Source organism: Botryllus schlosseri, chromosome 15, assembly GCF_051294905.1.
Source record: "Botryllus schlosseri isolate E-star chromosome 15, Bs_hap1, whole genome shotgun sequence".
Lineage (NCBI taxonomy): Eukaryota > Metazoa > Chordata > Ascidiacea > Stolidobranchia > Styelidae > Botryllus > Botryllus schlosseri.
In genome coordinates, this window is record NC_137250.1 from 15757268 (window position 1) to 15829356 (window position 72089).

At 40.5% G+C, this 72089-nt stretch overlaps 1 protein-coding gene across 2 annotated transcripts; it reads right to left on the reverse strand.

The window, feature by feature from the left end:
- Window positions 1-27283: 27283 nt before the first annotated feature.
- Window positions 27284-43250, reverse strand: LOC145457929 (gonadotropin-releasing hormone receptor-like). Of its 2 annotated transcripts, XM_080336223.1 has the most exons (9): window positions 42604-43250; window positions 36292-36432; window positions 36037-36223; window positions 34075-34181; window positions 32702-32818; window positions 31294-31501; window positions 30217-30395; window positions 30013-30155; window positions 27284-28606 (listed from the first exon to the last, which is right to left on the reverse strand). In XM_080336223.1, exons 1-9 carry the CDS (start codon window positions 42658-42660, stop codon window positions 28483-28485), a joined length of 1263 nt encoding a protein of 420 aa, XP_080192349.1. In that variant the 5' UTR covers window positions 42661-43250; the 3' UTR covers window positions 27284-28482. The 2 variants fall into 2 exon arrangements, with proteins under 2 accessions (XP_080192349.1, XP_080192348.1); XM_080336222.1 differs by lacking the exon at window positions 42604-43250 and having other exon boundaries at window positions 27286-28606; window positions 36292-37173.
- Between the last annotated feature and the right edge of the window lie 28839 nt (window positions 43251-72089).

Here is a 72089-nt window from a genome sequence, read left to right on the forward strand (position 1 = left end):
CCCCTACAATTTTCGACTTGCACATTGTGACGCCACACATGTCAGTACGTCTCATTATCAGAGTCTACGGAAAAGCTTGATGTACCCTACGTATAATTCGACAATATAAATGTTATGTTTTGCTGGAATAATATGACAAATCGTAGGCACCGGACAAACAGAACTAAACTTTCACTAACTGCACTAATTTCCGAAGAGCTATGTGGCCTTACCCAAAATGTCTTTGTGGCACAGCCCTGGTTTATCTACTCCCTGCTTCCAGAAGGTTGGACATTGGTTGATGTGATCAAATTTGGGCAGTATTTCAAAAGCTATTGGTTCGCTAAATCTGCACATGCGTAATTGCACATGCACATTGCACACACACCATTCAGCCGTTTGCAAGAGTAGGCCTATTGGCGAACGCAGATCTACAAGGCGCGCGTCCCGGAATAACGAGTATTATGACCTCATCGGGTTTCATTGCCGATAATCTACATCCCACATTCGCTTGAGTGTTATCTCCAGGCGGTCAGCGACCGCGTTTATAATAGATATAGGAACGATTCAACAAGGTGATTTTCATGTCAAAACATAGGAGTGAAAAAGTATAGTTGAACGGAAACGCCCATGATATAGAAGTACTGTGATTGGAGAAACCGTGCTTGGGACAACGCTACTGCATTATCTCTAAATCATAATCAATGGAGTATGTTTAGCAATGAGAGCGTCAATTTGGCTGACGCGGACAATGTCAGAGGTATGGACTGTACGTACAAGAGTGTACGTTCGATCACAAAAATGCCAAAAAGACAAAAGCATTGAAACGGCAATAAACAACATACGACATCGTGTTTCCAGATGGTCAAAGTGGTCAGCGTTGCTAGTCAAGTAGAAGTTGAAGAAATGCCGTAAATCTCCCTAAAATACGTCTTCGCCCTTTCATATTTCGTTCACAACGAATAACCATACATTACCTCCGTCTATTATGTTGTAATGAATTTTCTTATTAGAAGAAATGACACTAGATTTGTCGGACTCGGACTACACACAGCGTCTGAAATTGCGTAAATGCTATGCCTAGTTATAACGAGACACCTTCCATGCAACCTCGGCAATGACATAGGCCCACACGTAGCGTGCGAGCACTTTCACTTCACATTATGGGAGGTCGTAAATTTTTTGTCTTCGATCTACCGAAGTCTGCTTCACAAAAAAATCAAACCCGACGACAGTTGTGAACGAAATCGTGTTTTCAACTTCCCCATATCACTGCTAGGCAAATTGCAGCTTCTTCACTACGGAATCAAAAGTGCATCAGCACAGCACGGTGCGTGCTCATCGCCTAATTACCATATGTTCGAATGAGCACGAATTACAAGAGAGCGTATCGCTCTATCAAGTATGACGGACTGCGACTCTGGAACAGCATTTCACCGACAATCGCAGTCTGTCGTCGAGCATGCCCAATTGTTCATGTCCATATTCCAGTCAAAATAAAAGCAAATTCTGCGGAATTAATACTAGCCCGCGCTCGAGATTTCAGGACCATGAACTGACATATCGACTCCGCCTACCGACACACGTCACTTCATTTTGATCGCTTGTCCTTAATATCTTATTTTCTGTTACTGGTACATGTTCTGGGCAAAAGTGTGTGTTCGATTGAAAAATTACTCCTTCCTATCTTTTTATTGCATCGCAATCTTGTGATGGTTTGATATATTGAAATTATTAACAGACTGAACTGAACCGATAAATTTGCTATGGGCCAGTAACGGCAGAATTATTTAGTGCTGCGTGTACCCTCAACCGATTTAGCATTCGTAGGAAGTATTGTATCAGGGATATCCCTGTATTGTCCAAGGCGACAATCGAGAGTGATTTGCAATTTCGCGCATACGGTTGGTCAGTCATTGCATTGATTTATGTGGCCGTAATTTGTTGAGAGGAACTTACGCTTCCTCATTCATTCTACGCAATTTGATAAGCAAATAGTATATTCATATTGAAATGAACCCGAATATTTTCGGCTGACACTCGTCAGGGGTAATCGTCAGCAACTAGTAGAGAATTGGAAAGAACATTGTATATCAACAATCGTATCACAAAATATGACGTATACGATTGTTGATATACAATGTTCTTTCCAATTCTCTACTAGTTGCAGACGATTACCCCTGACGAGTGTCAGCCGAAAATATTCGGGTTCATTTCAATATGAATATACTATTTACTTGTATATTGAAGTTCTGTACCTCCAAGAAGCTCTGCAATTTGATAGGCTTTTTAATATGATTTAATGCGTTAGCTTATCGCACAATGACTCCATACTCGATATGTTTCCCGCTCACGACGTCGCTACTGACAGTTTGACACATCCTCAATATGACGGAGCGTCAAGTTGTATCGATATTAGGTCGTCGCATGTAATTTCAATCGACGTTCAACGTTCGACGTACTGCTCAAACTGAAACGTATATATTGACGTTGTACGTTGAGCATAAACTCGGCGGAGCATGATCTTTGCAGACGTGTGCAATGTGCATATTCAATTAGGGTTGTTTGGAGTAAAAACGATAATGGTGGTCAGAGTATAGTCAAGAAAGCTACTCAAGTGGAATCGGAAATGGTGACGTAGAACTCCACTCCAAGTACGGGTAGAAAAAGTTCTTTTCGAAGAGCCTTAAAACTGCTGCAAGCAAAAGTAGAATAAGCAGGCTTTGATTATTACTCGGGTAATCAAGTAGTTTTAAAGAAGAGTAATGAATGCACTTCCGGAAACTATCAAAACTCGAAAACTGACGTTTGCGGACATGGTGCGGATTGCCGCGTTCGTACATCATTACTCTGCCCCCACACAACGCCCGATTGCATCCGAGTATATCCTCATGTCAAAGTCATAATCGTCCATGGTAGAGTATCACTGACGTATGACCATTGCCATCGAATGTTTCAACTTTGTTTGTTGTCATTGTCACATTACGAATTACACGGAGTGTGATTTTAATATTTTTTAGATGAACTTATATTTTCTCATTATCAAATAATACCGCATCCAAATAGAAGTCTGTGTAAAGAAGATAATTAACTGCATCCATTTTAGAAATATAATTATTGCGAATATATAGTATAAACTTCTGGCTAGACCCAACGCAATATTTCCCGCTTCTAATTTGGCCCCCGGGTAAAAATAATTGTCCATCCCTGCACTAGATCTAACTCATAAATCTGAAAATAACGGATTCGAGATCGCTGGGCAGTAGGGTTGTTCAAAAAAAACTTTTTTTTCCAAGTCTCACTCGCCTAATGACTAAATCGTCAGGTTGTCCAAGAAAACGATGCACACCAAATTTGACTCAATTCCAACCAGTAACGGCCGTGCAATCTTGAATTGAAATTTTTAAATTATTATTAAAAATAAAAAAATAAAAATTCTCAAATTTTTCTGTCAACCCCATGAAATTGTTGAGCTGTCTTCAAAGACGATGCAAAACAAATTTGAGTCAATTCCGACCAGTAGAAGCGGGTTTATGTGAGTTTTTCGTTGATAAATCGCGGATTATCCACCAATCAAGGATAATCCGAGAAATTTCAACGAAAAACTCCAATAACTCCGTTTCTACTGGTCGGAATTGACTCAAATTTGTTTTGCATCGTCTTTGAAGACAGATCAACAATTTCATGGGGTTGACAGAAAAATTTGAGAATTTTTATTTTTTTATTTTTAATAATAATTTAAAAATTTCAATTCAAGATTGCACGGCCGTTACTGGTTGGAATTGAGTCAAATTTGGTGTGCATCGTTTTCTTGGACAACCTGACGATTTAGTCATTAGGCGAGTGAGATTTGGAAAAAAAAGTTTTTTTTGAACAACCCTACTGGGCAGTCAATGCCATCATGCAATTAAGCTGATTTGTTGGGTGGAACTGAACTGATGCACCTGTCACGGTTGAACTGGCGATAAACAGATCATTCCCTAACCTCACTTTCCATTATGACATCAGATACGTCTTTTACGACAACGGTCTGGGTCTTATCAGTTAGCCAAATTCTAGACCTGAACGCAAGGGGGATCATGCGAGTGAGGCTAAGCGTCTTGATGAGAACACGTTTTCCGTAAAAAAAAACGTTGAATTTCTTCGTCTCATTTTAGCTGATTCTCATTGAACTAGGTATATACTTCTACTTGACAAACCGTAAATATCAAAATAGCGAAAAGTAAATAAGTACGGTGAGGTAGATAGGCAAATTCGAGTTATTTGAGTGAGTGCTGGAAGCAAAGAAAAGCGTTGAGTCGCCCGAAAAAGTATACTTCGTTACTAATCACGTCTGCAAGTCCGCAAGTGTGAAATAACGCTTTACCTCATCACACGCAGCAGCAATACCAATGGGTCGCGGGTTCGAGTCTGACTTAGATCGATACTAAAATCTCTACCTAAGAGTTGAGGTCATCTTGGCTCGTCATCGCCGTCTGATACATACTAAAAGAACAACAACAATAGCAGCACCAACAACAAGGCAACTGTTTGTCCTGTTGTCAATGTCAGGCGTCTTATTATGTTTTTGGCAATGGGTGAACATTAAGCAACTATTCCGAATTAATTATTGCTAACACGATTCGCCCACTACGTTGTTAGCATTACAGTAATTATAACTGTTATTCGGTGCATAACATTTCAAAATGCTCACGTTTCAGCAACGACCTTTCTGTAACTCCGGGATCCGCCTTCACACTGAAATCGAGACAGACGATCACGCTGGCTAATAAGGTAAGTTCCTAACGCATCAATACGAAGCCACATTGGTAGACCATAATCGCCGGTCTGGTGGAATGCAGATCAGGCGGACATGGGATTCCTGTAATGTGGTTAGCCACATCTGCATTTACGGATCTGTATTGAATATAAATCGTAATCGTTTGGTTGAAGCTTTGCGATATCAAATGACGTAACTTGTGCTGGTTGAGTGCGATCGCTACATAACTGCTGTGTATGGTATCTCTGGTATTGTATCTCTCTGAAGCACTCCCAAATGGTCAGTTACAGTATATATTTGATTTCGGCACTGTATCCCTATTTGCCACTGACGTACATCCTGACAACTGCCGCGGGTCCTCGAGAGTTTCGCTCTGATTCTGCGAATATGAATTGAAAACAATCTACAAATAAACCGACGGGCTATTCACGAGTAATGGTCTGCGATGGCTTAAAGTCGGAAGGAATCGTTAAAATCCTGGATGTGCTTTTACCCGGGGTTGCATTGCTCAGTATTATGGTAGAGGCTTTTACTGCGATATGAACTCTGACATTGTCGGGAAGCCGCCATAAAATTTACTTGGTGTGCGTCGCGTCTGCTTGACACGCCTCGATAGGTCTTGCTCGGATTTACATTTTAGAAGGATTTTTCGTGAAAAAGAGAGTTGCCAATAAAGTTCTTTATTTTTTGATCTTCATTGTGATCTGATTCACGTTTCGTTTGGAATGAGATAAAACGTCGGTATTCTGGGCACAAAATTAATAATATGTCAAAAACCCATCCCTGCCGAAAGTGCGTATATCTTGTTCCAGTACCACACAGGAAATAACACGACTTGTAGCGGTTAAAAAGGTGAAATATGATTTGTTTTTGAGTCCGTAATATATTAAATTGTACAGCATGGGTGCTCACTGCGGAGATCGAGTGGCGAACAACATGGCGATCAGAGGTGGTCAGTAACGAAGTACTTCTACTTTTTCGAAGTACTCAAGTAGTTTTCCTCTACTTCTGGTACTTACTCAAGTAGATCTGATTTTCGCTGCTTGTACTTCTACTTCTTAATATTTTGTGATCTACTTACTTACTTTTCGCTATTTTCAGTTTGTCAAGTAGAAGTAGTTTAATCCTCCAATCGGGAAGATAGCCTGATGAATTTCGGGGCTGTTTTCACGGAGCATCAACATTTAATTTTCATAAAATTTGAGTAAAGCCCAGAATTTTCGTCGCGCTTCGCGCGCAGTCGATACGGGGTTACCAGTATGATTTCACAATAGTATCGGTGAATATAATTTAGGCGTGGTTGCGTTCACACCGCATTGTCGCCCTTCGCCATTTCAAATATTTCATCACAGTACATAATATTATGGCTCATCATAACGTTTGAAACTGATGTTTCGCAATCTAGTATTTACTCGTCATATCGTAATCTAGCAGTCCATGTCGTGTCCTAATCTAGAAAAGTGGACTCTGAATTTTTTAGTTTTAGAGCAGTTTTAGCATACCTACCTTCGAAAGTTTCTGGACTAAAGACATGAAATACATGTTCCGCTTTTAGAATTAGTATTTATATTCTATTTCACTTTCAATTCCCATCATATACTTTGAGTTCTAATTAATAGCAGTTCTTTTGTCTGGATAACATACATTGAAGTATAAAAGCATGCATGTTTGGTAATGCCTATAATTTCCGGAAATAAAGCTACACAGTATGGCATTTTTACGATCCACCATATTTTTTTACTCATGTTTACTAATCGCGCAAAGTGTTTACACCGTATCCTATACAACTTCTCCGTATTGCTCTTCGACTAATCTACAGACCTTATAATATGGGGAGAGCGCCATACCATGATATTTTTTTAAAACGTGCTGTTCGAGTAAACAGAGGATTAGTATCACATTTCCATATCAATACTATCATTTTCATGATGCGGACGAATGCTTATGCTGTCAAAAATTGGATACCTCCTGGTATGCATCAATAAGAATCAATCTCTGCACCTTTGGCATAGCTCAATTTGCACCTTATGACAATCCATGTGAACAAATTACGATCGTTTTCAAAACTACTTACATACTTGAGTAGATTTAAATTCAGTAAATTCTACTTCTACTTCAAGTAGTTTTAGGTTGTTCACGGAAGAAGTACTTCTACTCGTACTTGAGTAGATTTTTTCGTCGCTACTTCTGCTTCTACTTGAGTAGCTTTCTTGACTACTTTGACCACCTCTGATGGCGATACTAAACATAGAGGTTAGAACGGGCGAAACGGGCGATATTGACACTAAATTCACCACATTGGGACAGAAGTCGACAATTTGACACTCAGAAGGCGTAAAATGCAGTATAATTGGGGTGCACTGGGAGTGTTTACCCTTTTCAACAGTTTGGTACAGCACGTTGAAATCTGCATCCGAAAAGTGAAACTAACCCCGCCACCAATGACCCCCCTACTGGATAGAGTTTACCAGTACGAAAAAGTGGGTTATTACTTTACAGTCAACTCTATTATCACTGATATACAGAAACAGTTCAATGCCGTTTGAGATTTAAGCCGTTAAACCTTTGACCTCCGTAACGTGGTATTCCGATGACTTCTTTCGATATGATATGACATTGCTACACCAAACGCTGCGATTCCACAGCACTATCGAGTTAGGTTAGAACAAAATGATGGTATATCAAGATGCGAATCAAATCTATTATTTAAAGAGCGTTCAATGTACTATTTTATGATGGTACACGAACTCCTTTTGTGGACAAAGCTTGGGCTGATGTATTTTGATAAAGGTCGACTCCAAGGCACACAGATGAAAGTGTGAGCTCGGGAAATTCAGTATACGATACACGAAATTATCATGGAGTGATGTTTTCCCATCAATATTCGAACCTCGGTATGCGTTCCGTAATATGAGATCGACTAGATCTGGTACTGTTGTTGATATTGTCGTAGGTTCCATATTAAACAACTCGACCTAACATTGCCTCCGATAAACTACACATACTGATGGATTCTGAACGTGGATTCGTTTGAAGATTGACGCTAACTCGAGCTGATTAAGATTCGTGCATACATCATTGTGTTGAAACGCGCCAGATTAGGGTAGCTTATTGTGCTGTAAAGTGCTTTCCATTTGGGAAGAATACATTCAGCACAATATTTACCTAGAAATACACTTTATGGCAATACGTTCCTATGAAGACGTTAATGCCCAGTGCGGCATCCTGCGACTGGCATCATTGAAAGACCTTTATGTGCTACATATTTTCCTGCAGATGGCAGCGCCGCGCATACTACCATGAATCAGCCGGGTAAATTTTCTTGTTAACCTAAATATATGGTCTATCGTCGTCTCCTAGCACTAGGTCACAATGAGAAAACCCTAAAATGGTCATGAGCTCCGTGTCACAGACAAAAAATAGCTTACAAATAATGTACTTGCCTTGACCGAAAATCATAGGCATCTTTTAACTGGAGGTAATGGAGCAAACTTCCCATTTCAAAAATATGTAGTAGAAGTCTTTTGGGAATAAGTTCGCTTCACAAAGTTGGAAGCATAAGCTCCAGTGGAAGAGACTCGCGTACATGAGCAGATGAGACATTTCATGTGGAAAGGATTGCGCCTGATCCATAACGACTGAGCATTTCATTAACATGTGACGTCACAATGTAAGGTGATCAGCGGCGCATTCGACTGCAGCAATTTGCCGTTAGTGCTTAAGGGTGTCAATAAATACTGCTCGGACTGTCTTGTAGTTTTACACATAGCTAGTAAGCAACCAAGTGCATTTGTAGTAGTTCGTGCTATCGATTTTATCTATAAAATCTGCTGAAAATAGTTGTGTGATATTTTATGTTCGATATGGTGTACGATGTATCCTATTCATCATCATCATCATCATCATTATCATCATCTACTTCCAAAGAATATTTTCATTTCATGCGACGGCTTCAGCAGTCAGCAACTCCGTAATCATAAATCGATAACCGGCCACGAATATATGTAACACATCTTCCTCCTCGAGTATGAGAACACTTACGGTATTGCGAGTTTCAAGTCTTGTCACGACAAAAGCCACCGCTTTCAGCGCATGACTAGTGACTACACCCACGCCCGCTAACGCGCCAATCCGCTTGGACAGTAAATTTTTATTGCCGTAGCTACCGAGAATTCTGGTTCACGATTGTTAACATTAAGTTAGACTTGACGCGAACGCATTTATTCAGCATCGCGTCTCTTGAAAAGACATTCCAGCCATCTCCCAAACGGTACTTTCATGACAGTTCAAAACGACTATCACGTGCTGTGCGCAACTTCAAATTCTCTATTCGACCATCACAGCAATTCAATTTGACTAGTCCAAGGGTAGCGTATTATGAATAGGATACTGACGGTATTTGACATATCGAGGAAACTATTTATCTCTTGACTGGACCTGTGATTGGGGTTTGCATCTACGAATTTCCGCACCTTCATCTTCAAGTGCCATTACGTTATTTACTCAGGATACGGATAATTCCCTTCATGTATTGTACGTGAACTAGGCGGAGACAGAAGGTTGAATAGTGCAACGGTTGGCACTAAACCTTTACATACTCACAATTCGTATTGACATGTTAGAATTTTTCAGTGGTTACTATTTATTCTTCCCAGAGACAATTATACTGAGTTACCAGTATCAAGAACGAACAAGAATGGAGTAAATGGTGTTTTGATGCGGGAAGTACTTGTGAACCTCTGAAAGGTTCAGGTTCGTGTGAACGCGAACCTTTTTGAAAGGTTCTGTGTGAACGCGAACGTGAACCTCATGACGTCATATTGCTAATTCCAACCCTATCTTTCCATGAAGTGATAGCCTATATTAATGTACACGATACCTTGCGACTACTCGGGCCACATAATGACACAATGTTGAAGTACATATTGGCGTTTTAAACGTCGCTAAATGTATCATCAGAAGCAATCAAAGGATATAATACTCCCATAAAATCAATATCTTCCGTCGCTTTGCCCACAATTTCGACGAGGACTTACCAGGGAATATAAGCTTACGTCTTAACGATCCAGGCCAGACCGGACAATGTATTCGGCGAATTTGGCGAGTATTTGCTACATTGATATTGAGCAGAGTGTAAGACGGGTTTCTACACTTGCTACCGATATTACCCAATTAACAAGTAATACAGCAGTAGCCAACACCTCAATCGCATGGATTTGGCGTTAACGATTCAGTAAAGATATGAAGTCAAGATTGACCCCGTACGCCTGCCAAGTTTTTTACATCACAAAACGATATCAATCTCATTGATTGGTTGAATAAGCATCATTCGCTGACTACGTATTTCGCTCATGATGTTGTGTGCATGATTGCGAGTCAAGCTGACAGCAGAGGGTCACTATATATTCACAAACGGAAAGCTGGATATTTCGAGCAAACTTTTGTAACAAAACAAGTAAAACTTTTGAGATTGTCAAGGTGCATGCTCGTTCAGTTTTCATTTTTATGCTGCCAGCGCCATGTATAGAGTGCTGGCTCGCAGTTGAAATGCAATAAATGTCAACCAAAGATGTTATAATGAAGTGGAAGTCGTAATATATGAAAAAGGTTAACAGTGCAGAATCTATCAAAGTTCTGTTGTGAACGCGAACCTCTAAATTTCCGAGGTTCACACACAGAACGCGAACGTGAACCTCACGTTCACACCATCCCTAGGAAGTAGGTCTGTTTTAAATGTGTATGACGACTGATTAAATTGTATAGACCAATGACACACAGCTGTGATTATATGTCGAGAAAATCGCCAATGAATAGATTGCTATTTCCTCATATTTACAAGCGTGTTTGCACATCTATCATTCATATGCATTTGCATCGTAATTACTCACTGTATCACATGTGGAGCAGACATTGTTCCTGTGTATTTTCGTCATGGCTGCCGGTATGCTTAACTGTCAAACTATCACAGCACGTGGTATCAAATCATTGGATCTAAAGCGATCAGGGGTGAAATCGACCCATCCTTGACAACATGTCATGCATTTCAATGCGTGCCGGAGATGCCTAGCGTACTGTATCCTCATATAATATCATCCTATATATAAAACGCACAAAATCTGCAAACCTACACCATAACTGATCATTATCACCGGGAAACTGAGATCCGTGTGACATGACAAAAGGTAATCATCCCGCAACATAACTCCGGCTCTAACTGAAGTAGATATCAGTAAAACAATCATTACAATCGAACCTCTCTTATAACCTAATACTGTATGGATTCTGATAGCTGATACGCTACATGTCCTCTACATGAAATAATTGTCGGCGCGACACGCTATAATGGCTACGGTGCTTAGCGAGTGACCCGATCCTCTGGTTCATTGACAAAACTGAATATGACGACGACTTCGCATTTAGCCTATTTTCGTCGTAATGCACGAATATAACCGTTATGGGACTAACAACTGAAATAGCCAAAGGCGATACTCTTGGCATGGTCCAAGATTCAAATCAATTTGGTAGCTGTGTTTGGTGATGAGAATTTCCAGTTGAATGACTCGTTACTAAGCAGGCTATATTACATGATACAGCAACATCGCACATGTGGTATGGATTCGGACACGTGAGCGTACCATTCAGTTGAAGCCATGGAAATCTGGCCTCCCATAATTTATCCAAATATTGAGTAAAGCATGATTTCAGGTAAGTTACCTATCACAGATGTCGCGGAAGAATGTATTGGATTAACCTTCACCTTCACCTACATCTATATCCATTTCCACGCATTGCCGATTTCCGTTTCAGAATCATGCTCCACGTGTGACAATGTGAATAAATTGTAGTAGAGTCAAGCTGTGATCACTGAAGGCACAACATCTTCGTACTTCAAATGGTTGAAATAACGTGATTCGAGCACATCCTTAGGTTTTGTACGTTCATCACATCGCCAAAATTTTATTTCGTCGGACACCAACGTACGGGACCAAACGGAACTGATTGCAAATGTTATATTCCATATTCCAAGCGGTTGGGACTTCAGCTATAGGATCCTCATCGCTATCCATTGCGAACCTTAACCGAAGTGGCCCGTGCTAGAAGACGGCAACCAAGGACCAGAGGAGTCAGTAACGCAGTACTTCTTCTGCAAATGCCATAGTCCTGAGCATGCCGTAATCACTTTGCTTCTGCAAAAGCATGGGAAAAGCTTAATTCATAATTCGCGTCGGAGCCTTCGGGGCTTCGTCACCCTTTCGGGCAATTCATCGTCCATATCGCGGCCTTCGAGCAATACGGTAAGTCGACTTTCTCCACATGATCCATTCGTGGAAATCTCCCTCGCATACGATGGCTGCAATTTTCCGGAGATCTGCGACTGTCATGCTCATAGATTTGATATGTTCTTCCGCGCTTCTAACTTGCGTACCGAGGGTGACTACAACTCAGGACTCACAACAGGGCCTGGTGTGAAATAACCGTCGACCATTGACCAAAGATGTCGAACACCATTTATACTAAACAAAAACAACCGCTCACCTAATTTGGCACATTCTATTCGGTATTTATCTTGGTGCGCATTAAACGAACCAGGGCCTATAGTAGGCCCTGAACGAACACAATTTATGTCACGACTATACTGAGTTGCTTGAAGCAGCTCGATCCGCCTTCCATCACATCTGTTTTGATCAATTGCACAAAGCGTTTCAGTCAATTTTCGGCTTTTATGAAGCTTCGGTGGCAATATTTCTAATCTCACCATTAATAACGTTGCAAGCGACAGTTGGAGCGTCCCTTTTTCCCTTTTTCGCTGGTGGAACAAAATACGAAGCCTTAGATAACGATCATTCTTATCAGCTTTAATTACAAAAAAAGCAATCAGCGTTTCGTGTTGACGGAGAATCATACACGCAGATAACCATTTCATATTATTGACCATATTTGTTGCAAAATCCACGCATTTTCACTTCGCGTATAAACAATAATTTTCATGATGGAAAATCGCCCTTTTTCGATCCAATTTTTATTATAATCTAATACCAGGCAGCCTCAATTAGGATCGGAATAGATACTGTCATCCCACCTATATAGCTTACTTAAGTTTGTTGCATGTCTCGAGCATGAGGTAAAATTAATATGTTCCCACTCGCTACAAGGAGTCACACCGACTAACTAATTCTAGATATGCCTCAAACTAATGTATCTACTCTGGATCTGCGGCGGATCGAAGATACATCCACCCACATATACCAACACCAGCATGTAGTCCTACACAAGGATTGTCTCTATCCCTGCATAATTAGTTGTATGGATTTATTGAATCGATATTTACGGAGAGGCAGCGCTTAAGCGTGAATTAATATACACGTCCATGATTCCAATCTGACGAAGCATTGTGTTAATATTAGTCACTATATCATCTCCATAAATGTCTGTTTTAGGTCAGTGGTTCTTAACCTTGTCCTTAACATAGGGGGTTCCAGACCGAAACAATTTGTGGAAGGGGGCGCTGGAGAAAAAAAGGTCAAGAACCACTGTTTTAGGTCATATCGCACTGAAGAGAAGGCCCGAATTATATATCTGAATGGAAATCAGATGGTTTGCCCATCATATGAAACCGAATACACGGCTTTGGGATTTAGTCGTAGCTATGAATAGATGTTAAAGCATTTAAACACCTTTCTGTCACGATCATATCACGCACCAATCGATAAAGACTCTGTTGCATGTCTGATGTGAAAATACCCTCCATTCGTCCACTTTTGAGTCATCGTACCTGAGCAGAGATGATCGATTCTGCCAGATTTCGTCCACTGTAGTAGGAAGCAGTGTTCAGATGTCGCGAGTCCATTTTTTCGTATGATTTTACTTGACTTGACTCGAGTCACTTTGCAAAAATGACTTGACTTGACTTGACTCGGTGTTTTAGAAATGTGAATTAACTCGAAGCAAAATTTTCGAGTCAGTTTCAAGTCGTCAAGTGACGGTATAGATGAAAATGGCTGATCATGCATTATTCGGATCTTTCGCGATACGCAGGTGTAACCTGTGAGAGTGAGCAATGAGCATGAACAATCGCCAAATGATTGTGTGTTTTACTGAGCCTCCTTTGTTCTATCACGAGTATAAATTGACCGCAAACGAAGTGGTCGACGAGCTTACAGCTGACATTTGTCGTAATCTAGTAGCAAAGTAATCTAATGGCAATGTAGGCCTATCTGTCTCTGTTCTCTAGACTGCTCATTGTGGTCGTTTCTAGGGATGGCGAAACCTTTGGAAGGTTCAGGTTAGTGGGAACGCGAACCTTTTTGAAAGGTTCTGTATAAACGCTAACGTGAACCTCATGACGTCATATTGCTAATTCCAACGCTACATTTCAGTGAAGTGATATATCAGAGTACTTGCACGACAGGCTATACCTAGCGACGACTCGGGCCACATTATGTCACAATGCTGAAGTACATACTGACTTTAAAACGCCGCCAAATGTATCAACTGAAGCAATCAAATGATATAATATCCCATATAATCCATATCTTCCGTCGCTTTGCCAACAATTTCGACGGAGACTCGCAATGTAACTTATAAGCTCACGCTTTGGTCTAGGCCAGACCTGAATATGGATTCGGCGTCTGAGTATTTCTACGTTGATATTGAGCAGAGTGTAAGACGGGTTTCTGTACTAGCTACCGATATTATCCTATAAACAAGTTATACAGGAGTAGCCAACACCCAAATCACACGGATTTTTTTTAATGATACAATAAACATATCAAATCAAGATGGACCCCGTACGCCTGCTAGATTTTTCACATTAGACAACGATCTATTCCGAATTTAATTGATTGGTTGAATAAGCATCATTCGTTGACTACCTACATGTAGCGTATTTCGCCCTTGATGTTGTGTGATTGTGGGTCAAGTTCACAGCATAGAGTTGCTAAATATTCACAAATGAAAAGCTGGATATTTCGACCTAACTTGTAACAAAGCAATTAAAATTTTGAGATTGTAAGGTGAATACTCGTTTAGTATTGATTTTTTATGCTGTCAGCGCCATGCATAGAGTGGTCCGAAGTTGAAATGCAAAGAATTTCAATCAACGATGTCATATTGACGTGAAAAATTATAATACATGAAAAAGAATCACATTACGGAGCCTGTCAAGCTACTATGATCACTAGGGCTGGGCAAAATCGAGTACCTTAGTGAATCGATTCTGAATCACGTAACATGCTTCGAGTCGAGTCGAGTAATCGAGTATCACTCATTATGACGTCATATCAGAATGCAATACGTCAAAGTTCAAATATGTACCATTTATGCCATCACAAAGAATATAATGCCATAGTTATCCACCTCATAAAAGATACTTTGGTATTTTTTCGACCATAGCGATTTCATTCCACTCGGTGACAATGTTGCGGGATAATCATGACTTCGGAAATGTGTTACGTCCAGTAACCTTCGTAGCTTTGTACCATAGATTTCGTATGCTACGATACCGCTGACGTGAAAGGTTTCATGGCTTCCACAGTGAAAATCAGTATCGAAACTATAATAACTTTCAGTGGTGAAAAGCGATAATTTCAGTACTCGAAAAAATCGTCTTCTGCTACTCGACTCGAATCATTGAAATTAATACCCGATTCAGATTCGAGTACTCGAATGATTGTGTCCAGCCCTAATGATCACTTCCAAAAGTCAATTGACTTGACTTAACTCTAGTCAAAATATTCAATCCCTCGAGATGACTCGTGATTCGAAGGCAGTGACTTGATCCCAATACTGGTACGAAGTAGGGCGGATCATGGACTGGAGCCGGGTTAAATATCCGGCCGGACTTTTTCATTTTTGGCCGGAGCCGGATCAGTATTTTTTGATACGGCTAGAATCTTTATTGATAAGTATGACTTTTGTAACTAAATAATTACCAACCACACGCCAGTAACCGCCAAGCCAGTGTGAAAATAAACGAGCCATATTTATAAATTGACAGAATCACCGTATTTTAGTTCACGCCCTGCTCATTTGACGAATTAAAGCAAATATAACATTTTAGCGGGATAGTCAAGACTATATTTCCTTGTGGTCAAACCCTTTAGTTTTGACTAAATTCCAGCGAATGTCATATTATCCTCCAACGTATTCTATATATCTCGGCATACATGATCCCTTTGGATGCTGCGTGCCCCTTCCGGTCAAGACTGTCAAGTGTTAAGGGATGATCAGGCCTATTCCGAAATACATCACATCCACCAGGGCTTTGGAGCCGTGGCAAGGATCCGGAGATGGAGCCAGAGCTCCACATTAAATTCAAGAGGAGCCGGAGCCGGAGCTTAAGCCGGTTGTGTGAGCAGTAGCTCCGGTTCCAATGTATTTTATAAGATGCTATGCTTTTATTGATGTATGAATTCACATAATAATACGATAATCACTCACTAAATTAGGAATTGTTGCCTCGTTGGCACCATCTTTTCTAACTAACCAGTAACCATGTTCAATGTCCACACATAGGCGCCAACCTGGGTAGGCTGGATTTGCCTCGCTCACACCGTAATTACTGTATTATAGGCACACCCTAAATTTCGTCATCAGCACTACACCGATGGCCAATTGGGAGGTTCGAAAAATAATGAAAACTATGCACATCCCAGAACGGGATTGATACTCATGTGAGCTGAGAAATTTACCTAATTAGTAATGAGACGAATATAAATGTGACGCCATAGGATATAAACATGACGTTGCTGTAAGTGTACGTACATGTTTATTTGGAGACCGCACGCCGAGAAACATTGTCTTCTTTCTGAATTGGATGCGCAAATGCACATTTTTCGTTGATAATATTTATTCGTAGCTCAAAATTGGACATTGTGTTATCGTTATTGTCTAGAAATTGAAATTCATTCCAGTGCATGATCGTTTACTCAAGTAACGATTTGCGAACGTAAATAGGGAAATACATCGATTCAGCCCTGCAAATCGCTATTCACCGTGTAACACGATTTTTGTTCTCGAGTTCAAATTGATATTTCCTGATCACTCTCACCTAGAAACTCTCAAAAATCAATATAATTCAATCCAAACTTTGATTTTGTGGTTAGTAAAGTGATTTTTTGAATTTTCAGTATGTGCAATATTGTGCATGGTTATTAGGGTTGTCCAAAATTTGGAAAATCTTACAAATCCTCCGTTGTAATGTCTTATTCTATAGATTATTGATAAAAAGCGACACTGAGCCTGAAAGAAGCTCACAGGAAGGCCGTTAAGATTTCGTGCAAAGCGTTTGAAAGTAGCTGCCGAAGAATGGGCGTGCCACCGATCATAGAACGGCGAAAAGACTAGCAATCACGAAACCACGGCCCTTGATTGGCTAATCGGCTATGCTTCAATGACCACGACAGCAGCAGGTTGCTGCGTAGGTGATCAAGGAGTCTGCTACCGGCGACGATTCTGAAAGCGCATTGTATGTAGGTTGACAGATAATGATTTAGGATTGATTCAGGATATGTTGAGGTACGAAATACATGATGAACAGACAACAGCTGCTTCACAAAAACGTCTAAAGCATGACAGCTTCATTGTGAAGGGAACCGCCGTAGCCTATATGCCTTGTTTTCAACGAGAGAAAGCACGCAAGTAGCGACGGATTCTTAGTTTCAGAAAGAATATATCCTTATTAAATACAAATATGAAGCTTAACAATGACACTATAATTTGTGTGATCTTATTGGGCTCAGGTTGTAGTACATTGTTGAAGTTTCGAAAGCTCTAAGCATCGGGTGAATCAGCGGGTTATGCTTTGCACTTGTCAGAAGCTTGCATCAAAATGTATTCACTTGCAAGTGTTGTCAAAGTCATTGATGATGACGCAGATAAGAGGTGTAAAAGTAAGCACATACTGTGCAGAACATGATGTGTCAAAGTCCTTAATAATCGCGCAGAAAAGGGGTGTAAAAGTAGGCACAGGCACTGCTGCATAGTGCATAGCATCCAGCATAGTTTGTACATCATATGAAGCATAGTCTGTGCTTGTATTTAAACCTCATTTATGCGGCATCATTAGGGACTTTGAAAACACTTACAAGTGAATTCAATTTGCTGTAAACATCTGATGAGTGCCAAGCCTAACCGTTTGATTCAGCCGATCCCTAGAGCATTCAAAACTTCAATTATGTACTACAACCTGAGCGCAATAAGATCACACAAATTATAGTGTCATTGTTAAGCTTCATCTTTGTATGCAATAATGATATAGCTTTTCTGAAACAAGGAATCCGTCGCTATTTGCATAAGCGCCTATGCTTTCCCTCGTTGAAAACAAGTCATATAGGCTACGGCGGTTTCCTTCACAATAAAGCGATCATGCTTTAGACGTTTTTGTGAAGCAGCTGTTGTTTGTTCATCATGTATTTCGTACCTCAACATACCCTGAATCAATCCTAAATCATTATCTGTCAACCTACATACAATGCGCTTTCAGAATCGCCGCCGGTAGCAGACTCCTTGATCACCTACACAGCAAGCTGCTGCTGTCGTGGTCATTGAAGCATAGCCGATTAGCCAATCAAGGGCTGTGGTTTCGTGATTGCTAGTCTTCTCGTAGTTCTATGGTCGGTGGCACGCCCATTCTTCGGCAGCTACTTTCAAACGCTTTGCACGAAATCTTAACGGCCTTCCTGTGAGCTTCTTTCAGGCTCAGTGTCGTTTTTTATCAATAATCTATAGAATAAGACATTACAACGGAGGATTCGTAAGATTTTCCAAATTATGGACAACCCTAATGGTTATACTGATTTACCCTATAAGAAATTGGTATTAACCAAAGTGTCTTTGATCGCTGGTACATGGTACATGGGAATTTGCACATAACTGTATTAACTGTATCCGAATCAATGTTAAATGCAAAACTAAATAAATATTTCAGGCTAAAATAGTTCAAGTGTAAAATCAGTTAAAAATGGGATGTTCCGCTGGTTTTCATCCTGTAACACGATTTTTGCTCCCAAGTTTTGATTGATATTTTCTGATCTGTCTCACCTGAAAACTTCCAAAAGTCAATATAGCTCATTCCAAGCATTGATTTTGTGGTTGGAAGAGTAATTTTTTTAATTTACTAGTATGTGCAATATTGTGCATGGTTATACTGATTAGCCCAATAGGAAATGGATATTTACCAAACTGTCTTTGGTCGCTGCAAGTCCAGTTTTATTCACTTGGCATCGACTAAGAAGTTATATTCTATGAATGTATTTACTAAATATTCTGACGAGTTAGTCGTAGGCTATCGATTGCTTTTTGCAAAGCAAATTAGAACCAACGTTTGGCTATTTTTCTGTCTGGCGTATGGTTAATTCTGACTTTGCATAATAATAAGCAACGAATTACAACTTTTGTTATTAAAATCATATCACAAAGCACAGGCATTTGGTACATGGAAATTTGCACATAAATCTTTTAACTGTATTCGAATCAATACCATCGCTAAATGCAAAACTAAATAAATATTTCAGGCTAAAACAGTTTGAGTAAAAAATTATTTAACATGGGATGTTTTTCGGGATTTTCTTTCGTACTCTACATCTCTACTTTCCCGTATTAAGGCCAAGAAATAATCTCCCATCATGCTTTCATTATATTGACCTTGGTATCTTATTTCAAAATCTTTTATGTCTTGATGCAATCTGTCCCCTTGTTCTTCTGAATAAGCTCCCATATTATCTTTGAACTCGTCCAAGTGAGCATCAAGCATATATAGTTTCATGGACATTTTGCACCCCATGTATCCATACGACGTTAACAAATTGGCAATGAATTCGGCATAGTTATAATTCTTATTTTTGCCCAAGAACCCATTCACTACATCTGCAAAGCTATTTCAAGACTTCTTTTCAACATCATTAAGCATTTGGATAAAATAATTCGACTTGAAAATGTTTTTAATTTGTGCGCCAATAAATACACCAACTTCTACTTTAGCTTCTGATAGTTCAGGAAACAAGTTCTGGAGAAACTGGAATGCGTCACCACCTTTATTCAATGCTTTCACAAATTGCTCTATAAGGCCATGTTTTATGTGAAGGGGAGGCATAAGCACTTTGTTTGGGTTAACCAACCGACTTTGATTTACGTTTTTCTCTCCAACAAAAAATTCGTTTCGTTTTGGCCATATGTGCTTTTTGTGGTGTTCCTTGGTGGCCCTACTATCCCAAAGGCAAAGATGCCACGGATACTTGGTGAACATCTCCTTGCATGCGCATCAAAAACGCTACAATTTGTAAGTCCTCAATTACTTCCGAGTTATATTAAAAAATATTAAAAAATTATCAATTGCAAATCATAAAATATCAAAACCTCAAAAATCAACCCTGCAAACAGAAATAACTATTAAATGACAATTATTCCAGAGAATAATAACATTTAAAGTGATTAAAATCCATCTTGGACGCTCTTTAGCCATATTTTTGATTTCTTTTCTCAAAAATAGTGCAATTTTAGAATTTCATTCTCTAAACCACAAAAGCAAAGTTAATTTGGAATAAAGTGTATTTTTGACACTTACTGGTCCTAAGCAATAGGGAAAAATTGATTAGAACCTGGGAACAAAAAAAAAAGTTTTTTTTGTTACATTGTGTTATAGTCCGCATTCAAATGTCGCAATGCGAGTTAATCAATGCGACGTCCGAATTCTGCCGTTGCGTTGAATATAATCGATTGGGAACTTGGTGATTTGGTGCGCGCATTCCAATTTTTGAACAAAAATTTTGTGTCTTCGTTCTTGTCTGCTTGATACACTCGTATTCTTGAATTCTCGCGCAATGCCACTTGGGAGCTTGCAGTAGCTTGATTGGTTACTGACTGGTACAGTACATGGTGTTGCATTAGGTTCGCAAATATTGATGTAACAACAGATTCTAAGTGGCACTAACTTTGAGTTTATTCGATTCATTTGAAAGAGAACCTTCTATATTTCACCAAACTTGATCGATAACGGACGGACTGGTAACTAGAGCTGGGCACAATGATTCGAGTACTCGAATCTGAATCGAGTATTTATTTTAATGATTCGAGTCGAGTAGTAACAAACGATATTTTCGAGTACTGAAATCCTGCGATACTCGCAACTGAAAGGTAATTTACTAACGAGATAGTTTCGATACTATTTTCACTGAGGAAGCCTTGAAACCTTGATTGGCCGTGTCGCAGCATATGAAACATAGTGCAAAGCTACGAACATTACTTGAAATAACACATTTCCGAAGTCCTGATCGTCCCACAACATTGTCAAGAAATGCAATGAAATTGGAATGGTGACAAAATACCGAAGTATTTTTCATGTGATGCATAACAGACATTATGTTATTCAGAGGTGGTCAGTAACGAAGTACTTCTACTTTTTCGAAGTAATCAAGTAGTTTTCCTCTACTTCTGGTACTTACTCAAGTAGATCTGATTTTCGCTACTTGTACTTCTACTTCTTAATATTTTGCGATCTACTTACTTACTTTTCGCTATTTTCAGTTTGTCAAGTAGAAGTAGTTTAATCCTCCAATCGGGAAGATAGCCTGATGAATTTCGGGGCTGTTTTCACGGAGCATCAACATTTAATTTTCATAAAATTTGAGTAAAGCCCAGAATTTTCGTCGCGCTTCGCGCGCAGTGGATACGGGGTTACCAGTATGATTTCACAATAGTATCGGTGAATATAATTTAGGCGTGGTTGCGTTCACACCGCATTGTCGCCCTTCGCCATTTCAAATATTTCATCACAGTACATAATATTATGGCTCATCATAACGTTTGAAACTGATGTTTCGCAATCTAGTATTTACTCGTCATATCGTAATCTAGCAGTCCATGTCGTGTCCTAATCTAGAAAAGTGGACTCTGAATTTTTTAGTTTTAGAGCAGTTTTAGCATACCTACCTTCGAAAGTTTCTGGACTAAAGACATGAAATACATGTTCCGCTTTTAGAAGTAGTATTTATATTCCATTTCACTTTCAATTCCCATCATATACTTTGAGTTCTAATTAATAGCAGTTCTTCTGTCTGGATAACATACATTGAAGTATAAAAGCATGCAGGTTTGGTAATGCCTATAATTTCCGGAAATAAAGCTACACAGTATGGCATTTTTACGATCCACCATATTTTTTTACTAATGTTTACTAATCGCGCAAAGTGTTTACACCGTATCCTATACAACTTCTCCGTATTGCTCTTCGACTAATCTACAGACCTTATAATATTGGGAGGGCGCCATACCATGATATTTTTTTAAAACGTGCTGTTCGAGTAAACAGAGGATTAGTATCACATTTCCATATCAATACTATCATTTTCATGATGCGGACGAATGCTTATGCTGTCAAAAATTGGATACCTCCTGGTATGCATCAATACGAATCAATCTCTGCACCTTTGGCATAGCTCAATTTGCACCTTATGACAATCCATGTGAACAAATTACGATCGTTTTCAAAACTACTTACTTACTTGAGTAGATTTAAATTCAGTAAATTCTACTTCTACTTCAAGTATTTTTAGGTTGTTCACGGAAGAAGTACTTCTACTCGTACTTGAGTAGATTTTTTCGTCGCTACTTCTACTTCTACTTCAGTAGCTTTCTTGACTACTTTGACCACCTCTGATGTTATTTGTGGTGGCATGAAAGGTACATATTTGAACTTTGACATAGTGCATTATGTTGTGAGTGTTGGGATGACTAATGTCATGACTTGACTCTAGTCAGACTCGAGTCAGCTTCTCGTATGACTTGACTTCACTCGAGTCACATTGCAAAAATGACTTGACTTGACTTGACTCGGCGCTTCAAAAATGCGAATTGACTCGTGACTCAGAGAAAAATTTACGAGTCAATTTCGCGTCATCAAGTAAACGGTATCGATTAAATCACTGAATTTTGTGAATGTTAGTATTATGCGCGATACGCCTGCTGTGTCACTTGCGAGAGTAACTAGTCATTCACTGATTGTACGTTTCACTGATCCTCGTTACACCACAAATAAATTGACCACAAAAATTAATTGATCACAGCTTATGTTGCAGTAGCAATAGATTAACCTCATAACAACGTATCTCTGTTTCTTAGACGGCCCAGTGCTTAAATTCCACGGTGATCGCCTTTACCGACCTTCTTGTATGATTTAAATGCAGCGAATATAGTTTGTATGTTTATTTTTTCCCGGATGGGTATAGCGTATTGTACCATATCAATTTGTTAAACTTCTCGAGGCTTCGAGCCGATTGTCTGCTAATAACAGACTGTTGCATGTTGCTATACATCATAACTCATACATTTAATTTTAAGTTCTACGTGTGCGTGAGCGATACAACGCCTTCTTGCATGCATATTAGCTACATATTAGTAGGGGAAGCGAGTGGCGCAGTTGGTTAAGCACTAGCGTCACGACACCACTAGCAGTGGTTCAAATCCCGGGTCGGACCAACTCCTATGTGTCGTAGGATTCTCTGGGCTCCTCATCGCCGACCTCACTGCAGTTGCAGGAATTGAAAAGCCCAGACTGAAAGTGAGCCGTGCTTACAAGTCGGCAGCAGAGACCACGACGGGGACGCATGGGTGCGAGAGAGACTGACAGCTGAATGAGCGAAAGATTGAAGAAGTCGTCTCCCAGGTTACCAAAGACGAAGAAAAGTGAACATTACAAAAATCAATGTCATAGCCTGGAAAAGGCGAAAAGCACCACTGTAATATGTCAATAATAGTAATAATAATAACTCATATTAGTTGCTAGATTCAAGATAAATGGCTAATTATTCTGTCTTCCACACGGCTAGCAAAATGTAACGACTTTGAATCGTCACTGATACTTCCAAAATTCAATTTGACTTGAATTATGACTTGACTCGTTACTCGACTTGACTTGACTCGAGTCACCCCGAAAAAACGAGTGACTTGACTTGACTCGAGTCGCCTTCGGAAATCGATTGACTTGACTTGATTCGAATCAAAATGTGCAATGACTCGAGAAGACTCGTGACTCGAAGGTAGTGACTTGATCCCAACACTGTTGTGATGTCATAATGAGTGATACTCGAATACTCGACTCGAAGCGTAAAACCTGATTAGGAATCGAATAACTCAGGTACTCGATTTTGCCCAGCCCTACTGGTAACGCGCGCACCAATATCGAATTTCAAGCCATTAGGTATATTTCGTATAAAGTGGATTTTTGCTGATAAGGTCGCGACATGCGCTAATTTTTGCAGTTACGGTTGAGCAAATCGCACCATTTCAAGATTATACTAGACTGCATGGCTTGATATTAACGAGTCACGTCACTGTTTTATTGCTGTACCATGTGCAGGGCCGTAACAGCACTTCGTCAGCCCCCCCCCCTAAACGTTGGTCGTGGGCCCCCCATATAGTGATAAACCTAACTTCTGGGGGGGGGCTAGGTGTCTTTGAAACTGTACAGCCCGTAAATAATGATTGAACATCTTCAGGCGGGCGGACCCGTTGGTATGACTTCGTTACATGATGTTATTTCGTGACCTCATGTCTGCTATATCAAAAAATATAGAATCGCCCAAACTTACTGAACTAAAAGATCATACGATTTCGGATTGGTATTTCTTCACTGGCATATAATTTTTCCCTGCCGGATGGTATTTGTCTTGTGAGGTTCAGATTGCCGTTCGGCGCCAGTCATTTAGGCGCCTATGGATAATTAAACCTATATCGAAGTTTTCGGTCATCATAAGAGCAGTCCTTTTCGGCCAAGGTTTTCCCGCTGCCGATCGTTCTGGCACGAATTCTTGGAGTCGCATGTTACATGGCCTAAAACTTTATATGTGTTGGTGCGTCGTGGCGCGGTAATGGTCAATGCCGATATGCTCATTTCTATAAATTTTCCGTATTTTGTTCTTAGGGGAAGAGTACCCAATAATCAAGATATTTGACAAATTACAATTTGAAATAGTTGAATAAATTTTCAAAAAATACTCTGTAATTTATGCTAATTCACGAAATAATCTTGCGCCCCCTCCCAATTGGGGGGTTTGGGGTGCGGCAGTTACGGCCCTGACCATGTGTGGTGTGTACAATGGCATGGAGTAAATTGCGCTCTCGTGCGGACATGATGTCATCGACAGTCGACAGACAGACGGACGACATCACGTCACAGGACTTTGCATACCCCACAGAATGATGGTTCCTTGCGACGGCTACAACTGAACCATAGTTGCCGGAGCCGGAGCTGGAGCAGTTTCAGAATTACGACTGCTCCAAAGTCCTGATATACACATCAGCCCGGGTTAATTTTGTGAAATCGCAATCCAGTCGCAGTTAAGATAGCCATGGGCGATGAACGTGCCCAGCCCAAGAGCCCGCTGTGCAACCACAGGCTACGTGTGAGTCATCATCCTAGCTCCTGGTTAACACCAGACCTAAGCGCTTCCAACTTTCAGGGGTGCGTGCGGTTCAAAGATTCCGCACGAAAAAGCATTCGCATTGGCTTCATTTCAACTTCGACTACAAAGTTCGTAATGCTTTTATGATACCGTTATGCTACCTATCCCCGCCAATTCTATCGGATGCAATTGTCGAGAGGGGTTTCGGGTATAGTCGAAACAATAAATTTGACCGGGCTTTCCAACTCAAGTATCCCTATCCCGCATTGCAGTAAGTCTGACACCGTCACGTCAAGAGGCTGACTGCTAACTACATTGCAGTTACCAAGCGCAACATCTCTAGCCAGTGAGAAATATTGATCAAATTATTGCTTCCTAATCTCTGTCGTGTAATTTTATAGATACCTAACCTACGTAGGTTAGTTATCTATGGTAATATAGGCCTAACTTCCGTAGCCTCCTCTCTCGGATGTAATACTCGTAGTCGTACATGGGGTCTCATGCAGAAGAAAAGAATGACAGAGTAGCACACTGGCACTCTGAAACTAAACAAAATCGGATGTAGAGTAACAATCTTCTACACCATAACAGTCAGATATAGTCACGAAATTCATTTAAAATGAATTAGGAAAATTGGTTGTGAGACAATAAATTTCAACAAGCCGTTTGGGGTACTGAACACTAGCAAGGAACGCAACAAGGTAATGTCTTGACGGCGACGTCGAGGAGATACGTACGAAATGAAACGACCTCAACAGGACAACAGTTCCCAATCTTTCTCATTTCATGGGCCCCTTGAACAAAAACCCACAGAATACGCCGTCCCGTGACTAAAAATCTCATTACCTGATGACTGAAAATAAACGGGCGCGGCAGCTTTAAAGCTCAGAGATAGAGATGCTCAAAAACATTTCTAATGCGGACAGCATTCCACTTAAGTAAGGTACCACCTGACTACTTCTATCTCAATTATTACTTATCACTACGTGTACTCACTGCACTGTTGTTAAGAGAATTATGAGAAAATGGGTCGTCACTTTCCGCAGTACCAACATTGAGCCAAGTTTTTTTCCCGATCGGGTAACTTGACTGTTTGCTTGCTATGAAGTTGAGTTAAATCGATGAATTTAGCAGGTTTTTCACAGCCGGGCAGAGGTTGTGGTGGAAAAGGGTAATACTATAGCAGAGGTTTTGGAAAGTTGTCAAATAAGTAGTTTGAAAGAGTATTATTATGAGTTGGACGGATCGTCTCAGATTTTTGCTGTTAAATAACCTGTAACGGTCTTCCGAATCGCAAAATGCGTTTTCACGTCTGAAGAAGAACGTATATGCAATTTTCGAGATTACCATCTGTTACCGCCGTACATGGTCTGCCACTTGACAAAATTGTATCTGTAAAGAGTAAGATGTTTGGACTAAAACTTTTTGATGTAGATATACTCTAAGGTAGGCTTAGCATATTTTGGAAATGTAAAAAGAGGACACTTTTTCAGAAATTTCAGACATGCAAAACTGGAGAAAAATTCCCAAAAACCGGTAAATTTTTCCCACTACGTGATCGGTTGACTAAAAAAAAAAGGTCATCACTTCCGCTCACAGCTCAAAATAACGTTTTTCTCTCCACATTGCCAGGTGGATGACCAAAAAAAAAAAAAAAAAAGATCTTCTTTTCGCTCAGAACTAAAATCACCGCTTTTCCCTCCGAAATACCCGCCGGAGCGTCACTTCTCGGCTAATTTGCGGCATATCGCTCGCAATTTGATCTAAATCTGACCTAAATTTTCAAAAAAGAGGACAAAATCTCAAAAAAGAGGACAAAAGGGCGTCCTCCGAGGACACTTTCAAAAAAGTCAAAAAAGAGGACAAATCCTCTTAAAAGAGGACGTATGGTAAGCCTACTCTAAGGTCTCTAACAACGTGTGTACTTGAGAGTGAGTTGAAAGTAGACAAAAAAACAGTTGTTTGAAAAAATAGAAGTAGCTTGTTACTGTCCAATGAGCGCATCTGTCAATTAGTAGAAGCTTAACGTTTTCCGACGCATTAACTATATTTTGCATGTCCACATTACTTCGAAATACGTAAGTATTTATTGCATTCGAATATTTGTCATTTCTGGGTATACAGGGGCAATGAAATACAATGATTGCCAGCGATAGAACCACAGTCAAATATAGTAACATTGTGCAAAGTTCAATATTCATTATTCTCGTTAGCACTGATCAGGAGCATTCGTAAACCGATGAGACGAATGACCATATAAAAGAAGCAGCAAATGACGATAGTGCCGAATATAAATACGTCACGTCATTCAATTAAATGGACAAATCGATGTCGCCTAGCAAATCAAACGAACGAGAAGCAGTAGACAGATTGGTCAATAAGATGAAATTGCAAAAATTGCAAGCAGAATGAATTCTTAGAATTATCTTCACTCCAGCACTAGTTGGACTTGTGGATCCTAATATGTTTTATTATGTGGGATATATTGGGGGCAATCTCATGTGAAAGACTGGAGATCTCCGGCATTGCCTACTTGGGTCACACCGTGCAGTCACTTCTGGCTGAGAATATGAAGATACTATGCGGGGCTATAGCATTGTAGTGCAACATTTTCGATATCGGTGCCGTCACTTGCGTAGAGTATTCCAATACGTCGACTGGGATTGGAGTTAACGGAGTAAATGTATACCTATACATACATGCATCTGCTTGATCAAAGACACAAGTATACATAATCAAAAACATTTAACTGATATTGCGTATACATTCACTTTTGCATAATTTTGCGCTCAGTATGTTTTGTAGAGGGACGTTGCTTCTCATACTACTTCAGTACCAACGCTGACTATTTCGACAACCTCTACTTATACCGCGAACGCCTAAGACTCGTAGAAACACGTATGACTTGAGGTAGTATGGTGTGCGGTGTAAACGTTATTGCACAGTGTCTTGTGCAATATTATAATAGCGTCGCTTCCCAAGAGTAGCTTGTGGACATTGTAGAAAAAGCTGGAGCGGAAATTCGCCACAAATGCGAGAATTCAAGTCAGAAATTCCGATTCACACGGATCCGCTGCAATGTAGCCTACAAGACTTTAGAGCGTATCCGGATGTCTGTCCAAATCTCCGGGAAATGCTGTCCACAGTTCGTAACGACTTCGCGTGACAGCAGTTCAAAAGTAACGTGTACTTTCGATCTGCGACAAACCGCCACTGGTCCTGCGAGTAATGTAAGCGACGATATTGATTCGGCGAAGCCTCGGGCTGCCTCTGGTATCATCGCATCCACGAGCTGTGAGACTTTCTTTCGTTCCTGGCATCGAATGCGAGAGTTGGTCTTCCCTCTCTTCAGCATACACCTTCGGACATCTGCAGTAACTTGGTATGGTCGTTTGTCAACTTGTTGTTGTTGCGATTGATAAGTTCCATTTCCAAGGATGGGCTTCTCGGTTGCGAATTGGATTGAGGCGGCCTGCATACAGAAATTTGTGAACGGTTTTCAACCCACCGACATCCAGCTTGCAGCTGTAAATTCGCTGAATTAACATGTATGCCTCATCAAGTTGTCCTACTGAATTTGGCTCAGTTTTAAAGGGGCAATGCGCCGATATCACGCACCATTTGACCCTTTGCGAAATATTGGTCTGGCATACGTTCACTGTTGCACTTTCTCAACGCGCAGTGTCCCTTTAATGCTCGCACCTAGGATCAGAATTTAGCAAGCCCTGCGTCATTGCATCTTCATAAGGATTGGTTTTGTAGCTCAGATTGAGATTAGATTGACCGTATGGCTTCAAGACCGTTAACACGTTTCAAAAACTTCGAAAGGTATCATTAATCGCAGCGATTACGATCGATACTGTGCGTTCTGTCCGAGACGAGGTAACACGTATTACATAAGACCCTCGGTTGCGCCCATTTTTTTTTGCGTCACCGTTTGACTTGTTACAATGGCAGTACATGTGACCAGCGACGCAATAATTGAATACTTTTCGCCACTGGCCTTATTCAAATTGTGTTTTTTTTCTCGTAACCATGATGCTTCGACTACTATGGTGGTCACCTGGTAGATATCCCTTATTATGATTCCTGATCTGCCAGCTTGTAGCACGGCCCACTTTCGTTCTAGGTTTTGTAAGACACCGAATACACGGATAACATATTCAAGTGCTTTCTTTCGGCTTAGTTTACTTACGACTTACTCTATTATGCTTACCAACTAGTCATTTTGTAACGCCGGAATTATAGTTAGGATTGATTCACCCAAAATTCACGAATGAAATAATAACAAATACCATTACAGGCAAATATACCCCTAACTGCGATCACCAAATGAATATATATTACGGTGTAGAAACACGAGTAATTTGTCAAGTTTAAGTATATGTGCAATTATGCAATTGTGCATGTTCATTGTTCACTGTACGGACAGAGCGATTCCTTTCTACAAGAGTACAGCTATAACACCATCGATTACTATACTTCGAATCAGATAGGTCAATTACGAGGTAGTTATACTTTTCCGGAGTATTCATGTAGGTTTTGCGTTCTTGCTCTACTCAATCAAGTGGTTATGATCTCAGACTAAAGAGTTTCCATTTTTTTGGCAAAACGAGTCCAATAGAATAATTATTTTTTGATTTTCTTGGAAATCTCTGCCAAAACCTGTATAGGCCTACTTAAGTATAAATTTACGACGTTGCTTCTAATTCTAATTGAGTACCATCGATGACTACATTGAACACGTCTATGGTTACATTGGTTAGCGTTCAATCTGATCCATTTTCATAATTAGTAATGAGCACGAGACGCTTACACGCTAAATCGACTAGAATTTCGAAAGCGCAGACGGCAAAACTGTAATATAGTTGAACTCACGTCTCCGTAGTCTTCGACGCCAGCTTGATTGGGTATCGCAAACAAACCAGGAATGCCTCCCGCACTTTTTTCATGAACACCCCGAATACGATCGGATGCAGAATACAATTCAAATACATCATTAAATACGCGATGCGACCGGTCTAAATAAGAAAATGACGGGTAAAGGAACTGTGTACCTTGTGCAATCTTGGTGCGACTCACCCACAATAACGATTCCGTGTAGGCGTCGTCAGGCAGAAACCAATGCATGATGCCTATTACGTAGTACGGTCCCCAGCAGATGAGAAATGCCATAGTTGTGACGAATTCTATTGTCCACGTTCTTCTTTTGGCTTTGCTCAACGCTTTCCACCCGCCCTGATCGGACTTCCCGGTTAGCTCTGGAAGGGGATAAGTTTTATGCTTATCGTTATCGTTGATACAACAATACTACGCACGGAGATGGGTAGCGGCGCACTCAACAAACGTTTGCCGAGAATATCATGTGTTACAGCGGTCAATGTCTTGACCTTTCTTAATTGATGACTTGAACATTTTAGCTTACTAATCAAGCATCGGTGTGGTTAAAGTATTGTGCTTATACCAAAAATATTTTGAGGCAAACTCCCTGTTTTGAATCTCGTCAGATGTAAATGGTAAAGCAAGTTATTTATTTTTTGGATGGTGAAAAACAGTGGCGCACATCACCTTTGGGTCTTGTGCCCCACGTCATTGATATGTGACTGTTCATAAAACTTAAATAAGACGATGACAGGTAATGACAGATTCCGATACATATCTCGAAATAATATGACATTTTAACATATTTCATTCACAGTAAAACAAATATTCCTAGAAAAATAATCCTATAGCGAGGGAACACCAATGGAGTTCATATGATGGGTACTGTGTGATGAAATCTCCGACAGTTTCTACTACATTACATGCCTTACAGTCAGGCGAATGACCAGCTCCATTTTTTTTTATAAATGCGCCCCTCAATGACAATGTCCTTGGGAGCGCGACTGCAATGAGTAAGACGTTACAGCGATACATCCACTTAGACTTGGAACTTGTTGCTATGGAATTGACGGTCAGACTGTAGGTTTGAACCGCTTGTGATATATAGTCGTTGAGTAGAAGTAATGTGAAAAAGACGAAGCATGCCTTGAATTCATAACAAGAAGTTGACGTACGTAGGATAGTCAAATGCAAAAGTACACAAAATGTGACAGGAATGCCGAAGTATACCTGTCTAAATTCATTCAATCAAAGGCAATGCAATGATATGTGACTGACCTACATCCTTCCGTATCATCTTCTTAATTTGGTAGCTAATCACTGTGTAGGATGCAATGGTGACTCCCAATGGTAGCAAGAAGCTCACAATCATCGTGAAAACGCGGTACGGCTGCAGGAACTTTTGGGACACCGCAATATTGTCAACGCACTGCCTCAGAGTGATCTTTTCGCAGGTCACGACTTCGCAGGTGGAGAAAAAGACAGTCTGGAAAATTAACGCGTCTTGTGTGTATTCGATACTTAATAAATGAACGGGTGATATTTTTCACGCGGCATTTCACGATGAGTGCGTGGTGTTCGCATAAATAAGGTTTCGTCGTGACAGCAAACTTCGATGAATAATTTCAAGCGCATCAGTCACATTCACAAACGCCCCAGATGGTTCACGGTGGAGCCACAGACTAATAGATCAAGTCAAGCTGCAAGAATTTTAAAGCCGAAAATAGCTCTGGAAATGTAGCGCAGACGATATAGCCTATCTATATTTGATTCGACCTTGCTCAGAACACCGAACGCTATTATCGTGATGTTCGATAACCTTTCGTAAACTGCCTAAAATGATCTGCAGCCCTACACTATTTTTCTTGATAGAATGAAGACCAAACATGTAGATAATAGAATACGGATCTATATGCATCAATAATCAGTGAGAACATGCTATTTTCAGGACGATAGCGAGATAAATAAAAAAATGAGATGGAAACATTTTCTGATCTTCATGTCGAGATAATTTTCACAACAACAAATAAAAACTTGTAGGTCGTGAAAGAACAAAAATAGCACGATAGTAACACAACTCAACCTCACGACAGAGTTCATCGACCAAGGTAGCGTTGGCGGAACAAATAATAGCCAGTCCGAAGGACATCTGAGAGCACATACCACGTGGATACGCCACGCTAATATAGCGGCATCCGGTATTACCACCCATGGATATAATAACCCCATATAATATAGCATAGGAAATGATGAATGGCCTTTTAATGACCAACTAATTTTAGCTTCTGACCTTTTAGACTCCGTTTCTCCAACTTAGAAAACTCAAAACTGTATTATTATCAATCCGTGGTTAAACATCCTGGAATAACAAATCGTTCTACAGGAACGTTTGAGATGACATAAAATTCATAAAAGGTTCGTTGGATAATAAGTTGGAAATAAAATTATTCTGAGCATGTGAGACAGGTAGCAAGCCTTCGGTATGATGAACTATGATCACTGGGCATTGGGAGTAGTGAAATCATTACACAGTTTGACCGTTTGTTGGTGGTGTGAAAATGTATGGCACAATTGCCATCATAATTATTGGAACGCAAGGATTATGGTTAGGAGGGTGTTAGCCACATAGTCAGATTTTGCTTAAATCGCTATCAAAAGAGTTTGATAAAAAAAAACACGCGCTTACCGCGGGTATTGCACAAATAACACTCGAAAGCCACCCAACGGCTGCCATTAGCTTTGTCCTGCCGGGCTTGGGTTTATCCGAGCATGATATAGTGATGGCGCGGTCGAGGCTAATAACCTGTATGAGGGTAAAGAAAATAACGGTTTAGATCCGCGTACACCAGCGTATATGGGTGTTTTGAACGGTAGCAATACAATATGGACAGATTTTAAGCAGCGCTAATGCCAGCAAATGGCATGGGTGTACGAAAATCAAAGAAGCCTACCGGGGCCTACGATATAAGTATCGTATGCTCCGAATCTACATACAATATCGAAATTAATTTCCTGTCCATGGTGATATGCGCCACTGTTGTGTGCAATATTATTAAAATCAACAAGCCTACCATCAGATGACATCAAGCCTGTAAGTGCATTTTCACGTAGTGCAGTTCTTATTCTATTTAATTAGGTTTGAATTCCTTTAAACGCACGTATTGCATGCGGATAATGGACTAAGTAGCATTGGATGAATAAAATTGAAACAAAGATACGTCATTATAGACATAGGTATCGGCTGTGTTCATGTATAATTGGGTTATCCTCAACGTGTGGAACTATGGCGATGACATAAAACGTCTTTCGGAGATATGTTGTACCGGTAATCAAAATCTTACCTATTTCGTCGACTGTTTTGCCATACCATTCTTATTTCTAAGATATGTCCGTGCTTTGAAGTCGATCTCTTATAAAACCGAGTTGTCCTTATTGTACACTTGTATCCTTGCTTTGTGAATGAATACTAGTCACCACTCAAGATTACAGGACCTCGATCTGACACATCAACCGCGCCTAACGACTCACGTGTCATTCATTTCCACCGCTAGTCGTTTTAATTTATCCCTTATTTCCTTCCATCCAGTGTGCATGTGCAATGTGCATGCCTCTTATTCACATCGCTTAGGCTTAGGTACCTCCGACGCGTAGAAGTTGGTCTGAACCGGGATTGGAACCACTGTCATTGGAGTCGTGACGCTGGTGCTTAACCAACTGCGCCACTAGCTAATTGCCTTTTTGCTTCGTCATGAGTGTAAAAATTACGCGGGTAAAGTTAATCGTCTTCCGTTTTTGATCCATGCCAATGTCAACCCTGCCTGCAAGGTGTATGGTTTACAACGACAGCTATAACAGTGTCTCATGTAAAAGCTGCTAGTTAGGTATTTTAAGGACATACGCGGAAATGTGACATTTGCTAAACGCGCTTGACTCATTTGAGACATTGAGAGACCCACGCAGTGTGAAGAGTTATATTAAGTGACAGATTTGCAATTAAAAAGCGAGTCATTGTGGCATGGTCATAAATGAAATTCACCCACAGCGCGGGCTTTGTCTTACCAGAATCATGAACGCGCTGGAGTACATGCCAAACTGCTTCGCCATTTGAAGAAACTTGCATAGTTGATTTCCTGCATACCACTGCATGGTCCAGTTCCACACACCGTCTTGAAGAAATAATTGGGTTTTATTGATAAAGAAACAGACAAGCTATTCTCATGTGTACGCTGCGTAACTGAGACAGACAAGGCTTTACGGTAAATGGGAAATGAAATAACGATACATAATGTTCAATGCTTTGTTGTTTTAATGCGAGCTTTTCCGGACGTCGCCAAAAGCAGGCAATTGAATGAAACAGAGGATGAACTTGCTATAGCTGCCACGCGCAGAAGCTGTGTAGTGTGTACGCATTTGCAAACACTACGCGTAAAAATGTTTTATTTATGTATGGCTCAGGCAACTTTCTGGGCACAGGCGCTGTACAAGGCCTACATCCATAGTACGCAATTGAAGAAATGGCGAAGTCGTCGTGTTTGCCTTCACCAAAAATTTGTTCCTATTATACTCTAATCCAGTGGTTCCCAACCTTTTTCGACCCATCGCCCCCTTTTCAAGGTCAACACCGGTCATCGCCCCCCAAATTTTGTGCACCGATAATTGGGCATACAGACTGTAATCACCGGCGGGTTGACTAAAAAAAAAAAAAAAAAAGGTCATCTATCTCCGCTCAGAGCTGAAAATAACGTTTTCTCGCTCCGCATTGCTAGGTGGATGACTAAAAAAAAAAAAAAAAAAAAAAAAAAAAAAAAGGTCAGCCGTTTTTACGCGTCATCGCCCCCCTATCGCCCCCTTCGCTATTTTCGCCCCCCGTCGCCCCCTTTGTCCATTTTCGCCCCCCTAGATCGCCAAATCGCCCCCTGGGGGGCGATATCGCCCACGTTGGGAACCACTGCTCTAATCCTATCTATATCACAAACAAATGTAATCTGTCGTGGGTTCATCTGTTGTCCTCACTCACCTCGATAAAGGATTGGCATATAACAAACAGGCATTAGGCAGGTGATTAAGTAAACAGATGTGAAACAGAGGTCTCGGTATACTTTCGACTTATCCTACGTCACAATACTGCACGTGTTGCACCAAATTGTTTCAAAGTAGCCTACGACTCGTTTAGGAACAGTAATACGTGAAAGCTAACATTACTTTGGCAACGAAATTTGATGAAATTTGAAAGTGCATATAGTTTGGCGACATGTGACGTCACACAGTAAGGTTGCATTGTTTCAAAAGAAACCCTACAGTCAAAATTGAGTTGGTGGTTTTCACAGGACTGTCCGAATACTAGCACCACACAGTAGTGTTGCATTTAAAACAAAAATCAATTTAAAACAAACCTGTTTCAAACAAAGCCCTTGTTTAAAACATGTTTTAAGCCATGGCGTCAAGAATATTTAATTGTGACGTTACAGTAGATCGACATTGACAATTGAAAATGCTGGGTAAATATGACTCCCTCGACGAAAACAGACTAGAAATATCTTTAACCAGGACTACATCGTTATGCAGCATTTCTATGGTGGTCGGCGGTCATCATCATCAGAACACCCATTCTGTACCAATAATCTATATTTACGTGCAAAAACTGTTGAGCCGACGACGATATCGAGGGTTCCAGCCACCCCACATCGTATAAGTCGACTATTTTGGGTGCAAATTGTCCGTATGCTCATACTAAATGCTTTTTCGGAAGTAAAAGATTGGAAGAAAACGCAATTTAAAAAAAGGCATTTATTTGAAACACTGTTATGTCCAAGTTGGCATAATTACTTCAGATAAGGGTTGGGCTTGATCTTTCAGTGTTTAATTTCCTGTTTGCATTGTTGCAATCAACATTCAATACTATCCTGTGAGTAGATAATCATTATCGGAGTTTTTCGGACCGGATCAGGACCGGGACGAGAGAATTTGTCGATCCACTCCACACTACGTTGAAGTGACGCACGTCTGCGGCAACCTTCTTACCTAGCGGCAGGACTGAACACGCGTAGAATAAATCCGCATACGCGAGGTTGACCATCAGAAAATGATTGCTCTCTTTTCCTCTCTTGATAGCGCACAGCACGAACACGTTTCCGCCAATGCCCAACACGCAAAACGTCCACGTCACCACCACTCTCACCAACTGGTACGTGTCGAACGTGAAAAATAACTGCGAAACACGCGATCGTTTTAGCACGTTACGTCAACGCTACGATGTACCGCAAATTGGTGACTCACCGATTTTACAGCTTCATACCTATAACACGGCGTGGAATTGGTGGCGTTGTTGTAATCCAGAACTGTCATATTTGGAATTGGTGGAAACTGACATGTTGTCATAATCGACTTCGCGTATAGATAATGAGGTGTAACTAATATCTGCCAATAAAGAAAACCACTATTATTATCCGCCATCAACTCCCCCGCGATCATGTCTGAGATATTTTTTGCGTTGTAGAATACATGATCCCAATATCGAGATACCGCACCTAATAGACTGATGATCGTTCGTTTCAAGAAGCGCCGCATTAGGCTTACATTACCTTGAAACCACTTATTTACCATGAAACCATCATCCGGAAATGAATTCCTGTTTTCCGGAAGATCACTGGACATAATGAGAAGAGTACAAAATGATATAAACTCTGGCCTCGGTATTTGTTTTTTTGAAAGAGCTGCCAACCGCAAGCCTCAAAGCCTGCCAAACGCTGAAGGTCAATGCGAACTTTCTTGGTTTATACACCCGATATATTTCGTAGCGCGCAGGCGTCTTCACACTACTATGCACCCCTACGAGGTGGTCGTCCTAAGGGTAGGGTTACGCGACTATACTACATATAACTTTCATATAGTACGACCCAGCGGTGTTGTTCTTGTCAACATGAACAGTTGAACACTAATACCGAGAATTTATGAAGCCGTGACCTGCGTTATTTCTCGGTATAGTCATGACCAAATTGACCATTGCAAACGCGACCTTGCAAGTAACGCGGTGATGAGTGAGTTGTTTTAAATTGAAATTCTGTACCATGTTAGACGCAGGATTACACAGATAGCGAAACTAGACTGTCCTTAAAATATTGCACGTAGAACTATCAACTGAACTAGACCGCGATAAAATTCGCGGCTTGAAAGCGACGGCTTGTATACACGAAAAAACCGAGTACCTGAGTGATTCGATTCTGAATCACGTATTATGCTTCGAGTCGAGTATTCGAGTATCACTCATTATGACGTCATAACAGAATATAATATGTCAAAGTACAAATATGTACCTTTATGCGACCACAAAGAATATAATGCCTGTTATCCATCACATTAAAGATAGTTTGGTATTTTTCGACCATACTGATTTCATTGCACTCTGTGACATGTTGTGGGATGATCATGACTTCGGAAATGTGTTATTAGCAGAAACGTCCGTAGCTTTGCACAATACTGCGATACGCCCAATCAAAGTTTCAAGAAAATAATATCAAAACTGTAATTTTAGTTGATAAATTAACTTTCAGTGGCGAAGAGCTCATAATTTCAGCAATCGAAAAAATCGTCTTTTACTACCCGACTCGAATCATCAAAATTATTACGCGATTTAGATTCGAGTACCGGTACTCGAATAATTGCGCCCAGCCCTAGCTGAATAATATTAAGTTTTGAAGTTCACTTCGCAGAGACCCATTATGCCGATGGCCGAATACCATGTGAAGTGGCTTCATTATCTAGGATCACGTATCGTGCAGTCAAAATGACAGAAATATACTTCTATCGCACTTAATATGATACTTAGAATATCTGTCAGCCCTAAAATCACCACGACTATATATCAGCTCAATTTTAGAAGCTACACTTGACTTTTCCGCCCCCGTTACAACGCATGCACAGTCTATTTCAATTGTGAACATATGAACTGAATTATAGCGCAGAGCCTCATTTCACCACATACCAAGCAGTCGGCAATCGCATGTTGCCATTCACAAGATTATTATAATCTCAAGGTTTTCGTACAAAAACAACTTGAGATAATTACGCATGTCATTTTTAATTTTTTTTGCTCTCACCAAAGGAATGCACTTTGTCGCACTTAGAATGCCAAAAATATCATTCAAGCAGTCTGCTCGTGCCTTGGAAAACGGCCCAGCAGGTTTAGCGATTTAGTTTCTATAATATCTGTAATTACGTTCGGAAGAAGCACCGGGTGATATAGGCTGTATACTGGATAACAACTGGACGTCTCATTTTTACTTGTAATTGATTTTGTGTGTGGTGTGGTTATAAACTAGGACACCAACAAGTCGATCCGATTGTTGCTGTACAATGTTCTTTTAATTCTCAAGTACCGGTAGTTACTGATGATTACCTCTGACGAGTATCAGCCTAAAATATTCAAGTTTATTTCAATTCCAATTTCAAGAAGATAGTATTCAATTGTAAGTTGAAAAAGTTGAAAACAAAAAATGGCTGAAGGTTTGAGCGGGGCCAGCGATACCTGATATATATTTATCCTACGCTCCCTGATCTGTCTCAACGACACCGCTGAATATCCTAACTCTGCTACGGACTTTTTACTACCTCCGGGACCAAGTATAATTGTAGCGACATGTTTCGCTGTTTGAAAAATCAAAGTAAGAAGTGGTTTGGATGAAAGAACCTTAGAATTAGAAGAGCTCGTATTCTACCAAGAGGTAAATTCGCTGAGGAAGGAAAGTAGAGAAACATGTAATCAATTTTCAGCATTCGGAAAAGTTCAATAGTTCACAAGCTCCTGTAGTACCTTCATGACGTTCGTTATTCAAAATTTGACTGCATAGCCATTCTGCGTGCATTTTTGATTAGATCTCACGAAATAAGTGAATAGACAACGGAAACAAATGAAGTTTTCATGGGAGCTAAATTCTCCTTTCCACAAATTTATCAATCTTCAAGAAGGCCATAACGGCATATTGACGAGTGAAGTATAACAATCGCATACCACGAGGTAGGAATATGCAGCGGTTTTTATTGATAAACACACATTTGGACTTGAATAAATATTCAGGAACACAAGACATCTCACGGGAATAAATATCAGATCGTGGTTATATAGGTTTTCCCCCATCAGATTCGCGATATCCGAAAATGAGAAAGGTTTTTATAAATGATCGATGTTTTTGTCACTCTTGAAGATCTCCGTCTCACTAGTTCGTTTCCTCGAATCACATCAACCCAATGCGATTAATCCGACCGAGCAATTACGCTGCATGCAGTATAACCACGCTTTCAAAAGACATATTGATCGAATCATGTGCATCAATGCACAGAATGAAATAAGGGCAACGTTTTTTTTTGATCGGGCGCGAGATCAAGACGCGCATCGGATGGAAATGACGGTATTAAAAAGCTTTACCGGCTCCATGCCGCTAAAGCCGCGATCAGCACGTTTACTACACTAAGTAAATAAGCGGAAACACATAGCACTTGTAACTTTGTGGTTCAGAATTACCACAAACCCACTTGAAATCTACGGACAGCTGGAAGTTATGTAGACCTGCGAAGCACAACTAACTAATACAGTTTTGATGAAGTATAATCTATACGGCAGTATTACATTTCTAAATCAAAACAATATCAGCTCCAAACCTACGCATGATTGGATTGCGGATAAAGTCTACGCATTTCGCTTATCAACGCCATTATCACGCGGTCACCGAAGTTGATTTCTATGCAGACTTGTACAGTGTACACACTAACAATCTAGTTACCGGTAGTTGACGGTCAACTAGCTAACGGTTTTTAAGTAGCTATAGTTATAGTAGCGAATATTGAAAAGAGAATAGTTCTAGTTCAAGTTGCGAGTCTTGAAAAATGACTACCGGTAGTTCTAGTCCTCGTTGCGAATTTTGAAAAAGGAGTAGTTTGTACAAGTCCATGGTAGTGTAATATGTAATGCAAGGTCTGGCACCAGCACGGCATAATACACACACTGAGGATTTATCTCATCCCTGGATAAGGTAGAAGCTCACAAGCCTTTACTTCGCAAAGTTGTATGCGAATAATATCCGTATCAGTAAGATAGCTCCTATATATATGCATACAGCATATCATTTCCGTTTTTGTTTGGCAGGAATTAACGGATGATATAGTAATGGGGTTTCAAAGACTTGGAAACTATTCGCGTCAGTCGACTTTTCGATTTACTGGAGCAATTGCGGTGCTAAATACATCAGATAATTCGATACGCTTGACAACAGACAAGCCGGTAATTAACGTAAGCCATATACCTGAAACCAGACGTAAAACAAACTGCCTCGGCTATTCGGGATCACACATGAGTACAAGTTACATCTTTGCTATAACAACAACCGAACATACGCAATATGAGAACACTAATTCGCGGCTCGCAACGACTGCACTTTGAATATACCGTTGAAATTTCCAGGACCGGTCGCTAACGCATCGAGGACCACAAATAGGATATTGTCATTTATATAAATAGAAATATTTACGGCTGGCACTTTATTCCTTAAAACAGGTACGTCACCCTACTATGCGAATGTCCTTTGCGTACCAGCTGATCCATAACAGCTTCTGGGAATTATTTCTGAGTATATACCACGCCTCCGACTTGAGTCACCTTTTGAAACCATAACCATTCTGTTTCTAATGGGATTTTCGGAATGCCGGTGTCGGATATCGGGTCACAATCGCGGTAAAATAAACCGCAGCGAGTCGATGGAGTATATCATAAGCTTATCATTTTTTTCGCTGGTATCTTCCAATAATAAACCCGTGCAGCTCGCGTACATGCAATTCTCCATGTTGGCTGCATATGACCTATAATTTGTCATCGACTTTCTTGAACTCGTACCGACGGTGCCTGTTTCGAGCAAGTCGCGGAGTCTGTGCTTAAACCAGGGTCATTTCTCCACAGCCCATGTTCCTATAAATAAACTGGTATCTTCAAACATTCTGCCCATGTAATGCGGGATGTAAAGTGAACAGCTGGATGAGCGATCTCGCGATTTAGGACCAGAATGATTGCAATTGATTATCGTATATAATAAGGCGTCGTGGTATTTTACTGCTACAACGATAACTTTTGATGATTTCGGAATAGTGACCAGAGCAAATAATAGGGTATGTTTGTAACATGTACTGTACAGTTCAAGAAACTTAAATGAATAAAACTTCAAGTTTTCGATGCATTGCGTTACATTCAGGTGAAATTGTCACTAGTTCCATACTATTATGACGATACAATATAGACTTACATTCAATATTTTTCAAAGAAAGATGGCCGAAATTATTGTAAAACAAAGTTTTTAAACAATTGATACTGGTAGGCTACTTCCCAAAATTTTCGCGTAAATTGTATTTGGTTTCATCCCTCTGCATATGCGCAATTGTGCATGCACACATTTCGCTGTGAAGGTTTGGTATTTTGCTATTTTTAGCACAACCAACATTAGAGAGTAATCTACTCAGGTCACTTATACGCTCTGAAAACTCTATGAGATGTCAGACTACGTTTCAATTAAAAGAGCTAATGTGGCGATGAAACCGAAGTCATATTCACATGCTTTCAGGTAAAATGTCTAGAGCAGGCATAATAAACAAAAGACCGGCTGGTGCTGGTGTTATCCACCACATTTCTATCAAAAGCAACACAATTTTAGTAACAAACACTTCCAAGTAGTGACCCACAAATCTGTGACAACGATGCTAAATTCCAGCATCATTTTCCACACGGTGGACCGATAACTATTAATTATTCACTTTACGCAGCAGAAAACGCTAAAGTTAACCCGTTGTCTGTCAGTTACAGTGCCCAAAAATATACCGCAAATATCTGTGGTCGAACTGCTACATAATTTTTCACTCCAAAATTCCCAGCCCTACAATGCCATGTGGTCTAATTTATATCTCGCAAATGTGCGCTTTGAAAGTATGCCAGTTGCGGTGAGAATAACTTCTTCAAGGCTCTTTCCAGCAGTTTATTTAGTGTGGCCAGTTGGTACAGTGCTGCAGTTTCATAACATAGTTTTTCCTTGACCGATGAATCGCATCTGCGGAAACCCGAATGGCGAATCAATAATAATAATGAACGAAATTCGACACCTCCGCGTTTCACAGCTAAATCTCGTGTGCTCCTCACAACGCATGCGCAAGGTCTACACCGCACGACGATTAAAACAAAGGAAGCATAGAATAGTCCAATTTAGATCGACGTGACCCGAGGTTTAAGAGCTAATTTGTCAGTAATTTATATCTGGATCCAATCGACCAATCATTGTAACTTTACAAATTCCATTATTTTCGAATCAAAGTCTTGCCAGAATAGAGCCCTCGTGAACCGTACTATTATGTATTATGCATTTGCATAGACTCCATAATGAAACATCCCGCTCTAAATTAAAGATTTTTCTATAATATTTTGATAATATTTTGGCATCTGGATTGGTACGGCCAACAAGTGATCAACTGTGCGATTCCGCATGTCTGGGCCGGACTATCCAGTAGTTCCATCGGTAGATTGAACCACGGATAAGAATATGACAATATTATATTACTTACCACGCTGTTGATATATGCCGTAATGAAGTGATGAAACAAAGTGAAGTGACGACTCATTCAAATACAATACAGTCGCACAGCGTCACTAGACTGCCCATAGTGCCCATCTGCCAATTTCATTTGATTACACGATAAGAGCTATCATAACGCCGGTACTGTGGTTATTATTGGTATAATTGTACTGAAACTTGGATAAGGTATGTACACAAAATTACGAATCAATAGCTTCACTTCAATTTTACACTTTTCGCTACGTCAATCATGTACAATGATAAAAGACTCTGGAATATCTACCGATATTTATAAATATTCCTTAATTCTCACCATAATGGGAACATCTTTACTGTACAAAACACATACGAAACCGGTCTCGACCGCGGAAGATATAAATAACCGATAACCAACAAGCCGTAAGTAACCACATATAAATGCATCAGCGTTTTCCGGACCTGCGTGAGTTCATTTTTTCGCCCAGTTTACTAACAACGACCAAAACATTACATTATACACTTTTCTACCTAATAAAAATATAAAATAATTATTAATTGTAATTTGTAATGATAGTCATTATTTCAAATATCGATTAATAAAGTGCACAATATGTCCGCGCTTTAATATCTGACTATACTTGCGTCATTTCACCTCGTTAACATACATTTAATCTACTATCCAGAGCACGTCAATTCATCATATCCAACCACTCTGTTCACGCACACCTCGACATCTGACTGAGGCAATGCAATAAATACCACGCTGGATACTTTCGAAGGAAATGTCATGGATTTTTTCCGTAAAAAAGAATTTTAAAAATTTAAATTCAAAGGTAGAACGCTCAAACGCTTAACCGAGATTGCGGGGGTTCGGTTGGTATTATGTTGCATATCCAATCCAAATAGATTACCACGTCTGGCGTCATGAAGTAGAGCATTGATTAATACAGGAAATATTGTGAGATGCAATATAGCTTTTTGGTTGTTGCATCGGCCAAGAGATTAGTGAAGTTACGTCAATACCATGTAAGTAATTTAAAATTAATATTAATCTCGCTCATCACCCTCGTAACGCTAAGTGTTCACCAAGTAGCATTTCCTGAATCAAAATCCGATCTAAGACTTATCTTTACGTTAAGTTAAGTTTAGCTGGTTGCTAGTTATAATTTGATTGGACGGTTCCCTCGCAAAGATAGGTCGTAGTGATATTCAAGTTCCTTTGTCTGTACTTTGGAGTGCTGTTTGTGGTTCGACTATACGAAGCAGGATCATGACCATTGACCAAGTAAAGCGACGTGTTTAATGCCCCGTAATAGGTGCGATAGTGAATTACAGTCGGAAACCATATGCCGAAAACAATCCACCCCTGTCATACATCCACGAATCAAGTTATATGCCGAAGACGCATCTGGTAATTACGAAGGCAGAAAATCATATTATCAACTTGTACTAGCACTGATCAGACCGATTGCGACGTATCCAAGCAAGGCAAACACACCATGGTCGTAAACAAGGGCAGGACAATATGCCACTTTCCACGAGGGTTTTAGTAGCATTTGCGGTTTATTTCACCGGAAAAAGTTGCATCGAGTTATTTTGCGAAAGACAATAGGGATGCTTGCGAAGACATCTTGCATCACGCAAAACCACTACTGGGATTTCGAAAACTACAAACAGGAAAATTAGGTCACCTTTGCCACACATGTAACGCACTCTTGCGGATCCATTTAGCTCCACGAATTTCACCTTTTTATCAACTGAATCTGTTTAGAATAGGTCAACGATGACATTACAGAAAATGTTATCTTCGTACCAGAACATCTGATGGTCCTCAACACGAATTGCAGTTTATTTTCTTTAGATGTCTAATGAATGGAATTGGCGGAATCCGTCCACAGGTGCTATTTCGCTGAGCTCTACTGCTGGCCACTCTCATTAGCGCAGCAAAACAAGCAACCGCTTAATCGTTTCTTAATAACTGACGAGCATGAAGCTTGTTAGATTACTGCCTACTTGCTTGCCACAAGATATCTCAAAGTCATAATATCCACATACCGATAGTATCACTAACTTGCAGATGATCAAGTATCGGAACATGCAAGATTATATGTTGCTTTTCTGGTATCACTATCATTCTATGTCAATTCATCTACAGGCGCTGATCGACGCTTGCGGTGTACTTGCTAATCGCCAATGCTGCACGATTCCTCATCTTTAAATGAATCGCATAATTTAGTCAATATTCTGTCAGCGTGCTCAGTTTATATCCTAACTAAGCGAATACCCGGAGGCGTACAAAGAATAGATCTAACTCCTTCAAGCAATAGCTGTTAAATTTGTTGGCCTATTTACGATTCCGAATTCGCCGCGTGTAAACATCCGCAGACATTCGCTACTTGTATGTAGTATACGCGTAGTCTGCGAAAATAATTTTCGTGCCGATGCCGCCGACATTAATATCAATCCCCGAACAAGAAATATGGCTATATTCTTCCGCTTGTTTGCCACAGATTTAAAAATAGAAAGTTGTATTTGTACTCAAAACATGTATAAATTTTCATGATTAACGTCTGTGCGTCGGCGCCGCAATTCTTATACCAGATCGCATTTCAGAGACATACTGGTTGCGTAGCGGGAATAGCAATGAACAGCAAAAAGAAATAGAATGATCGGGATGGATAGCTTAGCTCTCACCAGATCCAACGTCGATGCTGATGATTGATACCCGGTGTCTCCCAACCGCAGAGCTTAGCCTCACAAACGAGCCCGGCCAATCGGGAGTTAGTTGCGGTCACTCTTGGAAAGCGAACAACGAAGTGTTTAGTTAAAACGTAATCAATAGAAAGTTATATAAAAACATAGCGAACGTCACCAACCTATTTTCTGCGAAAACAAAATCACGGAATCAAAAAAGTAATAATCGGCCGCCGACTTACGTCAGGAAAACTTATTCAAATCCACATCCGATCCGAAACAATGGAATTAATATACCGGTTCACTTACCAAAGATCGAACCCATGCGCATCTTCGGACCATACTCCTATGCCCAGAAATTCCATTTATACATGTACTTCTCTATTTGTATTTACGTCTCACGAACTACGGCGGTTAGTTTCGGTATACGTAGGCGTACGGTACCGGCGCTCAATGGACGACGTTCCGCTAAGTATATTTGTGTGTGAAATGTGTTGCCGGTACCGATACCGAACCTCTTTTGGCGGCTTTCGTAGGATAATGGCAGCTGTCAATATGTTTTTCACGCCTTCCACTTTAATTTACCATATTTGGAGCGGCAGTCTAAATAAGTTGTGGGGTTTTGTACAACAACTTTTAGTGCGTGGTCTTTATAGTAACTACCCAAAACTTTTATACAAAATACGGCATGTTTTCCGAAATTGAAAATGCTTGTTGGCAGAAATGTTTCCAGGGATATGACCCAAAGGCTCCTGTTTACCGAAGAGGTTCAATACTTACAGTTTTGTTTTTAATGCTTTTGCCTGACCGCTGGTAGAATGAGCTTTAAAGCTATAAAATGGGTGGACTGGACATGGACAGTGGACACGTGAGATTAGAGTCTCATTTTAAATTTGAGTCTGTACTGATGCTATTTACTGCTGTCTTCACGTCGCATGATATTCGAATCCATTATTGCGAAATTTAAATAACTGTTCAAAGAAAAGAAGAAAGAAAAGCCAATTAAACGTAATTTTCCAGAGCGTCGCAAGCTCAGAATTGCTGATTAAGCGTTTGCCTGCCGCTACACCCGCTTTTGAACCAGACTTTTGGTTACATAATAATAATAGTGCGTAAATATTAATTCACTCCGGCTAGTGCGAAACAAAAATATTGTAAAACTTGCGATGAGCGGTGCGTCGTAAGCAGTCGAACAAGTTTTCAAGAATTCGTCGCAACGACAAAAGTCTGAGCCACTTAATATCCTACCTAGTTTATTTGAATTATTCTACGTCAGAAAAAGTAAAAATTTTCATCCGCACTGAAATATTTTTCATCCACACAAGGGGGAACCATCCCACAGGCGGAAAAGCAATATCCTAGGCCTAGCATTATGGTAATCTGGAGCGACATTTATCTAATAACCAGGCGAAACGGCAAATGTGTACTGTACAACAAATAACAAATTTGGTGACTTAGATACTTCCAATTTTTCCCAGAGGTAATGTGCAATTTAGGAGTCGGTATGTACATCGCTATGTACATCAATTTGATAAACTACCGTATATGAATGGTACACCACACTGAGCTCACTTTTGCGCGTTGTTGACCAGCCTAGCTAGATCATCATCAATTAGGACTTTTTCCAGGATTTCACGACAACAAACAATATGTGCTTGCATGGGAAATCGGGTCAATTTAATCAACTCGCATATCATTAGTAAATAGCGTGTTCAAACAAAACATTAAACCATATACAGGATATTACTTACACGATATCATATTAAACATCGACCGGTAATACGACAATTCACACGACTCGTCGACAGCTAGCCCCATCCATTCCGTGATTATAGACTTACACGCACTATTGCACTGTGTCATTACAGCATAAATCATCACACATACAACGATGTATCTTTGTGTGGTATCACGGTTGTCAATCCACAAACGGTCAATGGTCTATTCTCGCTTGACCTTAAATACTGTTTGCTGACGTAGTTTCTTCCACATTCACAATGACAATCGCTATGGCGCAACAGATCCTGACGGAGGAGCAACCCATCTTAGTCGAACCGTTAACTTCATTTCGTCAGTTTATACGTATAACCAACTGAGCTGCTCCATTCAAAATATCGACATAAGCTCGATTCAATTTGTGTACCGAAACGAAGCACATCATTAGGTGCCTCCATCTTAATATCAAACCACAGTTTCCGTATTCTATTAGCTACTTCATCATGCACACTTCAAACTAAAATAAATCACAAATCAGACTTTTGTTGATATCAGTATCGCGCCGTGCCTATAAATTATTCACAGATTTTTATTGAGTAGCTTCAAGGACGACCTTCTTTAATCGCGTACGCTAATCATTTGCCGGTAACCGCATTTCTTGCTTATTCTAATCTTATCTCATCGATGACGTAAATCGTACAAATTGTGCCGCATTTCACGGTCTTGGCGTATCGATGCTCCTGACGCCTTTTTTGGTTCGAGTCCCGACTAAGCGCTTTCATAACCGGGGCTAGTCTTGGGACTGGGCAAATCGAGTACCGGAGCAATTCGATTCTGAAACGTGTATATTATGCTTCCAGTCGAGTCTAGTGTTCGCGAATCACTAATTGTGACGCCATACCAGTCTGAATGACGCGGGATTATCATAATATTATAATCAAGAAAGGAGTTGATGACATAAACTAGTGCTCAACTCATAAATATATCAATGTTTCCATTAGTATAGCAAACCGCTGTACAGACACGCTGATACATAATGTCCAGAATTAAATTCTAGCAATGGATTTTATAAGGCCAATTATTATTCATATAACATACATCTTATCATGAGTAAGGTCTGTTCGGTTTAATTCAGTGGTTCTCAAACTGCGGGGCGCGTCTCCTGTGGGGAGGGGGGCGTGAAACTATTAGGAGGCGCGAAGCTGTGGTCTAGTCGCTCTATAGAAACATGTCATCATCGTTATTCTAGCTTCATACTGAAGTGGCGAGTGTATATGGCGATTATATCAATGCCGAAACACTAATGCGAAAGATCAATATTTTCAATCCTTATACACTAGCACAGGCGCAAGGTTGAATATTGTGATAGCATGAAATCTCTCGTGGGTAGATCATTACAATTTGTCCAAGTTACTGCGAAAGTCAAATTCTGAAAATTCACCGCTATCGCTGTAGAGATGTCAAGATCGCGTTTTAACATTCGCAGAGATTTACTAAGTATGCATAATAGATAGGTCGAGCTCGCATACGTTGTTACGTGTTAATATCACGGTAAAGATCAATCGCCGCAAATACAAGTTGATCCCCATCCTATTAGAAGAACCTATTACTCATAAGCTGGGATTACATCCCGTCAGCAGCAGCCTTCTGCGTGACAGCCGCCGACACAAATTGTAACGCGGAGCCGATTAAACCCAAGTTGCTGGGCGCATTATCACAATATTGATGAAAAGGGAAATGGTCAATTCCCTCACAATAGATCGCGTTCTATCGCAATCCTTTCTTCTCGAACGACTTGTCCGGTACATACATAGCTATTGGGTGCAAGCACTCTAAACTCGAAGCAAGTTGGTCCACAATTGTGACATTCCCAATCATTTCTATCTATACGACCTGCGAATCGTTATTCATTCGTCGTTCGGTCAGAGTTACATTATATTGCAACGCGATCGGTGTCCCACTGCGTCATAGATCTTTGATATAAACTGCAATAGTCCACAGGTCTGTCATTGATATGATTATCACGGAGATGACACATTCTGATTCTGACTATCGCGTTCGTACAACAATACAGTACAATGCAAGTAAAAAGTAGAAGGATACAGTGACTAAGTTGGTGCATTCTGAAGTTGGACATTGGACAATGTACATTTGACTTACGGGTTATAAATACACATATACCTTTTTCGCAGCTTCGCCTTGTACGTTTCTCATTCCAGCCATTCTGACATATTAAAATCGATGGAGTGTCGCATAAACCGCCACTCTCTAATTCATTTTTTTGCATTGGGGTTTTGTCAAGTATAAGTTGAACATCAGAGTGACCCGCCCATTTAAACTTAGAACTCAAACCGATGCTTTCATCCCTGCCAGCGTAAAAGCGAACGGAGCAACACTAAACGTACAGGCGCCTACAGTCAGTCTATCACCACAGTTCTTAATTTGCGAATCCAATATTGTATAGAAGAACATAATATATATAACCGACCTTTATCAATCATCATCATCGCAATACCGTAGAAGTGTAATAAGGACTAATTTCCCCCAGTTGACGTTCCGAAATAAATATTGTTGCCATAAGCACTGCGCGGCGTCAACAGTACTGCTTCCCATGTTACTGAAAACGATTTTTTTAGTACAAATTCTCGAGGTCCAGATTGCCTGAGAATTCTAATGCGATTGACATGTCAGCATTGCGCTATCTGCTGAGTATTGAGGAACCACCCACGACATCATGCTGTCAATGTCATGATATCTTCTAAATGTTAAGGAAAGCACACAGTACATCAAGACAGATCCACGATTTTTGCTACATGTGCTTATTTTCATTTCTATAATTCGGATTATGGTTGCTGTAAGTCGTCTCGGAATCGATATCTGATATTCCAGCCCATTCGCTACATCAGCGCCTTCGCCATCAGTCGCACGACAGCCCGGTATGTGCGTTTGATCGAGACACGCAAAGGTCGAGATAAATGATGTTGAAGATTTCGAATTGACAGCAGAATCCATTGAAGTGACTCCCGTGGCGAATTCGCATATTAAAATGCTGCGTATCGCGAGCGTATTTGCATGCAATGCCGCAAAATCATATCATCGAAACATATATCCAGTGGCTCTAGTTTGGAAAGCCTCTATACTCTAGTCTGAGGCAAGCGGAAGTCTGCAATGAAGCTTAGATGTAGGAGCTTATATAATTTTACAACAGTATCGATTGCACACCTCTGAAGCCAACGAAATTGCAGTCATAATTAATCTAGCATTCTTGATTAGATGATATCAATTTCTCCAACACCGAGACGACTGATCAAGCCTATACGTGTCTGTAACAATCGATATGTAGGCGAGAAATCTAGTTCTGTCTTCTCGACAAGATTCACTGCAAATAGTGATGTATTGGTGTATCTACTCTCTGCTTCAAGAGTTGGGTTGGACATTGGATTATGCCATTGGTTCTTAACCTTTTTTTCTCCATCGCCCCCTTTCAAAAATTGCCTGGGTCTGGCGCCTCCTTATTTAAAGGACTGTAATAAAAAAAAATGGGTAAATGGTCGAAGTCCGGTTTTAGGTTGAGACTTCACTATTAGACCACTCGACTAATTAACGGTATAATTGTATGTGCTATTTTCGGGATCAAATCCCGATTGCTTTAATAGGGTTACCATATTTTGGAATCGGGAAAAGAGGAGACTTTTTCAAAATTTTCAAACTAAGAATACTGGAGTCAAATCCGGGAAATATGGTAAATTTTCTCCGACTTTGTGGTTGGTTGACTAACAAAAAAAAAGGTCGTCTTTCCGGCTCGACTCCAAAAATACAGTTTTTTTCGTTCGCACTTTACGTTGGTTGACGTATTGTAACCCTATGTTATAACAGCCGTCGGGTAAGGCCTACGGGCTCAAAGCATTTGGTTCGAGATCGATGTACACATCCCGAATTCTCCTCTGCGATTGGCAATACGGGGAAGTTAATTGTATTGGGTTTTATTTTATTGCTTTGTGTGACTACTAATCAACTGAGAATGTGGTAGAGATTTGCTCACATTAAATTTAGTACTGCACCAATCTCTTTACTTTAACATGAATGGGGGGAACAACACTAAGCAGTATCATCCTTTATGATACGATGAAGAATTATTCTGACGATTTAATTTTGTAGCTCTCAAATACAAGTATATTTAGTTAATCTTTTTGGTCAAAAAGCTTCAAAACATCTCCAATGTACAAAGGGCATCACTCTCAAAAATAGTACAGTACAGTGCATTTCCGATATCGACGCGCAGTGCGCTGCAGGATACAACATCTAGTTCAAAACATTTTGTGGAAAATAACCCGAGCTATCAGTATAAGTTTAAGTTTATTAATATTTCAAAACACCACAAAACTGCGATACAATGAAAAGATAGGAAGGTGTCGAAACGAGTTGGAGTAGCTAGCGTGACGGGAGTGTTTTTACAGGGAATTGACAATCCAAAAGTACGTCAAATTCATTTTACATGAATTAAAATAAACCGTTGCATTCATGGAAATATCGTCGGTGGATATTTTCGCGATGAGCGCAACGAAAAACGTTTTGATTTGACAGATTTTGTCGAATGTTAGTTTGCAATGAGAACTCAGGGATATAAAGAACTGTTGTTCTACTATACAATCATATGTCCTTACTACACCATCTACTGCGAGGCCATTTTTCTTCAGCGCCCCCATAGCGCCCCCTGAGCCCTGCGCCCCCTTCAAAATCCAAATCGCTCCCTGGGGGGCGCTGGAAACAAGGTTAAAAACCACTGGTTTATGCTATCAAATTTATGCAGTATTTTTAAAGCTATTGATTCGCTAAACCCGCACATGCACAGTTGGACACACACCCACAGTTGGACACACACACCCGCGTAAGAGTATGCCTATTGGCATAACACAGATCTAGATATACGCGGGCTTCCCAGAATAATGTGCATTATGACCTCAATGATTCAAATTAGTTTCATTGCCGATAATCTCCATCCCACATTTCGCTGGAGTGTTATCTCCAATGAGTACGTAGTAAATGACCGCGTTTGTGATAGGAACGATTCAACAAGGCGATTTCCATGTCAAAACATAGGAGTGCAAGAGTGGTTGAACAGAAACGCCTATGCTATAGAAGTGCTGTGATTGGTGGAACCGTGCTTGGGGCAGCGCCTCTGCATTATCTCTAAGTTTAAATCATAGTAAATATGGTAAGGTAAGGAGTATGTTTAGCAATGAGAGTGTCAATTTATCTAACATGGTCTATGTTCGACGTGTGGACTGTAAGTACGACAGTTTACGTTCGATCACATAAATGCGATACTGTCAAAAGCATCGGCGCAGTACTATACAACATATTATACTGTATCATGCTTTCAGGTGGTCAAAATAGTCAGCGTTGCTAGTCAGGTAGATGTATAAGCAACGCCGTAAATTTCTACTCATGTACAAGTCAGTGACAATTTCCAGGACATGTTAAAACTAAAAGGTCTGAACAGTACCGGGGTTTGTATGTACAAAAATGAGATTTGGTCCGATCGTTGTATACTTTTATCGGTTAAGTTAAACGGCGGTGGCTAGTCAGGTCATGATGGATCCATGACGCCTGTCACAAAGTTTTATCCTGGTCGCGCCGACGGTAACACTCCACGCACGCATTGAGAAAGGCATACGACATCACGCCATACACTTATGTTGCCGATATTTGCAATGTGGGTTGCTCACCGTCATCCTATTTTTTTTCTCGGATGGGTCACGCGCGTTCAAGTGCAGATTTGAAGGCAAGCTTGTAAATCTGTTTTAAGAAGGATATCCTCAAATTATTACTTTACCCGTTCAGATGTCAATAACCATACAATAACTCCGTCTATTATGTTATAATGAATTGCCCCATGAGACAAATGATGCTAGATTAGTCGAGCTTGACTCAGACTTTGAAATCGCGTATGGTCGTGGTCCATATCCTGGTTTGAAAATGTTGGCCTGCCTCTTAGCCTGGACTTATATTCCTGCTCAATGCGTTTTAATCGCCGGCGCCAACTTCTTAGAAGTGTGCGTATTTTTTATTACCGTTCATAATAAAATGTAGACATGAAATCGCGCGAACGGCGAATAAAATCTTCAAGTTGAATAAATATCCTTCAAAAACGACTAACCAAAGAATTATAAACCCCTTAGAGGTCCCCCTCGGGGGTTTGGTATGCGACAGTTACGGTTCTGGTAGCCCGTATAACTCTTGTGTACATTATGGCCATCCACTGTTCCACGGATGTCGCGAAACACAATGATAAAATCCCCGCATCCACGAAGTCAGTTTTTGTTTCGCTATGGTGGCGAATAAACAATAAATATAACTGCGATAGCGAGACGATTCTGGACCAGCTTCAAACACAAACGTGATTTTTGTGAATGGGATAATAAAGAGAAGTGGAGAAAGAATTTTTATTATGCAAGCGACGCGTGTGTCTTGCAACTACTGAAGTTGCGATGTCAGTAGAATCCAATGAAGTAATCAATTCATGCAACTCCTACATCATTTCCAACGATTTCAAGACCGTAAATTTTCAACTGACTCCAAAAATTAATGAGCTGCGCTAAATCCTCAATCAATCAATTGCGATTCGTAGCGGTGGTGCCCTATACTTCCACAAGAAGTTGATGATTGATAATAAATTGTAAGCATGGCTATTTTCATGTTACGATAATACGACCTGCCGAAGTACCGTAAATCTACATCAAATACACTTCGGTCCCGGTTTAATGCACACCCCTTTGAACGCAATGCGACATATGACCCTGCTGGCATGCTTGGTTACTTCAGCATTAACTTCCAGTTATTACATAATTGAAATTATTTTGGTGCTGTAGGCCGTAGGTTGTCATCATAGGCGTAGCCGGGGAAAAAGACTTCCACTTGTACATTGTGACTCAATACGTGTCACTACCTCTCATCAGATGTGGTTGAAAAGCTTGATGATAATATGAATTTGAATATATCTTTTGAACAAATACCATAACAACTATTACTAACTTTCACTATATCCAAATAGCTCTGTGGCTCGCCTCACAAAATGCGAATTCTTCACTTTGGAATCTAAACTGCACCAGTACAGCATACGTGCGTGCTCATCGCCTAATTACCATACGTTCGGCACGAGTTACAAGAGAGCTCATCACTCTATGAAGTATGACGGACCACAACTGCTTGAACAGTATTTCGCCGACAATTGCAGTCTGTCGTCGAGGATGCCCAATTGTCCGTGCCCACAATCCAGTCAAAATACAAGCATATTCTGCGGAATGAATGCTAGTCAGCGCTCGAGATTACAGGACCATGGTAGGACATATCGACTCCGTCTACCGACACATGCCACTTCATGTTCATCGCTTTTCTTTTGTATGTTATTTTCTGTTTCTGTTACATGTTCTGGGCACAAGTGGATGTTTGATTGAAAGATTACTCCTTCCTTCAAATCCTTCCTATCTTATTATTGCATCGCAATCTCGTGACGTCCTGAGATATGAAAATATTAAGAAACTGAATTGATAAATTTGCTACGGACCATAGTAATGGCAAAAGTCTTTAGTGCAGTGTGTACCCTCAACCGGTTTAGCGTTCGTTTTATTGCAAAAGGCCACAAACAACAGTGATTTGTAATTTCGCGCACACAATTGGTCTGTCATCGCACTGATCTATGTGGCCGTAATTTGTTGAGAGGACATTGCGCTTCCTCATTCATCCTAAGCAATTTAATACGATTGCTTCTCGCACAATGATTCCATCCTCGATAAAGATTATATATTTCCCGCTCACGACGTCGCTGACAGTTTGACACATCGTCAATATGACGGAGCGTCAAGTTGCATCGATATTAGGTCGTCGCATGTAATTTCAATCGACGTTCGACTTACTGCTCAAATGGAAACGTATTGACGCCGTTCGTTGAGCATAAACTCGCTGAGCATTAACTCGTTGGAGCATGACCTTTCCAAAAGTTCGCATTTTCGATTAGGGTTGCTGATAATACAGGTAAGTAGAAGTAGTCAACGTAGCCAAAGTACTCAAGAAAGCTACTCAAGTGGAAGTAGAAATGGTTACGTCGGATTCCACACAAGTACGGGTAGAAGTGCTTTTCGAAGAACCTTAAAACTACTGCAAGTCGAAGTATAGGCCTAATATGCTGGCTTTGATAATACTTCAGGTAATTATGTAATTGTGAACAAGACTAATAAATAAAATTTCGTCAACTTTCAAAACCCAGAAAGTGACATATGCGGACATGCTACGGATTGCTGCGTTCGTACATCTATACTCTGCCCAACACAGCGCCTCATCTCCCCCGAGTATATTCCTTTGTCAAAGTCATAATCGCCCACGGTGGTGTAACGCCCTCGTATAACCACTGCTACAGAATTTTCAAACAATTGTTACATTACGAATTACACGGATTACGATTTTGATGTGTGTTTTTTTGTAAATAAGCCCTCACTTTCTTATTACCTAATATTAAAACATGCGGTTAGTAGTCCGCGTAAACAAAGTCATTAACTGCATTCAATTTATAAATAAATTATTACAAATATAGTATAAATTTCTGGCTCGGCCCAACGCAATGTTTCCCGCTTCTCATTTGGCCCGTGGGTGGAAATAATTGCCCATCTCTGTACAAGACCTAACTCATAAATCTGGAAATAACTGATTCGAGATCGCTTGGCAGTCAAATCCATCATACAATTAAGCTGGTTTATTGGGCGGAACCGAACAGATGCACCCGTCACGGCTGAACTGGCGATAAACAGATCATTCCTAAACCTCACTGACCATTATGATATCAAATGCCTCTTTGACGATGAAGGTCTTGTCAGTTAGCCAAATTCTACATCTGGACGCAAGGCCTATCATGTGAACGAGGGTAAACGTCTAGATGAGAACACGTTTTCCGTGAAAAAGCCGTTGAATTTATTCGTCTCATTTTAGCTGATTCCATTGGAATAACATACTACTTCTACTTGACAAACTATAAATAGCAAAATAGCAAAAAGTAAAAAAAGTAACAAAGTACGGTGATGTAGAAGCATGGGCAAATTCGAGTTATTTGAGTGGTTAATGTCAGGCATCTTATAATTTTCCCCGCAATGGGTAAACAATTATCCGGAACGTTAATTATAGCTAACACGATCCGCATACTACATTGTTAGCATTAGGCTAACTATAACTGTTATTCGCTGCGTAACATTTCAAAATGCAAACGTTTCAGCAACGACCTTCCTCTAACCCAGGGGTCACCAACACGCGGCCTGCGGGCCGCATGCGGCCCGCCAAGTCGTATTCTGCGGCCCGCGACCTGATTTGAGATTTCGGAAGAAAGCTAAGAATTTTAATTTCAAATGCTGAAATTGTTCAACATGTTGTTGTTGTTGTTTCAAAACAAGCTATTCTCCTGTGCCCAACATCACTATTCGCACTAGCTAAAACGATTGTTGTGATGGCAATAGCATTCCATCGCGGGGGAATCTGCTGATATGAATGGGCATATTGCCTTGACTTGCAATGGCCCAAAAACACTGCCAAGACCGAGACGCTTAGAAATGGCTTAGGGCAGTGGTTCCCAAACTGAGGAGTGCGAAAGCATCTGAATGGGGAGGCGGAGATGCGCTCAAGCGAAAATTATTCGCGCTCGGCGCGATATGCCTCATATTCATAGTTATTGCTCTGTGTATAGTCCGAAATTCATCTTATACAATTCTCTCATCAACAGCCATAACCTTCCATGCCATCAAACTAGCCGTTGAGATTGCTAGCATTCTGGTTGCATTTTGTGATATGACGATTTTTCAATATGATAAAGGGGGCATGTCTAAAAAAGTTTGAGAACTACTGGATTAGGGCTCCGACACAAGATCAAGCTTTACGTGGAGATGGTCTTTCGGCTAGAAACGTATCTCGCTGGTCCCAATATCGATTCCTTAGTCGCTGAAAAGCGTTTCCAGGTATCGTGCACAGCTCACAGTTCAAAATGAAATAAAAATGATGATTATATATTTTTTTGTTGTATTTGTATTCATTTAATAAAATATTATTTCTTTTGTGGTCAATATGCCCATCGCCTATGTTAGGTAGCCCACCGTTGTACTGAAGTAGAGTTTTAGAACGTGGCTGCCTATTTTACATCGATATCGAATTCATGCGGTCCGCGGCCTCGTCGAAATTTGAAAAGTGGCCCGCGACCCGTTTTGAGTTGGCGACCCCTGCTCTAACCCCACGATCCGTCTTGATACTTCATACCACTTCATACTGAAATCGCGGCAGACGAGCAAGCTGGCTAAAGAGGTAAGTTCTTAAGTCATAAATACTAAGCCACGGCGGTACACCATAATCACCGGCGTGGTGGAATGTAGATCAGGCGGTACATCGGCGTCCTGTAATGTGGTTATCCGCATCTGCATTTACTGATCTGCATTGAATATAGATCGTTATCGTTTGGTTGGAGCTTTGAGATATCAAATAACGCAACTTGCGCCGTGTGATTGCCATCGCTACAGAACTGCTGCTTATTATATCTAAACAACGTAGCTCTCTGAAGCACCCCCAAATGGACAGTTACAGTATATCTTTGATTTCAGCATTGTACTCCTACCTGCTACTGACATACATCCTGACAAATGCCGCGGGTCTGCGAACGCTTCGCTCTGATTCTGCGAATATCAATTGAAAATAATCTACAAATAAACCAACGGGCTATTCACGAGAAATGGTATGCGATGGGCTTAAAGTCAAAGATATAGTTAAAATCCTGGATGTCCGTTTACCCGGGCGTTGCATTCCTCAGTATGACGGTAGAAGCTTTTACTGCGATATGAACTCTGACATTGTCGGGAAGTCATCATAAAATTTCACTTGTGTGCGTCGCGTCTGCTTGACACGCCTCGATAGGTCTTGTTAATCGGATTTACATTCTAGCGGGATTTGTCGTGAAAAAGAATTGCCGATACAGTTCTTCATTTTTTTTATCCTTATTGGGATCCGATCCACGCGTTTCGCGTGGAATGAAATCGTTTCTTCTGTTGTATTTATATATCGCTTACAATTGAATGGTATATTCATATCGAAATGAACCCGAATATTTTCAGCTGACACTCGTCACGGGTTATCGTCAGCAACTAGTAGAGAATTCAAAAGAACATCGTATATCGATGGAAAACCAATCTATAGATATCCTTTTAGCGTACCGATCTTCAGGGCATTGGACAGTTGCAGCAGCGATATACCCGCGGATATTACCATTCTGGAGCGTCCCACAATAACCAAGACCTACAAACCAGAAATACGCGAAACATCGTGGGTATCCAGGCACAAAATTAATAAAATGTCAAAAACCTAATCATGTCGAAACTGCATATACCCTCTTCCATTCCGACACAGAAAATAACACGATTTTATAGTGGTTACAGCGGTGGAATATGACTTATTATGTTGAATCCGTATGAATCTTGGACAACATGGGTGTTCACTACGGTGATCACGTGGCAGATCGCGCATCAATACTAAACATAAATATAGGTTAGAACGGGTTAAATCAAGCGATATTGACACTAAATTAACTGCATTATGCGTGGGCCATTTGTCAGTCAGCAATTTGGTACAGCATGGTGAAATCTGCATCCGAGAAGTCGAACCAACCCCACTGACCCCTTGCTCTATAGAGTCTACCAGTACGGGAAGTGGGTTGTTACTTTCAGTGAAATGCAGAAACAGTTCAATGTCGTTTGAAATTTAAACCGTTAAACCTGGCATTCCGGTGACTTCTTTCGATGTGATATGACATTGATATAACAAACGCTGGGATATATCCACAACATTGTCGAGTTAGGTTAGAACAAAATGATGTCATATCAAGATGCGAATCAAATCTATTATCTTTCAAGGAAATAAATAACCGCTCGTAATTTCCACGCTTTGCACAGATACGATTGAAGATCGACCTTTCGGGAAAAGGTTGAGTTCTAGTGGTTTCAAACCACGTCGCTATACCAATAGCAAGCGAAACCGAGAATCCAACCAAATTACGATGCCATCCTCAAATCGCCCAGCTCATTACGCCGGCCTGGAATTAATTACTTGATGCTGACAGCTATCCAATTCTAAACGTGACGGGATCGTAAGAAAATTCAGTATACGATACATGAAATTGTCATGGAATGATGTTTTCTCATCAATATTAGAACGTCGGAATGCGTTCCGTAATTTAACATCGACTAGATCTGTCGATTGTCGTAGGTTTCCATATTAAACCACTCGACCGAACATTGCCTCCGATAAACTGTTTCAAGATTGGTGCTAACGCGAGCTATAATTAGATATGATTTAGATTCGTGCATATATGAATTGTGTTGTAACGCAGTCGATTAGGGTAACCTATTGTGCCGTAAAGTGCTTACCATTTGGGGAGAATAGATTCAGCTCAATATTTACCAAGAAATACATTAGATAGCTATATGTTCCTATACCGGACACACGGAACAACACTGACTAAGTTCCATTTTAGTGAGAAAAGGTCACGTCGTTGCTAAAATTGCGAGAAAAATCGAGGAAAGGTATGGGTTCAGCCTACTTTCCCATTCAAACATGATGTTCCACCCGCTCAATGGTGGCCATTGTTTATTTGCGCGCTGAAATCATTTCCGATTTAATAATGTGTGAAACTTCATGTCGGGATAGAGTCGTGCACAATGGTTTCTAAGGCTGTTAAGTAGAGCTAATAAACAAAATTTCCGGGAAAATCTGTCGTAGCTGCCTGTACCAACTCAACGCCGAGCCGACTACGCTAAGGCGGTGGTATGGCTATAATCAGGATTGCCATCGACATGGACCCAAAAATAAGGACAGTCGGAAAATTAGATTAGCATTAAAAAACGTTTTTGTACATACTTTGTATTTATGCGAGCCGTGGCATATCACATTCCATAATTTTTGTCAGAAACAATCTTCTCCAGCACTCCTTGTTATCAAAAAGTGCTTCGTGGATCTCACGTCAGCTCAGGTCTAAGAGAGAACACTCTTTAACTTAACACGAAACTATATGGAAAGAGAGACTTCTTGTGACTTCAATTGTTACGGCACCCTTTGCTACATTGGCTTTATTTTGAATCTGGATTACCCATGCGAGCTACGTAGGCTGCGTAATCGCGGCATATTAATGATCAGGCTTCAAAGACATCGAATTTGCGGTTCATTTTTTACAGCCTGTGGTTTTAAACCACGCATTAACATTCAAAAATAGGTGATGTGTTTTGATATCGACGCAACATTTCGCTGGCCGCTCAGAATATCGCCGCGTGTCGCACTTTGCCCAGGTCTGATCTCGTCTCTTGCGTAGCGCGAATGGGTTATGATTGCGGCATCGTATTGAATAGCTTGCCTAGCCACAACTGTTTTCTGAATATATTGACGACGTCTCTCTAATTACTATAGTTACAAATTACTGTGGCGTTTGAGCATTCTGTACTAGGTGGCCGCCACCTCGTAAATATAGTGATGAGGTGGCGCACGTCACCTCGCAAGTCGCCTATGCTGCTGTTTACTACTAAAATAACGTCCTCTGCGATAGCTTGGCAGCCTAGAGCTGAAACTGCTATACCACTCACTGCCCTAGCTATCGCACCACTTAAAAGTCAAATCATGTGGTGTGTACGGCTATACGCCACGGGAGTTCCGATCATTTATGATGTCATAAAATCTCGACGCAAAAGCATAATTTTAGAATATTATGCAACGCAGGTACCACAGGAAAACGATCGAAGTTCTGTAGTTGTTGAAAATAATACAAAATAAGGACGCAAGTTGAAAACAAGGACATTTCTTACAAATAAGGTCAGTTGAGTTTTCCAAGACATGGCCCCTTCAGAATAAGGACAAATCTTAGAAATAAGGACGGTATGGAAACCCTGGCTATAATTGAAACTTAGCTGTAAATAAATCCTTTCTATACGCGATAGGCCCATAATCTGACCTGTGTCATTGCGACTAAAATGAGAAATCCTGTCATGAAACAAGCGTGGTACATGATAAATGACTAGCTACCGCATGCATGCTTGTATCATACCGCTAGACGTTAATGTCCAGTGCGGCATCCTGCGACTGACATCCTGGAAAGGCCTTTAGGTGCCACATGTATTCCTGCAGATGGCAGCGCTGCGTATACTACAATGAATCAGCCCGGTAAATTTTCTTGTCAACTTTAAAGATATGGCCTATCGTCGGCTCGTCGCTCTAGGTCACGATGAGAAAATCCAGAAATAGTCTTGAACCCCGCGTCACAGACAATACATAGCCTACAAATAATACACTTGCCTTGACCGAAAAACATACGCATCTTTTCACTGGAGGTAATGAAGAAAACTTCATATTTGAATATTATGTAGTAAATGTCTTCTGGGAATAATTTCTCTTTACAAAGTTGAAAGCGCAAGGCTGCATGGAAGACTCACGTGCATGAGAACATGAGCATTGAGCATATGAGCTATTTCATGTGGAATGGATTGTGCCTGATTCATAACGACCGAGCATTTCATAAACATATGACGTCACAATGTCAGCTGATCAGCGGTGCATTCGACTGCAGCAATGTTGCGTTAGTGATTAAGGGTGTCAAACAAATACTTTGCTTGTAACACAGAATTCGCCAGCATATCCCACGGCAAATTAGAATGAGTGGGCCTAATGTTTCTCCAACTCCATCATCGCAGTCTGTTGACACACTGCGTGATTACGATCAATGTACTGCTTGTAATTCGGCTATTGGCAGCATCTCTTATCCCATCCAGAATGTGCTTATCATTACAATGACAGTCAATTTTCTATAGTTGCTCGTGGCCGGTCTCTTTTTCATTTGAAGGTCCTGGAATATACGATCATAAAGCTGCGAAAGCCGATTCTCTGTCGCCAGAAGAATATTTCATTAATGTTGTGTGCTGTGTTCTCGGTTATTTATAACCGAATATGTACTCGTTAACGTTTGTTTTGTATCGTTACTACCGTATCTTGCCCGTCTACTAGTTGTTTGTTTTGTCATTATTACGTCATAGACACAAAATAGTTCTTACATTTCGAATTTGATCCACCCTATCACTGACGTTCGCTACTGATGTCGAAAAGCTTTTAGCGAATAAATTAACAATATGAAGTTATTGCTTCGCGTTATTCTGAAGTTCTGTACCACAAATGGCTTGTTCAAATAAATACTGCTCGTAATGTCTTGTAGTTTCATATGCATTTTGTAAGCAGCCAGATGCATTTGTAGTAGTTCATGCTATCGATTTGATCTATAAATATGCTGAAGACAGTAGTGAGATATTTTATATTCAATTTTGTATACGATGTATCCTATTGATCATCATCATCTACTTCCAAAGACTATTTTCATTTCATGCAACGGTTTCAGTAGTCCATACCACCGTAACCATAAATCTATAACCGGTCGTGGACGCATCATCCTCCTTGAGTATGAGAACATTTACGGCATTGTAAGTTTCAAGTCTTGTGACAACAAAAGCCACTGCTTTCAACGCATGACTACACCCATGTCCTCTAACGCGCCAACCCGCTTGGACAGTAAATTTTAACTGCCGTCGCTACGGATAATTCTGGTTCACGATTGTTATCATTAGGTTAGACTTGACGCGAATGGATTTATTCAGCGTCGCGCCCCGTAAAAAGGAAATCCGACCTTGTCCCAAATGGTACTTTTATTATTGTTTAGCTTGCATGACAGTTCACAATGACTATCACGTGCATTGCGCAACTTCAAATTCTCTATTCGACCATCACAGCAGTTCAAGTTCGACCAGTCCAGGGGCTGGGTATGAATAGCATACTGATGGTCCTTAACATAGCCAGGAAACTATCTATCTCTTGGGTGCCCCCGTAATATACCCACAGTCCCACAGTTACACACACCATGATAATGGTCCGTGCACATATGAGCATGCCACATTACAGCATGCGACACTTCGGCATGCGATAATTTGGCATGCGACACATGCGCATGTGGGTTAAATTACGGGTTAGGGGTAGGGTAGGGTTGGAGTTATGGTTGGGTTAGGGTTAGGCTTTAGGTTAGGATATATATAAGGGTTAACTTCAGGGCTATGTGTCGGGTTAGGGTAAGTTCTTGGGTTATACTGTCACATGCTGAAGTGACGCATGCTGATGTGTTCCATGCTGAACTGTCGTTTTCCATTGTGTCGCATGCTCATATGTCGGGCAACCCCATGATACATCCGCTCAAAAAGCACAGCCGTGGTTGAAATTGAGCTGATATATCAGACTCAATTTGTCTTCGACTTGAGGTCTACATGTTGCACGGGTTTGCATCAAAGAATTTCCGCACATTCATTTTCAAGTGCCATTACGTTATTTACTCAGGATACGGATAATTCCCTTCATGTATTGTACGTGAACTATGCGGAGACAGAAAGTTTGATAGTGCAACGGTTGGCACTAAACCTTTATGGACTCGCAGTTCGTATTAGGGATGGTGTGAACGTGAGGTTCACGTTCGCGTTCTGTGTGTGAACCTCGATAATTTAGAGGTTCGCGTTCACAACAGAACCTTGGTAGGTTCTGCACTGTGAACCTTTTTCATATATTACAATTTTCACGTCATTATGAAATCTTTGCTCTCGCTGCTGTGAGCTTGACCCGCAGTCACACAACATCGTGAGTGAAAGACACTACATGTTGTCAGCGAATGATGCTTATTCAACCAATCAATGAGATTGATATCGTTTTTTGATGTATCAATTGTAGCAGGCGTACGGGGTCAATCTTGACTTCATATGTTTACTGTATCTTCAAAACCAAATACTGCGCTTGAGGTGTTGGCTACAGCTGTATAACTTGTGGGGTAGCCTAATATCGGTAGCATGTATAGAAACCTGTTTTCCACTCTGCTCAATATCAATGTTGCAATACTCAGACGCCGAATACATGGTCCGGTCTGGCCAAGACCGTTAAGGCGTAAGCTTATATTCCCTGGTAAGTCCTCGTGGAAATTGTTGGCAAAGCGATGGATGATTTTGATTTTATGGGAGTATTATATCATTTGATTGCCTCAGTTGATACATTTGGCGACGTTTAAAACGCCAATATGTACTTCAGCATTGTGACATTATGTGGCCCGAGTCGGCGCTAGGTATCGTACATTAATATAGGCTATCACTTCATTGAAAGATAGGGTCGGAATTAGCAATATGACGTCACGTGACGTCATGAGGTTCACGTTCGCGTTCACACAGAACCTTTCAAAAAGGTTCGCGTTCACACGAACCTGAACCTTTTAGAGGTTCACACCATCCCTAGTTCGTATTGTAATGTTACAGAGCAATAATGAGCTAAATGGTGTTTTGATGTGTGTATGGCGACTGGATAAATTCATTTACACCAGTGACACACATCAGTGATTCAACAGACTTTTTGGGGTACATAACTTTAATATACATTTTAATAATATATTCATGGCAGAAATATATTAAAACACGAAACTTTTCGAGCTGACACTCTTCAGGGGCAATCGTCAACGAATGGAGAATTTTAAAAACATGCATCTAGCTACATTGCATACAACCAATTATGACGTCATAGAAACAAGCAACATGAAATACAGTGATTATATGCCAAGAACATCGCCAATGGATAGCTTGCTAATTCCAGATATTAACAGCCGTTTTGCACATAATTTGTATCTGTATGCCTATATTTTCCTCATTGCTCCCACCTTCTCAGTGTGCTTGTCTGTCAAATGATCACTGCAAGCTAATCAGTGGATCTTGGCGACCAGAGGTGTAATCGACCCATCCTTGACAACAATGTCCTGCTTTTCAATGCGTGCCGGAGATACCTAACATGCTGCATCCTCATATCATCCTATATATAAACGCCGGAAATCTGCAAACCTACACTATAACTGATCATTATCACTGGGAAACTGAGATCCATGTGACATGACAGAAGGCCATCATTCCGCAACATAACTCCGGCTCTAACTGAATTAGATATCAGGAAAACACTGATTACGATCGAACCTCCTTTATAACCGAATACTGTATGGATTCTGATAGCTGACACGCTACATGTCCTCGACATGGAATAATTGTCTGCGCGACACGCTATAATGGTTACGGTGCTTAGCGAGTGACCCCATCCTCTGGTTCATTGGCAAAACTGAATATGACGACGATATCGCATTTAGCCTATTTTCGTTGTAATATATACATCCACGAATATAACCGTTATGGGACTAACAACTGAAATAGCCAAAGGCGATACTCTATGCATGGTCCAAGATCCAAATCAACTGGAAAGCTGTGCTTGGTGATGAGAATTTCCAGTTGAATGACTCGTTACTAAGCAGGCTATATTACATGATTCAACAACATCGCACATGTGGTATGGATTTGGACATGTATAGGCCTGTGTGTGGTATCCTACAGTGTGAGTGTACCATTCATTTGAAACCATAGAAATCTGGGCCTCACATAATTTATCGAAATATCGAGTAAAGCATGATTTCCAGTAAGTTATCTATTACAAATTTAGCGGAAGAATGTACTGAATTAACCTTCACCTACATCAGGGGCGGGCAACTTCTCCAGTCGGCGGGCCAGAAATGAGAAAATGAAGTACTTGGCGGGCCTGATTCCTGAATCGATACATTAAGCGCGAATTCAACCACCTGTACAAGAGCACAAGGATTAATCGCATTTATTGTAAACTTCAAGTTTGAAGCATAGAGACTAAAGCAGTATTCAATGAATTTATTAACGTAATGCACTTCAATGACTGTTGAAGTCAATGAGACATCTGTGGTCGATCAAAGTTGTGTACAGGTTCTTTGAACTCTGGCTGCATGTCGGACACAAAGAAGATGAAGAATAACCTACAGTCACTCTAATTTGACGTAGTAAGCAAGTAGTGGAGAATTGCGGAAGATTGTGACCGCTGGCCACATTATCATTTAAGACCAAAAACTGTGTGTGGGCCGCTCAAAATCACGTCGCTGGCCGGATCGGACCCGCGGGCCGTATGTTGCCCGTTCCTGTCCTATATCTATATCCATTTTCACGTATTGCCGATTTCCGTTTCGGAATCATTCTACACAGGTGACAATGTGAATAAACTGTAGGGTCAAGAGTGGTCACTGAAGGCACAACATCTTCGTAGTTCAAATCGTTGAAAAAATGTGATGCGCAGCGCATCCCTCGGTTTTGCGCGTTCATCACTTCAACAAAATATTTTAGACAATTTACCGTCAGACACCGGCGCGCGGGACCAATCAGAGGTGATTGCAATAGTAATTTTCCTTTTGTCGTGAGCGAGGATTGCTAAGATTGTACAAATTCACCCTCCCAACTCAAGGGGTATCGCGTTCGACAGTAACGAAGTACTTCTACTTTTTGAAGTATTTCAAGATTTTCCTGCTCGCACTACTTCCTCAAGTAGTTATGATTTTAGAGTACTTGTACTTGATAGTTTTCAGTTTTTTTGACAAAACTAGGTCTAGAAAACTTACTTTCTTACTTACTTGTGAATCTCTACTTCTAAACTTCTGCATGACTAGAAATTTACAGCGTTACTTTTGCTTATACTGGAGTATCAATGGTGACTACTTTGACCACCGCTGCTCAGGACTCATAATGGGGCTGGTGTGAAATTACCGTTCACCAATGACCATTGATGTCGAACACCATATATACTAAACAAAAACAACCTCTCACCTAAATTGACACATTCCATTCGGCATTAAAATCGGGTCGCATTTAGGGAACACAATTTATGTCACGACTATACTTAGTTCTTTGGAGCAGCTCTGATCCGCGTTCGATCACATCCGTTTTAATCAATTGCACAAGGCATTTCAGTCAATTTTCAGCTTTTATGAAGCTTCGGTGGCATTATTTCTAATCACACCGTTATTAACGTTGCAAGCGACAGTTGGATCGCCCCTTTTCCCTTTTTTCCTGGAGGAAGAAAATACGAAGTCTTAGATTACACCCATTCTTATCAGCTTTAATTACAGAAAAAGCAATCAGCGTTTCGTGTGTACGGAGAAGCATATATGCAGTTAACCCTTTCATATTATTGAACCATATTTGTTGCAAAATCCACGCATTTTCACTTCCCGTAGAAATAATGGTCATAATGGAGAATCGCCCTTTTTCGATCACATATTTACTATAATGTAATACCCGGCAACATCAATTAGTATCGGAATAGATACTGTCATCCTACCTGTATAATTTACTTAGGTTTGTTGCATGTCTCGCGCACGAGGTCGGATTAATATGTTCCCACTCGCTACAATGTGTTACACCCACTAACTCTAACTGATTTCTGACTAGGGATTATAGATATGCCTCAAACTGATATATCTACTCTGTATCTGCGGCGGATCGAAGATACATCTACTCCACATATACCGACAGCTTGCATGCAGTCCTATACAAGGATTGTCTCTATCCCTGCATAATTGGTTGTATGGATTTAATGAATCGATATTTACGGAGAGGCATAGCGCTTAAGTGTGAATTGATATACACGCCCAGGATTCCAATCCGACAAAGCATCGTGTTAATATTAGTCACTATATAATTTCCGTAAATGTTTGTTTTTGGTGATATCACATTAAAGAGAAGACCCGATTTATATAACTGAATGAAAATCAGATGGTTTGCCCATCATATGAAACCGAATACACGGCTTTAAGATTTATCGTAACTATAAGTAGATGGTAAAAAATTTAAAACCCTTTTCTGTCACGATCATATCAGGCAACAAGCGATAAGGACACTGTCGCATATCTGGTGTGAAAATACCCCGTATGCATCCATTTTTAGGTCTTGATACCGTCCAAAGATGGTCGATTCTGCCGGATTTCGTCCAATGTAGTGTGAAGCAATGTTGGGATCAAGTCACTACCTTCGAGTCACGAGTCATTTCGAGTCATCGCACATTTTGACTCGAGTCAAGTCAAGTCAATCGATTTTCGAAGGTGAATCGAGTCAAGTCAAGTCACTCGTTTTTTGGAGGTGACTCGAGTCAAGTCGAGTCAAGTCAAGTCAAGTCACGAGTCAAGTCACAATTCAAGTCAAATTGAATGTTCGAAGTATGTGTGATGATTCAAAGTCATTACGTTTTGCTAGATCTGTGAAAGACAGATGTATTGGTCATATATCTTGAATTAAATAACGAGTATAAGGTCAAATACACATGCAAAAGGGCGCTGTATCGCTCACGCAGACGTAGAGCAGCTAATCAAATACGTGATCCAAAATAGATGATCGAATACGAAGCGTCGAGAAGTTGAAACAAAATGATATGATATAATGCACTACCCATCTACACGTCCGTGAGAATATAAACGCATAAACTATATTCGTTCGATTAAAATCATACGAGAGGGTTGGTTAAGGTGGGCAATGCTCAATGTAAGCAGTGAGCCGTATAAGAAAACAGAGATACGTTGCTACTGGATTATGCTACTGTTAGTGCATAAACGTAAGCTGTCATCAGTTCGTTTTCGGTCAATTTATTTGTGATATAACTAGGGAGGGGGGTCAGTGAAAGGTACAATCAGTGAATGAGCTGTTGCTCTCACAAGTCACACCGGCGTATCGCGAATAATACGAACATAAACAAGATACAGAGATTAAATCGACACCGTTTACCTGATGACTTGAAATTGACTCGTAAATTTTGCTCCGAGTCACGAGTCAATCCACATTTCTGAAGCGCCGAGTCAAGTCAAGTCAAGTCATTTTTGCAAAGTGAGTCGAGTCAAGTCAAGTCATGCGAAAAAGTTGACTCGAGTCGTCCCAACACTGGTGTGAAGGCGTCAATATCTGGTTACGGATGAATGCTGTTGGGCATAACCGATATCCCTGCATCCGTTGAGAAATATTCTTTCGTGCAGTCATGTCAATGACTGCAATTAAACTTGGTTTTTGTGTTTGGTTATAGCCTACTGAATATAATTGTATAATACAGTGGTTCTTAAACTTTTCTCCTTGGCAGCCCCTGCACTAGCAGCATTTTGCTTCACGCTCCCTCCCCCTTGTAGAATAAAAGCAAATGTCTATGAGACTATTTCCTTGTGATGAAACCCTTTATTTGAAATTAAATTCCATCGAATGTCATATGCTCCTTTAACTTACTCTATTTATCTCGGCATATACATGATCCTTATGGATGGTGTGTGTCCCTTCGTTCAAGAAGGACAGTATTAAGGGATGGTCTGGCCTATTCCGAAATATACCATATCCATATCATCCTAGGACAGGGGTCGCCAACTCAAAATGGGACGCGGGCAACTTTTCAAAATTCGTAGAGGCCGCGCGTCGCATGACTTCAATATCCATATAAAAATAGGCAACGCAGTTTAACAACCACGTTTTGATAACTCTACGTCAGTACAACGCTATGCTCTGTAACATGGGCGACGGGCATAGTTACCCCAAAAGAAATAATATTTTATTGAATTTTTTTCATATTCATGAGTGAATTTCGTCATTAATATTAGTGCAGTTTCACATATTAGGCTACTATCAAATATTTCGTCTTTCTCCGTCCATGTGATCAGATCGACCGGTAAAGTCGATGCAGGGGGTGCAGGGGAAAATTTAGCGAAGTTATTAATGATGTGCTGCATCTTTTGGTGGATCAATTGTTGGTAGTCCCCTTTGTTGCATTCTGCTTTTTCCTGACATCCCATCTGGATTGTCGGTACAGCGGAAAAATATTGGATCCGCCCAAACGCAGGCTTACCAGAAACAAATTTGCTTCGTGATGAGGAGAACACGATTACAAATTGGTATTTCTTCATGGGACACATCATTTTCCTCTGCTGTTTACATCTGTACTGTGGGGCTCGGAATACAAAGGACACTACTAAATTAAAATCGAAAATCAAGTCGCAATGAACCGCGCCTAGCGCGAATAAAATTTCAAGAATAATTCAAACCTCTCATTAATTCGGGGGTCAATTCGTAAATTCAATTTGCATATTGACGGCCGCCAATACATCGTAATTCAATTAAGTGTTGACGGCCGCATAATTTTCCTTCGACTGCCGCAAATTGGCCACACCTGGACTGAAGAATCGATATTGGGGTTAGCTACACACGGTACTTAATGGAAGATTATCGCCTCGTAAAGCTTGGCCTTTTGGGGAGCCCGGAGTCGCTTGTCAAACGTCTCGGTCTTGGCAGTGGGGGGTCATTGCACGTCAATGCAATATGCGCATTTATATCAGCAAATTCTTCCTCTATGGCAGTGCTTTTCAACCTTTTTGAGCTTCATTCGCACTTTTTTTGTATAATAAATTTCATTCGCACAAACTAACCGAATATTGTTACACAAAAAGAAAATGAAAATACAACATTTATTTGCTCAGATGTGCAACAAATTGGCTACTATCTATTTTAAGCTATTAAGTGTCTCATTGAATATGCTACTACTTTCGCTCGTTTTGATTTCAACTATTTCACTAAAACCCTTCTACTAGTGTTTGGATGACCAGGTCTTGAAGTCTGTTCTGCACTCCTATCCAACATACAGCGTATTTTTCAAGAGTGAAAAATGCTTGCTGAACAAAATCGATTTTGAGAGCTGACAAAAAAAACTAGGAAGCTCCAGTATGTCGGAAGTGTGAATAACTCACCTGTTTGTGTTGAGGCTTTTGCCTTATGTCTTAAAATATAAGTCCAAACGATCAAGGAGAGTAGGCACATTAGAGCTCGCTACCTTATGATATGTTGCTCCAACTTTTTTTCGATTTCCCATTTTCTGTGTCGCGAGTATGTGGTAAGAGCAAATAAACTCACGATACTATATGTGTTCTGCTCTTTAGCTCAATCTAACTTCAGAATTGATGACAGTTTAATAACGTTAAAGCAGTTATTTAGACTACCACAAAAATCTGAGTTTTTGTGGCATCTCGCGACCCGAGCCTCACCCAGAAAAATGAATTCATTTTTAATATTACAGTAGTATGCTATGATGTGACGGACATGCATGACATACAGAACGCGCACACAACAATTATATCCAACACAGCTCTAAAAAATATGTCTGACGCACGCGATTTGAAATTAGGGTGAATTAAATTCCTTTGCGTGTCGCAGTTGTACTACTGTCTACTCCAGGGGTGTCAAACATACGGCCCGCGGGCCGAAATTTTGAGTAGATTGATAAATGCTTGTCATATCCAGAACATTTCTAAAAGATGTTAAGATTTTAGTAAGAAATAAAACCAATATATAGTCCACCAAGATAGCACATGTCGAGCACGTTTATGGGCAACATTATAACCACCAGACTACGGCGTTGTGGTTTCTAGTCACCATTAGTACCAGGTCGCTGACATTGACACCCAATTCCGAGAAGGCAAGAAAGTGCGAACTCATTTCACTGACGAACGATTAGTTATTCACAGAAGGGAAAACGCCAAGAACCCTGATATGCAGGCTACATGGAAAATATATTAGAGGTCTCCAGCCTCTAGAGAAACTCGATTCGCGATATAGTACTATGAAGCAAATTCCAACGACCGTGTTTCCATTCCTCACAACGCATTGGCAGGGTTGATGCCAATATATCACTGAAACGATGAGAGCATAGAAATATGCTATCTTAAACCATCGTTAGAGTCACTGCTTTATAGGCTTATAACTTTACTCATCCGTCCAATCATCGTATTAGGCTATTGCCAATTCCACTGTTTGCGAATAAAAGGTGCACCTAGAATAGAACCCCCATGATCCGTAATATAATGTAACACACTATTGTGTATATACGCTGGTTAATGGAGTATTCAAATGAAAAATGAGGCATGGATTTTGAGGTATTGTGGGTATGGGGAATTTAGGTGCGGCCCGCGAGCGATCTGAAGCGTTCAATCCGGTGTTGGGATGACTCGAGACATGACTTGACTCGAGTCAGACTCGAGTCAACTTTTTCGCAAGACTTGACTTGACTCGAGTCACTTTGGAAAAATGACTTGACTTGACTTAACTCGAAGCTTTAAAA

Coding starts and splice junctions, on each gene's coding strand:
- LOC145457929 (XM_080336222.1), bottom strand. CDS start 36,669: ATGTCCAGTGATCTTCCGGAAAACAGGAATTCATTTCCGGATGATGGT. Junction 36,224..36,291: donor GGTATGAAGCTGTAAAATCG/GTGAGTCACCAA, acceptor CGTGTTTCGCAG/TTATTTTTCACGTTCGACAC. Junction 28,607..30,012: donor GCGTCGAAGACTACGGAGAC/GTGAGTTCAACT, acceptor TTCTGTATGCAG/GCCGCCTCAATCCAATTCGC.